The sequence below is a fragment of the Rhinopithecus roxellana genome, chromosome 1, assembly GCF_007565055.1.
Source record: "Rhinopithecus roxellana isolate Shanxi Qingling chromosome 1, ASM756505v1, whole genome shotgun sequence".
In the NCBI taxonomy this organism is placed as follows: domain Eukaryota; kingdom Metazoa; phylum Chordata; class Mammalia; order Primates; family Cercopithecidae; genus Rhinopithecus; species Rhinopithecus roxellana.
Window position 1 is genome coordinate 110,868,329 of NC_044549.1, and position 72,089 is coordinate 110,940,417.

Here is a 72,089-nt window from a genome sequence, read left to right on the forward strand (position 1 = left end):
AGCAAAATATGGTCACTTCCTTTAGAATTCAAAAAAAGAGTGTTTGAGATTATATGCACTACCAGGGAATTTTATTACCAGAAGAAACCCTGCAGTATAATTTATAAATACAAAAACTGAAGTTTTAATGTTACTAAGTTAATGTTAAAACTCATTATATTAATATTACTCGTTAAATATTCTGGACTTTGAGGTGTCTATATTACCTCATGATTCTGGTAAAAACAGAGAACATAGAATATTCTTTTCAGTGACTGAAAAAAGAGAAAATTAAAAGGGCAGTTTTGGGTGAAGAAGCTTTTGAGGCACTATTTCTCTTTAAAAAATCTGAATATACTAGTTGTGGGAGTGAGACACTGTTGTTTCCATATTTCATTTCATCACTTTTATGCCAGTGTTCTGTAACTTATATCCTAAGTTAGTGGGTACAAGAGGGCCCAGTTCTGGGAGGCTAATTTGCTCCTTACTGATCCAGATAAAGGGGAGGTTTCCAACATGCTAATTTGGCTGAGGGCTTATGAGACTGCTATTTGCCTGTGATTTATTTGATCTCTCTTGTGTTCTACATGGGGAAGTTACACAATTTATTTTGGATAGGCCAAGCTCATCTTTCATGAAGTGGCAGCCTTTATCCTTTATTTTTTCCATTGATTAATGCCAGTAGGTTCTTATCTGTCTTGACCAGCTGCTGCTGTGAGGTGCGAAACCTGTGCCCTTATTCACAGGAAATGCAACTCCCCTACCACCACCCTGGGTTTCACTGACATCATGGTCAGTGGAAGAAGTAACTTCATGCCCATGTACCTTCACAGGAGTCCAGATCCCTTCACTTTGTTCAGAGGGGATTACAAACAGCCAAGGCTGTTGTGTTGTCCATAGCTAAGCTTGGCAAATGGGCTCACACAAGGGAGTGACTTACCATAGTATCCTTACCACTCTGCTTCTAGATCCTGTAATCGAAATGTATCCAAGTTGTTTCATCTTTCATACATTATGAATACTTTTCCCTCCTATTTTGAGATACCAAAGAGGTACTTTCCTCTTACTCAAACCCTACTACAAAACATAATGTTCTAATTTACTTTCCACTTAGGCTTTCTCTCTTTCTATATGACTGAGAAGATCTCTCAGTAAGTGTCCTCTTGCACAAAGTGCAAAGTAATGAAACTAGTATAACAGAGAACAACGTACAATGCTCTGAAACCATTTTATGCACCATCATATAATTATTTTATTGTTCCATTTTTTGTTTAACATGTAGTGGTAAAGCCTTAGGTATCAGAAACTTCATGTGGAACTGGCTCCAGTTGATCAATTATTGGAATATAGGAGGTGTGACATACTGCTTTGGGGTGTGAACACTGCTTTAAGGTGACACACTGCTTGCAGAAAGCAGGGCCACTGCTTTGAGCCTTTGCTGCCATTCCAACACCATGGGAGAGTTAAAAGCTTTACATCCTGGTATGCATACAATTATCCATAGAACTAGTTAGCTTCAAAGTTCTAAATGGAATGTGTATTGTTGTGGTTGCTTGTATCTGTCCATCTTAGATTCTTCCTAGCAATAATTTTGAGAGACCATGGATTGTGGGCTGAATGGAGAATGAAGCCTTTTCAAATTCACCTCCCAGGTAGCCAATGACATGTAGTTTCCAGAGACTAACGTGCTTCAAATGCTGGTCTCTATAACTACTACATACTCCCTTTTGTTTATGTATATGTTTCCATTCATGAACTACCTAATAGGGGCCTTAAACTCATACTCGGTATGTTAAACAGTCTGAGCTGCTGTAACAAATACCATAGACTGGGTGACTTATAGTAACATAAACTGGGGGTTTCTGTTTCTGTTTCTCTTGGTTTCTGTACTTCTGGAGGCTGGGAAGCCCAAAATTAAACAGATTTGGTGTCTGATGAGGGTTCACTTCCTCACAGATGACCAACTTCTTACTGTAACTTCACAGGGCAGAAATGGGGAGGGATCTTTCTGGGGTCTATTTCTATAAGGGCATTACTCCCTATTCTGAGAACTCCTCCCTTGTGACCTAATCATCTGCCAAAAGCCCTACTTCCTAAAACCACTGGGAGTTAGAACTTTAACATATTAATTTCAGAGAGATATATTCAGTCCTTTGGACTGGGAAACTGTAGTATTCAGAATTTATTACTCTGCTGATGCTTCATTGCTGCACATATAATACAAAAGAATATTTTTATGTATCTTTAGAGACATTGCCTAGGACTCCAGGTTTGGGACAAATCTCTAAGCTACCACTCAGTACAAAGTATCCAAAAATAGGAAGAAGACATTCATGTTCCTCTCTAGAGAGAAGAAAAACGAATGCCATAGTTGGAGTGTAACAAAGCCTCCAACTTCATCTCACGTCTAACTTGAAAATCACCATGTACATGAAATATATCTGACCCTGAATGACCCTCTTTTCTCCTACTCTAATTGATACCCCTCTTTCCTAATCCATTGTCTATGTCAAATGTTCCTGCTATTCCTCTTCTTTAGGATACCTGGATTCACTTTATAGCTCTTCCATGTATAAATCTAATAGATAACACAACATCTCTGAGGCTCCTATTTTGATTTGTAAAACTGGGATGAAGGTTAACCTACAAATGATCTGCAGGTTTCTACAGTGAACCCACTAGGAAACACTTCTAGAGAGAGAGTGTTTCATAAGTATGAGACCTCACGATGGAAAGTCTGAATTTTCTTCCCCAAATTAAGACACCTATATATTTGGGTGAAGCATAATGCAACATGCATTTTCCTTCTGAGACTGCAGGAGAACTCTCCAACTAATATAATTATGTGATTATTACTATTCTTTGAAGATCTGTGATTTAGAAAGTATTTAAACCATGAGTGTTTATAAACAGTGTTTGTATTTTAGGTTCACTGACAGCAATATATTACTTTATCAAATTAAATAGACTTATGAATAATACAACATTGTAACATTGAGATTATTTGGCAAAACAACTGGAAGATTACCTGTTTGTCTGGCATAATTATACATTTTGTCTGGTGACATGTACGTTTAAAAATAAATATACTTATTAGCAAGTATTAAAACATGTATACATATATGCACTATATATGCACACATATAGACAATATGGAAAACAGTAATATACTTAATAAAACATAAAAATTAATAAATACTTACATATTTGGGATTTTTAAATTAAGTACATTGTCATTCGTGTATATGAAATATTTATGTACTTACCAATGTACATAGATTTGACATAGTTCTTATTTGTTTTCATTTCAAATAATAGTCTCTGTCTATATACAATTTCACATGCACAAAAAAATTCAGAGTAAGGGCTCCAAAAATCTGTGCCTGAAAGAAAGCAATCAGAACCCAGGAAAAAATGGGCAAAACCAAAATTTTAGAACTCTGAACATTAACCAGTGATCTCAAACAATCTAAAGGTCATTTTAAAAACTGTGAAACTATCATAAGAACAGTGAGCTGTGGAATTTCAACTTGTTCTAATTCCATCCCCCAACCCCTAGATTCACAGAAGATTTGCAAACCAACAGCTTTGTAGTCACAGTAGCCATAATGTAATCAACAGAAAAATTCTACCTAAAGATGTGTGTGTCATATTTCCCAAAACCATAAACATATTATTTTACACATTATCATATATGTCAACATAATGTCTAATTGAATGAATCCAGTGACATATGCTTTAGAGACACAATGTTCTTAAAGTTTTTACAATTGCCAAGAAAAAAAAAAAATTGCCGGAGGGCGGAGCAAGATGGCCGAATAGGAACAGCTCCAGTATCCAACTCCCAGCGCGAGCGACACAGAAGACCGGTGATTTCTGCATTTTCAGGGGGCGGAGCAAGATGGCCGAATAGGAACAACTCCAGTCTCCAACTCCCAGCGCGAGCAGCACAGAAGACCGGTGATTTCTGCATTTTCAACTGAGGTACTGGGGTCATCTCACTGGGGAGTCCCGGACAATCGGTGCTGGTCAGCTGCTGCAGCCAGACCAGCGAGAGCTGAAGCAGGGCGAGGCATCGCCTCACCTGGGAAGCACAAGGGGGAAGGGAATCCCTTTTCCTAGCCAGGGGAACTGAGACACACAACACCTGGAAAATCGGGTAACTCCCACTCCAATACTGTGCTTTAAGCAAACTGGCACACCAGGAGAATATATCCCACACCTGGCCAGGAGGGTCCCATGCCCACGGAGCCTCCCTCATTGCTAACACAGCAGTCTGCGGCGATCTAACCTCAAGGCAGCAGCGAGGCTGGGGGAGGGGCGCCCGCCATTGCTGAGGCTTAAGTAGGTAAACAAAGACGCTGGGAAGCTCGAACTGGGTGGAGCTCACAGCAGCTCAAGGAAACCTGCCTGTCTCTGTAGACTCCACCTCTGGGGACAGGGCACAGCTAAAAAACAACAGGGGAAGCAGCAGAGGCCTGTGCAGATGCGAACGACTCTGTCTGACAGCTTTGAAGAGAGCAGTGGATCTCTCAACATGGAGGTTGAGATCTGAGAACGGACAGACTGCCTGCTCAAGTGGGTCCCTGACCCCTGAGTAGCCTAACTGGGAGACATCCCCCACTAGGGGCAGTCTGACACCCCACACCTCACAGGGTGGAGTACACCCCTGAGAGGAAACTTCCAAAGTAACAATCAGACAGGTACACTCGCTGTTCAGCAATATTCTATCTTCTGCAACCTCTGCTGCTGATACCCAGGCAAACAGGGTCTGGAGTGGACCTCAAGCAATCTCCAACAGACCTATAGCTGAGGGTCCTGACTGTCAGAAGGAAAACTATCAAACAGGAAGGACACCTATACCAAAACCCCATCAGTATGTCACCATCATCAAAGACCAGAGACAGATAAAACCACAAAGATGGGGAAAAAGCAGGGTAGAAAAGCTGGAAATTCAAAAAATAAGAGCGCATCTCCCCCTGCAAAGGAGCACAGCCCATCGCCAGCAACGGATCGAAGCTGGTCAGAGAATGACTTTGACGAGATGAGAGAAGAAGGCTTCAGTCCATCAAACTTCTCAGAGCTAAAGGAGGAATTACGTACCCAGCGCAAAGAAACTAAAAATCTTGAAAAAAGAGTGGAAGAATTGACAGCTAGACTAATTAATGCAGAGAAGATCATCAACGAAATGACAGAGATGAAAACCATGACACGAGAAATACGTGACAAATGCACAAGCTTCAGTAACCAACTCGATCACCTGGAAGAAAGAGTATCAGCGATTGAGGAACAAATGAATGAAATGAAGCGAGAAGAGAAACCAAAAGAGAAAAGAAGAAAAAGAAATGAACAAAGCCTGCAAGAAGTATGGGATTATGTAAAAAGACCAAATCTATGTCTGATTGGGGTGCCTGAAAGTGAGGGGGAAAATGGAACCAAGTTGGAAAACACTCTTCAGGATATCATTCAGGAGAACTTTCCCAACCTAGTAGGGCAGGCCAACATTCAAATTCAGGAAATACAGAGAACACCACAAAGATATTCCTCCAGAAGAGCAACTCCAAGACACATAATTGCCAGATTCACCAAAGTTGAAATGAAGGAAAAAATCTTAAGGGCAGCCAGAGAGAAAGGTCGGGTTACCCACAAAGGGAAGCCCATCAGACTAACAGCAGATCTCTCGGCAGAAACTCTACAAGCCAGAAGAGAGTGGGGGCCAATATTCAACATTCTTAAAGAAAAGAATTTTAAACCCAGAATTTCATATCCAGCCAAACTAAGTTTCATCAGTGAAGGAGAAATAAAATCCTTTACAGATAAGCAAATGCTTAGAGATTTTGTCACCACCAGGCCTGCCTTACAAGAGACCCTGAAGGAAGCCCTAAACATGGAAAGGAACAACCAGTACCAGCCATTGCAAAAACATGCCAAAATGTAAAGACCATCGAGGCTAGGAAGAAACTGCATCAACTAACGAGCAAAATAACCAGTTAATATCATAATGGCAGGATCAAGTTCACACATAACAATATTAACCTTAAATGTAAATGGACTAAATGCTCCAATTAAAAGACACAGACTGGCAAACTGGATAAAGAGTCAAGACCCATCAGTCTGCTGTATTCAGGAGACCCATCTCACATGCAGAGACATACATAGGCTCAAAATAAAGGGATGGAGGAACATCTACCAAGCAAATGGAGAACAAAAAAAAAAAAGCAGGGGTTGCAATCCTAGTCTCTGATAAAACAGACCTTAAACCATCAAAGATCAAAAGAGACAAAGAAGGCCATTACATAATGGTAAAGGGATCAATTCAACAGCAAGAGCTAACTATCCTAAATATATATGCACCCAATACAGGAGCACCCAGATTCATAAAGCAAGTCCTTAGAGACTTACAAAGAGACTTAGACTCCCATACAATAATAATGGGAGACTTCAACACTCCACTGTCAACATTAGACAGATCAACGAGACAGAAAGTTAACAAGGATATCCAGGAATTGAACTCATCTCTGCACCAAGTGGACCTAATACATCGATAGAACTCTCCACCCCAAATCAACAGAATATACATTCTTCTCAGCACCACATCGCACTTATTCCAAAATTGACCACATAATTGGAAGTAAAGCACTCCTCAGCAAATGTAAAAGAACAGAAATTATAACAAACCGTCTCTCAGACCACAGTGCAATCAAACTAGAACTCAGGACTAAGAAACTCAATCAAAACTGCTCAGCGACATGGAAACTGAACAACCTGCTCCTGAATGACTACTGGGTACATAACGAAATGAAAGCAGAAATAAAGATGTTCTTTGAAATCAATGAGAACAAAGATACAACATACCAGAATCTCTGGGACACATTTAAAGCAGTGTGTAGAGGGAAATTTATAGCACTAAATGCCCACAAGAGAAAGCTGGAAAGATCTAAAATTGACACTCTAACATCACAATTAAAAGAACTAGAGAGGCAAGAGCAAACACATTCAAAAGCTAGCAGAAGGCAAGAAATGACTAAGATTAGAGCAGAACTGAAGGAGATAGAGACACAAAAAACTCTCCAAAAAATCAATGAATCCAGGAGTTGGTTTTTTGAAAAGATCAACAAAATTGACAGACTGCTAGCAAGACTAATAAAGAACAAAGGAGAGAGGAATCAAATAGATGCAATAAAAAATGATAAAGGGGATATCACCACCGACCCCACAGAAATACAAACTACCATCAGAGAATACCATAAACACCTCTACGCAAATCAACTAGAAAATCTAGAAGAAATGGATAATTTCCTGGACACTTACACTCTCCCAAGACTAAACCAGGAAGAAGCTGAATCCCTGAATAGACCAATAGTAGGCTCTGAAATTGAGGCAACAATCAATAGCCTACCCACCAAAAAAAGTCCAGGACCAGATGGATTCACAGCTGAATTCTACCAGAGGTACAAGGAGGAGCTGGTACCATTCCTTCTGAAATTATTCCAATCAATAGAAAAAGAGGGAATCCTCCCTAACTCATTTTATGAGGCCAACATCATCCGGATACCAAAGCCTGGCAGAGACACAACAAAAAAAGAGAATTTTAGACCAATATCCCTGATGAACATCGATGCAAAAATCCTCAATAAAATACTGGCAAACCAGATTCAGCAGCACATCAAAAAGCTTATCCACCATGATCAAGTGGGCTTCATCCCTGGGATGCAAGGCTGGTTCAACATTCACAAACAATAAACGTAATCCAGCATATAAACAGAACCAAAGACAAGAACCACATGATTATCTCAATAGATGCAGAAAAGGCCTTTGACAAAATTCAACAGCCCTTCATGCTAAAAACGCTCAATAAATTCGGTGTTGATGGAACGTACCTCAAAATAATAAGAGCTATTTATGACAAACCCACAGCTAATATCATACTGAATGGGCAAAAACTGGAAAAATTCCCTTTGAAAACTGGCACAAGACAGGGATGCCCTCTCTCCCCACTCCTATTCAACATAGTGTTGGAAGTTCTGGCTAGGGCAATCAGGCAAGAGAAAGAAATCAAGGGTATTCAGTTAGGAAAAGAAGAAGTCAAATTGTCCCTGTTTGCAGATGACATGATTGTATATTTAGAAAACCCCATTGTCTCAGCCCAGAATCTCCTTAAGCTGATAAGCAACTTCAGCAAAGTCTCAGGATACAAAATTAATGTGCAAAAATCACAAGCATTCTTATACACCAGTAACAGACAAACAGAGAGCCAAATCATGAATGAACTTCCATTCACAATTGCTTCAAAGAGAATAAAATACCTAGGAATCCAACTTACAAGGCATGTCAAGGACCTCTTCAAGGAGAACTACAAACCACTGCTCAATGAAATAAAAGAGGACACAAACAAATGGAAGAACATACCATGCTCATGGATAGGAAGAATCAATATCGTGAAAACGGCCATACTGCCCAAGGCTATTTATAGATTCAATGCCATCCCCATCAAGCTACCAATGACTCTCTTCACAGAATTGGAAAACACTGCTTTAAAGTTCATATGGAACCAAAAAAGAGCCCGCATTGCCAAGACAATCCTAAGTCAAAAAGACAAAGCTGGAGGCGTCACGCTACCTGACTTCAAACTATACTACAAGACTACAGTAACCAAAACAGCATGGTACTGGTACCAAAACAGAGATATAGACCAATGGAACAGAACAGAGTCCTCAGAAATAATACCACACATCTACAGCCATCTGATCTTTGACAAACCTGACAAAAACAAGAAATGGGGAAAGGATTCCCTATTTAATAAATGGTGCTGGGAAAATTGGCTAGCCATAAGTAGAAAGCTGAAACTGGATCCTTTCCTTCCTCCTTATACGAAAATTAATTCAAGATGGATTAGAGACTTAAATGTTAGACCTAATACCATAAAAACCCTAGAAGAAAATCTAGGTAGTACCATTCAGGACATAGGCATGGGCAAGGACTTCATGTCTAAAACACCAAAAGCAATGGCCGCAAAAGCCAAAATTGACAAATGGGATCTAATTAAACTAAAGAGCTTCTGCACAGCAAAAGAAACTACCATCAGAGTGAATAGGCAACCTACAGAATGGGAGAAAATTTTTGCAATCTACTCATCTAACAAAGGGCTAACATCCAGAATCTACAAAGAACTCAAACAAATATACAAGAAAAAAACAAACAACCCCATCAAAAAGTGGGCAAAGGATGTGAACAGACATTTCTCAAAAGAAGACATTCATACAGCCAACAGACACATGAAAAAATGCTCATCATCACTCGCCATCAGAGAAATGCAAATCAAAACCACAATGAGATACCATCTCACACCAGTTAGAATGGCAATCATTAAAAAGTCAGGAAACAACAGGTGTTGGAGAGGATGTGGAGAAATAGGAACACTTTTACACTGTTGGTGGGATTGTAAACTAGTTCAACCATTATGGAAAACAGTATGGCAATTCCTCAAGGATCTAGAACTAGATGTACCATATGACCCAGCCATCCCACTACTGGGTATATACCCAAAGGATTGTAAATTATTCTACTACAAAGACACATGCACACGTATGTTTATTGCGGCACTATTCACAATAGCAAAGACTTGGAATCAACCCAAATGTCCATCTGTGACAGACTGGATTAAGAAAATGTGGCACATATACACCATGGAATACTATGCAGCCATAAAAAAGGATGAGTTTGCGTCCTTTGTAGGGACATGGATGCAGCTGGAAACCATCATTCTTAGCAAACTATCACAAGAAGAGAAAACCAAACACCGCATGTTCTCACTCATAGGTGGGAACTGAACAATGAGATCACTTGGACTCGGGAAGGGGAACATCACACACTGGGGCCTATCATGGGGAGGGGGGAGGGGGGAGGGATTGCATTGGGAGTTATACCTGATATAAATGATGAACTGATGGGTGCTGACGAGTTGATGGGTGCAGCACACCAACATGGCACAAGTATACATATGTAACAAACCTGCACGTTATGCACATGTACCCTAGAACTTGAAGTATAATAAAAATAAAAAATAAAAAAAAAAAAAAGAAATGTTTGTCTTCTTAGATGGTAACCAAATCTTTTAAGTGCATAAAATTTACATATCATGTAACTGAATGACATGAAAGCTATTTAATTTGTGACTTACCTCAATAAATGTTGCCTTCTCCCTGGGCTAGTCACAGTTCCCCTCTGGCATAGCATAATGTCTCATTCTTACTTACTGGCAGGAAGTTAGGCACCTAGAATTCTTGTGATTGCTTTCAGAATGGTCGAGTTTTACTAAAATCATTCAGAACCTATGTCTCTGCTTGGGGCTTGAGAAGAATGTCAACTGTTTTATATTGTGATTTTTTTTTTTTTTTTTTTTTGAGGGTGAGTGTGGCTGGAGATAGTTGTTCTTAGGCATAACTAGATTTAGGTTATTAATCTGAATTTATTTGTTAATTGTCTATGTTACAGGCATAGTAATTTTAAGATCTTCCTGAATTAAGTATGATTTCCCTGTGGGTTCCAGGTTTTACTTTAGTTATGTTTGAAAGCAGTAAGACAAAAATTTCAGACCTTAAGAAATGGGTCAAAAGGCTTTAGCTGTGTCAAAAGATAAATTACAACAAGTTTAAAGATGTAATTAACTTATGTTAGGAATTCATGAATATGATAGCCTCTTATCTAAAAATAGAGAGATGCTACATGGGGCATTGCAGAGTAGTCAGTTTTTCTAAGGTACCTTGAGCAGCATTGAGGAAATAGCATAATACAAAAAGTGGATTAGTTAACATTAGATTAGTTCAGGTTACTCTCTTTATAAGGGCTAAAGTGTGGGAACTTCTTTGTTATGTAGGTTGAAACTGCCCTGTTTGGAGGCTGGGCTTTCATTTCTCTCCTGATTTCTTGGAAGGTCAAATAAACAACTTAGTTTCAGTTTGCTAATGCGTTAAGTTGAGCATTTGTTACTCCATTTTGATTTGATCTGTTGAAGCCTAGTGCAGGAGCTCAAACCAAATCGATGTTGTCCTATACAGTTGTTAATATTTAACAACTGTAATACAAATTGTGAAGTCAGAACTGGAAATCCTCTGTGCTGCTTCTCCCTTTCTCTGAGTGCAGAGGTTTATAATTATCGAATAGTCCAGAGCAGCAATGAAGATATGATTTCTGATAGAATTACTTTAAAAGAGATGTACTAATGTGTATATAGTATATGCTACCTCAATTTACTCCAAATTTATCACTTAACAGAGAGTTAGAAAGAAGTGTTTAGTAATCAGATTGTAACTTGAAGTTCTGTGTTTGTTTTGGAGTAACTATAATTCAGATGGTACAATATATAATATGACTTTACCACGAACATTTGTTTTCTTTTAGTACAGCATAAAAATATGATTTTCTCTTTCTCTGAAGTGATTTCTGAAATTTACCTTTTAGTAAAAGTGGTGGAAGCAATGATTTAAAGTTATCATGTTAAATTAATTAGCTAATTTATTCAGGACACAGTCCAATCATTTCCTAAACTGAGTTATGTTATTTCTTGGAATAGACTCATCATATTAGTCAGAATTCTCTAAAGAAACAGAACTAGGATGGAGACATATATATATGAAGATATGTATTATAAAAAAATGGCTCATGCAATTTTGTATGCAGAAAAGTCCCACCACATTAGAAGTCTGTAAACTGGAGACGCAGGAAAGCTAGTGGTCTACCCTAGTTAGTCTACCCTAGTTACACATGTTTACTAGCTTATTGTTCACCTTATAGATTAATTGCAGAAAAATATAAGATTTAACATTTCTACTCTTCTGACTTGATGAGGTCCACAGCATGGATTTCTGACCAGTTAATGCAAACTGGATTCCTATTGCTCTAAGAAAATCCAGGAAGTTAAATCAGTAACACAAATACATCTTTTGATTTATTTCAGGGCCAAATAAACCCACTTGGAATTATTCAACCTTTGCTGAACTTCTTAGATGTAACTAAGAGGTGACTGTAATTGAAGCATTCTTAAGAGTTTCACTATATTATGAAAATGTGTGCTTAAAGTTGGTAATCATAAAAAATAATTTTGAAATGGCAAGGAAGGAGGTGGTTTCTTCTTGAAAACTCTATATTTTAGTTGAGGATGTGGAGGGATCAGTTGACTTATTTGCCACTTAGGATTGCACAGTAGGAGGAGTTGGTGAAAGGGCAGCCAACACTGGAGTGGGCCTGAGAAGTGGGAGGGCAGTTTGCATTAGTGCATATGGGTCAAAGATAAAGATGTTGGGTAATGGAGATTTGCCTGATGTATTCATTGTAATTAACAGTCATGAAAAGCACCGGGATCTACAGTAGATGGAGAAAATAGTGACTGGATAGTAGTGGGAAAGACTAGGATGGGGTCAAGGCATCAGAAGGCAGAATTACTGAGTAGAATATTTGCTGTCAGAAAGAAATAAAGAGAGAGAGAGAGACCAAGTACAAAGTTTCACTTGGTGGTCAAAGTGCTATGGCTGTGACAACTCCTGACACTGGGTTCTCTGCTTAAAAAAAAAAACCTCTCTCTCTCTTTTTTTTTTTTTTTTTTTTTTTTTGAGACCAAGTCTCGCTCTGTCGCCTAGGCTGGAGTGCAGTGGCGCTATCTCGGCTCACTGCAAGCTCCGCCTCCCGGGTTTATACCATTCTCCTGCCTCAGCCTCCCGAGTAGCTGGGACTACAGGCACCCGCCACCACGCCTGGCTAGTTTTTTGTATTTTTTAGTAGAGACAGGATTTCACCGTGTTAGCCAGGATGGTCTCAATCTCCTGACTTCGTGATCCGCCCGTCTCGGCCTCCCAAAGTGCTGGGATTACAGGCTTGAGCCACCACGCCCGGCCAAAAATACATCTCTTAATGAACAGAGTAGTGTCGCTGGTCAGGATTGGCATGACAGGTCCACAGGACCTGAAATTTTACGAGATAATTGCAGTGGTGTGATCTGATAATTAACCTTTCTTGCTCTTTACCTGGACCATTCCTGGAGCCCAAGCCCAGAGGCTTGGAAATGAACCACGCACTTCATTTAGGTTGTGCAGGCTGTGAAGACTGAAGTTTTAGCTCAATTACCCTTTGGGGTCTTAGCTCACAGCATTTCTTCATGGCTTTCTTCCTGATTAGACTCTCTTCCTAAAGGCTTTTAGAAAGTGTTCGCCATCAGCCAAGTGCAGTGACTCACGACTATAATCCCAGCACTTTGGGAGGCCGCAGTGGGCAGAAAACGAGGTCAGAAGTACGAGACCATCCTGGCCAACATGGGGAAACCCTGTCTCTACTAAAAAATACAAAAATTATCTGGGTATGATGGCGTGTGCCTGTAATCCCAGCTACTCGTGAGGCTGAGGCACGAGAATCGCTTGAACCCAGGAGGCAGAGGTTGCAGTGAGCCAAGATCATGCCACTATATTCCAGGCTGGTGACAGGGCAAGTCTCCATCTAAAAAAAAAAAAAAAAAAAAAAAGAAAGAAAGAAAGAAAGCATTCATCATCATGGGCTGACCAACAATTTCTACATTCCTAACGAGGCCACATGCAGCGGTTTATGCCCCTAATCCCAAGACTTTGGGAGGGAGAGACAGGAGGATCACTTGAGTCCAGGAGTTTGAGACCAGCCTGGGCAACGTAATGAGACCCTGTCTCTATATAAAATAATAATAAATTCTACTGTGAAAACAGCAAGGGGAATGAGGTCAAGCCCAAAGGATTTAAATGGCCAGATAAGGCTCTACTCGATGAATAAAGAGGAATATCCCGTGAATGTGACTGTATTGTTTTAGAATATCTTGTTCCAACAGTTATATTGGACCTACAAATGTATAGACAACATATTAATATTAGGTCTCTTTCAGAACTATTTCAATCCATGAACAATAAAAGTAAGTAAGTTACTAAGTGTTTAATTTCCTCCCTATAATACTAAATGTGTTGTTGACTTGTTCTTTGTCGTATTTTTTTTAGCTTATGAAAGGATATTATTTGTAGCTATGTTTTCCTTTGCAAATCCCAGTACTGGGCACTCCTAAAAACTTTGCAAGATATGTGGTTCACTCTTCTGCTTAAATTCCTCCAGTAATTATCAATGACACCTGGGATAAAATCCAAACTCCTTACTAAAGGTCTCCCTAGATGAACTTCTTCCTATTGCTTTGGTGACAGCCATGCATACTCTTCCTTTCTTATGACTCTCCTCTCTCGTGAACGTGCTAAATTCCTTACAAAGCCAGGGTTTTTACATTTGCTTTTCCTTCCTCCTGTAGCATTTCTCAGCAGGTCTTCACATAAAGCTTTCCCCTTCTCATCTTTTTGATTTCAACATAAATTATATCCATCTTCCTCTGCCCTTTCTCCCAGGTTTTCCCCATCATACCAATATGAAGTTTTTTAATAAAAAAATTATTTTATTTCCTCCAGAAGTTGACTGTAAGCTCATTGACAGCATATTGACTTTTTGATAGCTATATCCCCTGATTCTGCAACAGAGCCAATCACATCATGCGTCATCTATATTCACTAATTGTAGGAGGAATAAATTATAAAATGCTATATTTACAGTGCATTAGTACTAGGCTAAATCTGTTTGCTAAGCCTTATTTTTATTAGTATATGATCCTGTCACCAGTGTTCCACTTAAATATATTGCCTATTCTAAGTATTATATTTTATGTGGCATTAAGTATTCATTTAAAATATTGAGGAACATAGTCCCTTGAAATTATTTTCCATTCCTATGGAATCACTACACTGTGGACTATACAAATAAGCTTATGAAGCATCACTGCAATGTACATTTGCATGTAATATAAAGATTATACTTATTACATTTCTTCCTCTATTCTGCTAAATACTTTAGAATTTTTCATCTGTTAAATCTTTTGCTTTTCTTTCTCGAAGTCTGTTGATCTTTTTACTTTTGTTTTGTTGAATTTTCTCAAATTGTGTGTTCTAAAGATCTAAGAGTGACAAATTGTGAAATTTAATTTTGTAACTGCAATATCATAATTGATGTTTTAAGAAAATTATCAAGGGAAACAGGAGAGAAACATGCTGTAGATTAAAACTCCTGGTAACCTGTTGGCCCAGACAAGCATCTGAAAACTGCTAGGAGGAATGACATGATTTTACCTCTGTATTAGGGTCTCTCAGCACTGTAGTATTTTGGGGTGGATAATTATTTGTTTCCATGGGGATGTTCTGGGCATTTGAGGATGTTTAGCAGCATCCCTGGCTTCCACCAACCAGATGATAATATCAGTCTCTCCTCCAGTTGCGACAACTAAAAATGGATCCAGACCTTGACAAATATCCCTTCGGGATCAACCCCCTCTCCCCATTGACTTCTATACTATAGGATATGTCATTTGTTATAATTCCACAATTATAATTTTTCACAAGGTGCTTTTGGGCTCTGGGAATGCTGACACATAGCCATTATTTTTGGCTTTTTTTTTTTTTTTTTTCCCAATTTCATCTCTCTTTTCCATGAAGGCATGCCACAATCTTCATATAGGTCACTTTAGATCGGTAGATTTACTTTCACTTTCACAGGTATAAAAGCATATTTTCTATCTGAGTTTTAAATAGTAAGAATAAAGCTCTAAGCCGACACTATTCACAGCGAACCACCCTCAAAATAGAAGTGAATGTGAAACCACAGATATTTCATTGAAACATATCTGAAGATAAAAACATACCTCAAGCTTCACAGATATAGGACTTCTGAGCTGAGAGGTCAGTTTGTAGATAACTAGGGTTATTCTAAAAAGGATTGATGACAAATTATTTTACTTGCTCCTATTTCAGGATCTTCCAGACATATTGTCTACCCTAAGCACCAGGCTGGACACATTGGGAAACAGGCTGGCCACCTGGGCTCCCAGGCCTTCTACCCAGGAGGTCAGCATAGCTACCTAGTCCCACCTGCTGGCGCAGCTGGCATTCCTGTTCAAAATCAGCCAGGTAGACCTGCAGGGGTACCATGGATGCCAGCACCACCACCACCATTAAACTGTCCACCAGGATTGGAATACTTAAGTCAGGTAATTTCAAATACGTAAAATACTCATAAAAAATAAAACTGTGCTTCTGGTTTATGAACCATAGTAATTTTGGTTAAGTGATATTTATTTATTTACTGCTTATTAATTCATTAATGTCAGAAATGGTAAACAACACATTCTGTTAACAAATCACTAGTTCTTTTGGGTTCGATTCATTGTTAAATCAAAATATGAATGTCACAGGTGATTGTTTTCTAAGATTTTTTATATAATGTGATAATAGTCCAAAGTCAAAATTTATTAAGCACTATTTTCTAGGTTTTGTTTTTAAGCATTATACATGTATTACCTCACTTAATCTTTCCAGAATCTCTATGATGTGTAAGCGTTGTAATCATCTTCACCCTACACAAGAGGAAACTGAGGTCCAGAGCAGTTATATAACTTACCCAGGATTAAAAACCTAATGAACTGGGGGTGCCCTGTTCATCACCAATCAGCGCTGGTACCCTGATTCTGGATTCTGTGCTTTTTAATTCCAATACTGAATAATTTTCTTGACATTTAAAAGACATCTAAAGTTCAGAGTTGAGTTTTAGTAAGTAGTACCAAAAATGACTTAATATTTTTGTGTGGGATTTGAGTCATCTTTTTCTTCCAATTAGTAAAATTACATTTTTATGATGCTTTTTTTCTGTGGAAGACCCAATTTTACAAATGTCACCAATAAGGAAAAAAAAGTCCTGGATTTTGCTGTACTACATGATAGCTTACCTCAGCAAACTGAGGTTTAATATTTGTTTTGTCTTAGAGATCAGATTGGTAAAATAGGAATATAAAGTTTTATATCTCCAATCTATAAACAAATATTTCTGTGATAGTCAATGAGTTTTCAGTAAATGAATTATCTCTCTTTTACTCTTTATAATAATTTAATTTCCCACAATGTACTTGCACAGTGAATATTATAAGAATGTTTAGTAGTTCATATTTCTCTAAGAAATACCCTAGCTTTTTTAATGAGAGTCTCAAAAATATATAGAAGAAATTACCACTTACTATAAAATGATTATATGAAGTAGACATAAAATGAGTAACTGAGACTTACAGTAAAAACTTATTTAAATCGATAAAAAAGTCTTTATATTTTAAATCCTCATTTAGGAAGAACATTGTTTTCTAACTTTTATAGGGATTCCACTATATTAGTTTATTTTACCTAAATTTACAATATTAGTAATGAATGCTTTCAATAAACATATAGCATTTTTAATTAAGAATATGTTAACTTTAGTTTTACAATAAAAGGTAGCAAACTTATTAAAAGTTGATAATGATAAATGTCAATAACTGATTATATGCAGTATTAAACAATAAAAACATGAATAGTAATTGATTATAAAATATTTAACGTACAACTTAATTTTCTTTTTACTATAATAGATAGATATGATACTAATTCATCAGCAAATTGAACTTCTGGAAGGTATGTATTAATTGTATTGCTTATATTTCTAAAAAGAGAAGTTTATGCAAATAAAGATACACCGAAAACTATAAATATAGCATTCCGAGGGATGTGGGATGGTAAACCTGATTATTTACAAATGTCTGTCTTAACAATAATGAAATCAGTAGTCTATTTCTGAACATTAGAAGTTAAATGGTAAAATACAGTTGGCCCTTCCTATCCGTGGGTTCCACCTGTGTGAATTCAATCAACCATGGATCAAAAATATATTTTTAGAAATTGTACCTGTACTGAGCATGTGCAGACTTCTTTTTCCTTGTCACTATTTCCTAAGCAGTACAATATAACAACTCTTTACATAGCGTTTACCTTGTATTTGCGTATTATAAGAAATCTAGAGATGATTTAAATAATACAGGAGGAGGTTCATAAGTTATATAGAAACACCACGCCATTTTATATCAGGGACTTGAGCAGCCTAGGATTTTCTTATTCACAGGAGGTCCTAGAACCAATCTCCCATGGATACTGTGGGATGACTGCACTATTACGATAAGCATCTGTCCTAATGTTATAAACTCTAATGTAGAAGGAATACAGCCAAGACTTATTTTTGCTCTCTTGTCTCTCTCCAAATAACTTTAAGGGATTCAATCACTTTACCTGACTTCTACCACTTCAGCTCTTTTCTCTCCAATCTGTGATCACCTTGAGAATGGCACAGAGCCACATCCAATATTTTAGTTACCTTAGTACATTTCCAAGTGAGTAAACTTTTTGAATTTGGATGGGAGTGTTTTGGAAAATTGTTGTTCCTGCCCACAGTTTCTCTTGGGAGTTCAGATGAATCCAGTAGAATCTTTGTTCCATGCACTGTAGATTACTAGCCAGGGTGCAGGGGCACTGCAGTGTTGTAGGATGCTGACCAGCAGGCCTCCAGCTTGTCTTCTTAGAAGAGCACTCTTGCTCCTGCTGAATATTCCTGATGCCACCAGATATTTTCTTGGGTCCAGTGCTTCCTAGGTGCACGAATAAATTTAGTAAGCCTCTACATGCTTCAGAAAGGCCGCTAGGGGAATGAGAGCCTAGGTAGAGTTATGAACCACAGTGTCTTCCCTCTGATATAATAAAGTTACTTCTTCTATGTATTATAAAAACTGCTGGTTTTTAGAAAATATCTGTTAAATAAATTCATTTTTGCATAGCTGCAGTTTCTTTAACTGGTTGAAATTATAACTTGAATTGTACAAGCAGAGTAATGAATTTCATTAACATATACAATTGTTACCTATTACATTTAAACTGCTTTTAAAGTATGTGATTAGATATTTATAATGTTCTTGGTTTTTTGTAGTTTTGCTAAATTAAGTTTGCTCTGGAAAGGAGCACTATGTTCCGTAATAGTTTGTATTCTGAATTATTTAAAATGTTTTATTTTATGGAATATATAATAGAGATTATAAAATCCAAAAGGCCAGACAATATACATTATACAACATTGTATTTATAATTTTTAGATTTATAAGCTTTATATATATTTGCACAATATATGTGCTTCATTGAAAAATACAAAGTTCCACATTTACCAGTTTTTAAGTTTTTAAAAAAAGACATTTTTATTTTTCTTTTCTTTTTTTCTCAAATTGAAAGTCTATATTGTTTGCTAACATCAAGGCATATAAAAAGATTATTACTCAGTTTATTTTTAGCACCTGAGACTATGACAAATACTTATATCTTACCATGACTGAAAAGTTAATAGATTCTAAAAATATAATTGCTGCAATCTTTTATTTTGTCTCCATTTTTCAAGTAACTTGAAGGAAACTTCAAGATTGTGTAACCCCATTGATCTCATTTTATAGGTAAACGAGCTTAAGATTTTTGCAAGTAAGTTACATAATTAAACAATTAGTTGGATAATAGATGCCCACACAGGAATTAATTTTTTTTAATTCGATTTTAAATTTTTTCACAAACTTTTGTCTATAGCAGATGTTGAGGTCAAGTGCAGTTCCTATATAGGCACAGTCCAGGACCTGTTTGAGTCCCACCATAGACTCTTAAGGAAGTTTATGGTAATAGGACTTGTGAGGAACATTTCTGTATGATGTTATGATGTCCTTTTGTGGATAGTGGGACAATTCATTGCTCCTTCATGGCTTTAAACAAGGAGAGGTTTCCAATGTGTGGTTCAATATGGAAGTCCTTGGTAAGACACCATGTGAGCGTCAGCATTTTGTGTTCCTCTGTTTCCCCAAGAGGTCAGCCTATCTAAGGTACAGAGTTCACTTAGGATGCTCATGGTCTAGATATTCTGAGTTGAAGCCCTGATTGCCAAGCACCTTCCCCATTTGTTTAATATTCATCTCTTACTTTCAAATTACTGCAGAGCTAAATAAGGGCGCCCTGAGCCCAATGTGATGTTCAAATTTGCCTTCCATTTTTGCCTCTCACTTTTTATGCATGTGCCTTGAGAATTAACCCTCTTATTACCTTTCATCAAATGGTGCAAACAAACAAGACATAAGTGTGGCTTGTAAAACGAAATCTTAAACCAATTGATTTAATATATTTTTTGCAATCATCCTATATTCCTCTCCGTAATATACAATAACTATACCAAATAAATGGATGTTTTATCCGTACACCTAGCACCACTGTGCTTACCTGCAGTATTGCCCCAACCCTCAGCAGCAAAGTCTCTCTTCTCATAGGAGTCTATGGGATTAGAAAAATATGACTTGCTTTCTTTTCCATGTCTCACAGAAGGACTCAATTTCTCCATGCATTAATAGCCTAGCTTCCTCCTTTCCCTTTGCCTTTTTCCTCTGCTTGATCAACTCTAAATACCATTCCTTTTTATTCTTTCTATGATACTTGGAGCATCATCTAAAACTAGCTAGATATTATAATATCTTAAGATAGGTTCAATAATTTTAACATAAAGGCAACTGATTTTATTTTCATTTTTAGTCCTACTCAGTTTTGAAAGTAGTAATGTGTATGATATCAAGAACAGCTTTGGGCAGAGGATTTATTTTGCAGCAGAAGATACTAATTTCTGTACCCGAAATTGCTGTGGGCGGTCTAGACCTTTTACCTTGAGGATTACTGATAATGTGGGTCGAGAAGTCATAACTCTGGAAAGACCACTAAGATGTAACTGTTGTTGTTGCCCCTGCTGCCTTCAGGAGGTATGTGAGCAATTACTAGGGCTTTTCGTAAAGTAGTTCAGCAAGGATTTCCACCCTTTCATTGAATCTATATAATCAAATGAGATTTAAAGGAATATGGCTCCATGAGCTATATGTTTGGGCTTCTGAATAAATTGTATAAGAAGGGAAGGAAGGCAAGTAAACAACAGGGAATAGTTAGCCTCGTGTCCTGCAGCAGTCTGCCTCATGGGGTTGAGCAACTGCTCAGATATGAGAGTTCTTGATATTCAAGGAAAGGTCAGATAGGGCACCTTTTTCAAATCATTTTTTAGAGATGACTATAAGAGGCGTGGTCGAAACCAGCAGAGCTGCACCATTGAAAATATCCTAAAATTGCATTCTAGGATTATGGGGACAAAAGAATGAAGGAAAGAACAGATGTGTTCATCTCATAATTTTGGCCAACCTACTAAGGGACAAACATAGGACAAAGTCTTATCTCCTATGTTTTCCATTTCTCCTTTTCAAAATAAAAACCTATATATCTGTGTCATCTGCAAAAGGGATATCCTAAATGGGAGTATCTTCAGCTCTGTAAAGACCAGATATCTCTGTTTCATATTGCATGGCAGCCTACTCCTAGAGAATATGATTTCAGGGAAGACACTGGGGTACAGAGATGTTTTAGGAAAATTGGCCTTTTCCAGGATCCCACTGGCCCAACACCATATCTACCTGGGTAACTTAGTCTTGCATACAGATTGCTGTGAGAACATCACACAGATAGAGATAAAGGCATAGACTTATCTAAAGTCTAATACTGTACTTATTTTGAGAGGATAATTGAAGTTATTTGTAATGAATTGCTTTGTTTTCCATGCCAATTAGGTTTAGGTATAATTATATATTTGTAAGAATATCTATCTGAGGAAAAACTGAGAATTTGATGGGAAATGCTCTATAGTTTGAATAGCACATTAAAATATGTTACATTGTTTGATCTTTTTTTAAAAAAGTCCTAGGAAGTCCTCACTTACAATGTCTGGCACTTAGGAAATGCTCAGTAAATTAGAGCTATTATTAGATATTTTTATTATGATGATTTATTACATTCAAACATATTTTACTTTTGTAGATAGAAATCCAAGCTCCTCCTGGTGTACCAGTAGGTTATGTTACTCAGACCTGGCACCCATGTCTAACAAAGTTTACCATTAAAAATCAGAACAGAGAGGATGTACTAAAAATTAGTGGTCCATGTATTGTGTGCAGCTGTTTTGCAGGTGTTGATTTTGAGGTAAGAGATGTCATAATGTTTATGGAATTTGCTTTTTTAATATAAGAAGAATATAATTTTGCAGAATGTTATGAATGCCTTAAATTAGTATTGTGTACTGATGTCTCAATAGCAAGATAATGTTCCCATATATTTAACTTTGATCAGAGTGGAGGTTATTACTGACTAAAGGTCAGTATTGATAATGATAAATGGATGAAAAAAGAAGCAGAGCTCTGTAGTCAAATAAAAATAAGCAAATCATCTAACACTTAAACATGTTGGTTTCTGTGTGGTGACACTATATATTATCCATTATAAATAAAACTTTAACCTTGTCGTCTAATTCTGATTGCCAAAGCATATGGATCCTTCCTTAATCTGAAATATAGGCTGCCAGTTCTCCAGGCCATGTCCAGAAATTCCGACATCTTTGAGTTCCTACAGAAAGCCCAATCATGCAAAGATAGTTTTGAGAAAGTCAGTGTAATATGTATTACCCAATTATACTTCTCTGTGGTCTCTTCTCTAACCCTGTATTAAATTAGGTCATTGGAAACCACAATATGTCTCTATATTAAATTCCTGCAGAAATTTCATTACAGCGGTTCTCCAACAGACAGCCTAGCCTTATAATCAAATCATTTAGTTGCAGATGTTTAACCATCAGAAGATTTCATAACGTAATCTTGATTTCCTGATTCTCTTGGAAAATCAGAAAATTTGGTAAACTGGGCCCACAATTCCACAGAATAAGGAACAAAAATCCTAAAGTTGAGTAGGGCTACCTCACTTATGATAAAATGTGGGAACTCTGACAGTGTCCCCACATCTTTCTAAGATTTTGCACTATCCAGTTTCATTCTGTTGCATCCTTCCTTCTCTAATAATATGATTTTTAATTTCTCTATTAGAATTTGGTTATATAAAAATGAATGCTTCCCCTTTTCAACTTCATAATCTGATGACAGAGATGGGAAATTCTAAGAAAACACATGTGTTGTAGAAACTTTTAAAATGCTCTTATAAAGGGATACATATATATGTATATAAAATGTATGATAATATGTGTATATAAAATGTATGATAATATGCATTGGATATATGCATATATGTGTGGGTGTATATGGGTGTGTGGGTATGTGAGTGTGTAATATGTATGTATGGGAAACTTGTGTAGGGATATGTATAATAATAGTTCTCTTTTCATGCCCATAAAAATCCAGACAAGTGAAAGATTATTTCTCCTTCTAGGAATGATATTAATAAAAGTCTAATAGGAATATAATTTATTCCTAAGAAATGAGTAAATCACTAACAAATTGTGAAACATTCTTAATACTAAAAATTTAGATTTCATTCAGTAGCTCTTCAATTCTCTATGTCTGCAGACACCAGATTCTAAGAGTAACTAATAGTCATACGATTCGAGAATGCAGGAAAATAATGCATATAGTAAATTTTATAGCAATTTTGAGTTTGTAATTTAAAAATACCTTTTCGGTAATCTTTCATAAATTATATGTTTTGAATTATATAGCTCCTCTAGTATCTTACACGTTATTTTAATATATTATTTTGGTGTTTACCTAGGTTCTATGTGCTAGTGGCCTATTTGCATTTTTTGCATTTATAATTTACATTGCCAGTAAATGTTTAGCTTTTTTAGACTATCTTTACCAATTATTAGTATTAAATTTACAGATTTATAAATTTCATGCTAATATAATACACTACAATTCTTTTTTTTTACTCATTCTTCTGATACCAAATGTGTGGATATTTTTTCCCCGTGTCAACCAATTCTCTTTCTCTACAGATATCTACTGGGTTCCCTACAACACAGGTCAATTCTGACGCTCACTCACCTGGAGTTAATGCAGACACCACAGGTTAAGGTCTCAGTCCCACAAAACTGTTCCGTATTTCAAACTCCAACCACAAATGCAAGACCTCCTGTACATCTAACCAACTGGCTATAAATCAGGGTTCTCACAACCTCCTCCATGAGTTTGACAATTTTTTAAAACTATTTACAAAATGTAGGAACACATTTTATTTATGTTTGCTGATATATTATAAAGGATACAGATGGATAGCCAGATGAAGAGGTTAATAGAATGAGTTCTGAAAGAGTCCTGAGCAAAGGGGGATCTGTCCCTGTGGAACTGGGGTAAGCCACTTTCATGGCATGTGAGTTCATCAATCCAGAAAGCCTCTGAACCTGTTGTTTAGAGTTCTTAGGAAGTTGCATTATGTAGGCATGACTGATTTAAACCATCGACTGTTGATAAATAATGAACTCCAGCCTTACTCTCATCTCTGGAGGATGGGGATAGGACTGAATGGTTCAATCCTCTAAGCATTGCTTGATTTTTCTGGTGTCCAGCCTGATACTGAAGCTATCAGGAACCCCAAGCAAAAACCACCAGTCATCTTAGTATACAAAAGATTTAGAAGATTCTAAGGATTTTGAAGCTGTGTGCCAGCAATCTGGGACAAAGACCAAATATTAAAGCAAGACTCTCCTATTACCCCTAGTACCTTAGAAAGTTAAGAGAGTTTTAGAAATTCTGTGTCAGGAAGCAGGGATAAAAACTTAATGTAGGCCTGTTGCGGTGGCTTATGTAATCCCAGCACTTTGGGAAGCCGAGGCGGGCAGATCACCTGAAGTCAGGAGTTCGAGACCAGCCTGGCCAATATGGTGAAACCCCGTCTCTACTAAAAATACAAAAATTAGCCGGGCATAGTGGCAGGCACCTGTAATCCCAGCTACATGGGAGGCTGAAGGCAAGAGAATCGCTTAAACCTGGGAGGCGGAGGGTGCAGTGAGTGGAGATAGTGCCATTGCACTCCAGCCTGGGGGACAAGAGTGAGACTTTGCCTAAAAAAAATAAATAAATAAAACCAAAAATAAAAAAAAGAACAAAAACAAAACCAAAGGAAAAAAAAACTTAATGTGTAGTTCTTATGATATTGTAAATACCAATGTATTATTTCCAGAGGTTGAAGTAATTTTACCTTATTTTCTGTTTTGTTTTAAAAATGTTATACAGAATTTAGCTAAAATTATCTAGACTTTATAACTTTTTTCCATAAAAATTATCTAGACTTTATAATGATCTGCATATGTAGGTCATTATTTATATTTCTGATCCTGTGTTCAAATTTGAAAGTGACATTCCTGACTTGGGTTGACATAACTCTTACATGTGGTTTGGTGAATGTTAGCTATATTCAGCCACTACCTGCCCATCTGGTGAGGTGTTTTTGTCTGAGCACACTCTTTTCAACTCTATATGATGACCCCCAGCTTTCCTCAGCAGAATTTTTACAACCTTTATTTTTTTTCACAAAAATAGAAAAGTTTTACATTGGAGATCTTTTCTACCTATTATTTTTTTGTTCTTCACACCCCACTAGTTATCTGGTCTTGCCCACACCCTTGACTTGAGGCATCCCATCAAGTTACTTATTGGTTGCTTTTCTTCACTCAAACTGTCATTCTTCTTTTCTAGGCTCTTCGCGTTTTATGTTTTCCTACTGACAGTGGGTGGTAGTGAGGCCTGTCTTCATATTTAAACGTTCAGCTGTGTAAATGCTCTGTGCGTCTCTAAAAAGCAGAAGTCTAATAGGAGTTTCATTTATTTCCTTCCTGATGGCTTCTAGAAATTATATCAAAGAAATACTTCAAATGTATATCCTTTTCTGCTTAAATTTTGTTTGGGGTCAATTCAAATAAATAAAACATATGTTAATGTCTATCTTAATATAAAATAGAAAATGTTAAAAATTTCAGTAAAACTACCTTTATGTAAGTTTTCTACAAAACAGAACAGTTTTTTTATGTATCTATAAATATACAGGAGTCTATATGCATCTAATGTAACATATTAACTGTATGCTCATAATTATACATGCTTCCTGTTACTCCAACTTTAAAAGTACTTTTGCTATAAGTTTTCTATAAATTTTTAAGTTTTTTTTTTTTTTTTTTTTACAATTTAGATTACATCTCTTGATGAACAAATGGTGGTTGGCAGGATTTCTAAGCACTGGTCTGGGCTTTTAAGAGAGGCATTTACAGATGCTGACAACTTTGGAATCCAATTCCCTAGAGACCTTGATGTTAAACTGAAAGCCGTGATGATTGGTGCCTGTTTCCTCATTGTAAGTCTATTCCTGCTAATCTTGGTTACAGATGTCTTCTCTAGAATCATTCTGAAATAATTTAATAAATTATACATTTTAAGATAAACATTTAGAGTATAAAGTTTTTATAAAATGTTCTCATTTAATCCCAGCACTGAAATTCTATTTGATTCTGATTCTCTGGACTTACAGGCAGTTAGTTTATGTCTGAAGAGTCTACATACTTTCAAATGGCAAGAGAATAACTTTATATGCTAAGAAGAAGCTCTGGTTTGGGGGAGGGTTGTTAAAAAATCAAATATGTTATTAGAAGAAAAATCTGAAGCTAGTCTTACATGGAATAAAACTCAGTGAAACACAGAAATTTCATCCTGACTCATTAAATTAAAACATCTAACGTGAGATTATAAAGTGCAATAAGAGTATACATTCAATCAAGCCTCTAAACATAACTGCCAGTTTACAGAAAATACATGGGGTAAAGCGGTGATTCTGAATGTATATTTATATTAGAATTATCTAGACACTTTTTGAAAGCCCTCAAGTACCAGGCCATTCCCCACTTCAACTAAACAAGAAGCTCAGAGTCAGAAGTCTGTGTAGTGCCCCAGATGATACGAACATGCAGCCAAAGTTGAGGTTTATGGAAACAGAGCAATGGTCCTCAACTTTAGCTGCACAGTAGAAACACCTGGATAACTTTCAAACTCCTCATGTCCATCCAAATTTACTAAACTAAAATCTCTGGAGTTAGGATGAAGACTTCAAGCTGTTTAAAGCTCCCAGGTGATTCCAATATTCAATCAAGGTTTGAAACGCCAGATAGATATCTTAAACATTAATTTGGTGATATAATCAGAAAACCTTAACAGAGAATATACAGCAAAAAGGACCTAGCTCCTTCAACAAGTAAATGGTAATGAAAATAATGGGGTAAAGTTAAACAGGAGAAGCTGATGAAGATGGCTGAATAGAAGGCTCTGAGAATTATCCCCATTGCAGGAACTCCAAATTGAACAACTGTCCACACAACAGAAAGCAATTTCATAAGAACTAAAAATCAGTCAAATGATCATTGTACCTGGTTTAAAGATCACGTTAAAAAAAGGCACTGAGGAGGGTAGGAAAGACAGTCTTGAATTGCCTAAACCACTCCTCCCACATACCTGGCAGTGGCTATCTGGTGGAGAGACAGAATCCGTGTGTTTGGGGGAGGGAGAACACAGTGATTGTGGGATTTTGTGTTGGAACTCTGTGCTTCCCTGTCATAGCAGAAAATAACATGTGGCATAGCACTCATGGAGATGGCATATAAACCAGCCTTAGCCAGAGGGGCATTGCTCATCCCACCATTCCAAACCTGAGTTCTGACAAACCTTGCTACCATGAGCTAAAGTGCTCTGGGCTTCTAAATAAACTTGAAAGACACTCTAAGCCACAAGGACCACAATACCAGGACAAGTCCCAGTGCTGTGCTGTGATGGGCATGGAGCCACTGGACTCATGGTGCCTATAACCTAGTGAGACACCAGCCAGGGCAGCACAAGGAGTGCTTGCATCACCCCTTCCCCAACTCCAGGCAGCACAGCTTGCAGTTCCAGTAGAGACTCCTTCCTTCTTCATGAGAAGAGAGGAGGAGAGAATAAAGAGGTCTTTTTCTTGCAACTTGGATACCACCCCTAGCACCCAGACAATATTTCTAAACACACTGCAGGCCAGAAGAGAACCCACTGCCTTCAAGGGAAGGACCCAGTCCTGCTAGGATTTATTGCCTGCTGACTAAAGAGCCCTTGGGTCCTAATGTCTGTCCTGTTGGCAGCCAAGCAGTACTTGGTGTGGGCATTAGGGGAGACTCTAAGACATGCTTACTTCAGGTGTGGCCCAGCACACTCCCAGCTGTGGCAGATATGGGGAGATATGGGAAAGTAAGTATGGCTGCAGTAACCGAAAACAGATCAAAACACCCAAGTTCTTCTGAATATCTGGAAAGCCTTCCCAAGAAGGACAGGTACAAACAAGCCCAGACTGCAAACACTGCAATAAACACCTAACTCTTCAATGCCCGAACCCTCCTACCTGAGGAAAGAAGAGGAAAGAGGACAGAAGATTTTGTCTTGCAGCTTGTATACCAGCTTGGCCACAGTGGGAGAGAACACCAAGTGGGCTCTAGAGTCCATAATTCCAGGCCGTGGCTCCTGGATGGCATTTATGAACTTGTGCTGGGCCAGAGGGGAGCCTGCTGCCATGAAGGGAGATATTCAGGACTGGCACAATTCACCACAAGGTGACTGAAGAGCCCTTGGGCCTTGAGTGAACATCAGTGGTAGCTAGGTAATACTTAACATCAATGGCAGCTAAACAGTATGTATTATGGGCCTGGGGTGGTGGTGGCCAAGGGGAGAGACATTTTTTCTTAAGGAAATGGAAGAAAAGCATGTGAAGATTTTTTTCCTTGCAACTTGGGTTGTAGCTCAGCCACGAATGTGGCACCAAGTAGATTCAACTAAGGTTCCTGACTCCAGACTCAGGCTCCTGGACAGTATCTCTGGACCTACCCAGGATCAGGAGGGAACCTGATGCCCTGAAAGAAAGGATACAAGCCTGACTGGATTTGACACTTGCCAATAGTAGAGCTCTTGGGACTTGAGTGAACATAGGTGGTAGCCAGGTAGCGGTCATTGCAGAACTTAGGCAAGACCCGGTGCTGTGCTGGCTTTGAGTCTGACCCAGTGCAGTTCCAGTGGTGGTGGTCACAGGGGTTTTTGTATTACCCTTCCCTCAGATCTAGGTAGCTCAGCACAGAGATGCTCCTTGTTGGGGGAAAGTCAGGGAAGAGAACAAGAGTCTGCTGGTATCACAGGGAATGTTTCTGGATTTTACCTAAGACTGCCAAGGGATTACCTCTATGAGTCTCCAAGAGCCACAGCATTACTAGGTTTGGGGTATCCACAAAAGTACGTATGGCTGCAGTAACCAAAAACTTAGATCAAAACATCCAAGTTCTTTTGAATACCTGGAAAGCCTTCCCAAGAAGGACAGGGGTACAAACAAGCCCAGACTGCAAACACTGCAATAAACACCTAACTCTTCAATGCCCAAACATGAATTAACATCCACAAACATCAAGACCATCTGGGAAAACATGGCCTCACCAAATGAACTAAATAAGGCACCAGGGACCAATCATGGAGAGACAAAGATACATGAACTTATGGACAGAGAATTCAAAACAGTTGTTTTGAGAACACTCAACAAAATATAAGTTAACACAGAGGAGGAATTCAGAATCCTATCAGATTACTTTAACAAATAGATTGAAATAGCTAAAAAGAAACAAGCAGAAATTCTGGAGTTGAATAATGCAATGGATGTATTGAAGAATGCACCAGAGTCTCTCAACAGTAGAGCTGATGGAGCAGAATAAAGAATGAGTGGGCTTAAAGACAGGATATTTGAAAATACGTAGTCAGAGGAGACAAAAAATAAAAATAAAAAACAATGAAGCTTGCTTGCGAGATCCAGCAAACAGCCTCAAAAGGGCAAATCTAAGAGTTATTTGTCATAAAGAGAAGGTAGAGAAAGAGACAAGAGTAGAAAGTTTATTCAAGGGGATAACAGAGAACTTTTCAAACCTAGAGAAAGATACAAATATTCAAATACAAGAAGGTTATAGAACTCCAAGCATGTTTAACCCAAAGAAAACTACCTCAAGGCATTTTATATTCAAACTCCCAAATGTTAATGATAAAGAAAGGATCCTAAAAGCAGCAAGAGAAAAAAAATAAATAAATAACATAAAGGCAAGATCTGATACATGTGGCAGCAGACTTCTCAGGTCAAAAGAGAGTGGCTTGGCATATTTAAAGTGCTGAAGGAAAGAAATGTTTATCATAGAATAGTATATCCAACAAAATTATCTTTCAAACATGAAGGAGAAATACAGACTTTTCCAAGCAAACAAAAGTTGAGTAATTTCATTAACACCAGACCTGTCCTACAATAAATGCTAAAGGGAGTTCTTCAATCTGAAAGCAGATGTTAACAAGTAACAAAAAATCATCTGAAGGTACAAAACTCACTGGTAATAAATAGTAAGTACACAGATAAACACAGGATATTATAACACTGTGATTGTAGTGTGCAAACTACTCACATGGTAAGTAGAAAGACTGGAATATAAACCTATTAAAAATAAAAATTGCAACAACTCTTTAAGACATAGACAGTATAATAATATATGAATAGAAACAACAAGAATGGGATGATGAAATTAAAGTGTAGATTTTTTTATTACTTTTCTCTTTGTTTGTTCATGCAATCAGTGTTAAGTTTCCATGAGTTTATAATAATGGGCTGTAAGATATTATCTGCCAGCCTCAGAGTAATCTTAAATCAAAAACATAGAAAAGATACATACAGAATCAAAAGCAAGAAATTAAAACAGGCCACCAGAGAAAATCCCTTTCTCTAAAAGGATGACAAGAAGGAAGGAAAGAAGGAAGAGAATATCACAAAAATAACCAGAAAACAAAATAACAAAATGACGGGAATAAGTCCTTACTTATCAATAATGGCATTGAATATAAATGGACTAAACTCTCCAATCAAAAGACATGGAATGATTGAACAGGAAAAAAAATAAAATAAAAAATAAAAAAAACCAACCACTTGTTGCCCTCAGGAAACACACTTCACCTCTAAAGACACACACAGACTGAAAATAAAAAGGTGGAAAAAAATTCCATGAAAATGAAGAGCAGGACTAGTTAGACAATATAGATTTCAAGACAAAAACTGTAAAAAGAGGCAACAAAGGAATTGTGTAATGACGCAGGGGTCAATTTTGCAAGAAGATGTAACAATTGTAAATATATATGCACCCAATACTGGAGCACTCAGATGTAGAAAGCAAATATTATTAGAGGTAAAGGGAGAAATAGACCCCAATACAATAATAGCTGAAGACTTCAACACCCTACTTTCGGCACTGGACAGATCTTCCAGACAGAGAAATAACAAAAAAACATCAAATCGAATCTGCACTATAAACCAAATGGACCCAAAAGATATTTTCAGAACAGTTAATCCAATGGCTATAGAATACACATTCGTCTCCTTAGCATATGGCTCATTCTTGAGGATAAACTATATGTTAGGCCACAAAAAAAGTCTTAAAGATTCTTTAAAAATGAAATTAAATTAAATATCTCCTCTGACCACAATGGAATAAAACTAGAAATCAATAACAAGAAGAACTTGTGGAAATTAAACAAAAAAAAAAATATGGAAATTAAACAATATGCTCCTAAATTACCAGTGGGTAAATGAAGAAACCAAGAAGGAAATTAACAAGTTAATTGAAACAAATGATAATGGAAACAGAACATACTAAACGCTGTGGGATACAGCAAAAGCAGTACGAAGAAGAATGTTTATAGCAATAAGCCCCCATATCAAAAAAGTAGAAAAAAGTTCAAATAAATAACCTAACAATGAATCTCAAAGGGTCAGAAAAGCAAGAGCAAATCAAACTCAAAATTAGTTGAAGAAAATAAATAATAAAGTTCAGAGCAAAAATAAATAAATAAAATTGAACTTTAAAAAAATATAAAAAGATCAACAAAGTAAAAATTGTTTTTTGGAAAGATAAATAAAATCAACAAAGCGTTAGCCTGAGGAACTAAGAAAACAGAGAGAAGACCCAAATAAATAACATCAGAGATGAAAAAGGAGACACTTTAATTGTTACTGCAGAAATTCAAAGGATCGTTAAAGACTACTATCAACAACTGTATGCCAATAAGTTGGAAAACCTAAAAGAAATGGATAAATTTCTAGACACATATTATCTACCAAGATTGAACCATGAAAAAATCTAAAACCTGAACAGACAATAAGTAATAAGATCAAAACCATAATAAAAAGTCTCCCAGCAAAGAAAAACCCAAGACCCAATGGCTTCGGTGCTGAATTTTACCAAACATTTGAAGAATGAATACCAATGCTTCTCAAGCTACTGAGAAATAGAGGGGGAAGGAATACATGCAAACTTATTCTATGAGGCCAGTATTATGCTGATACCAAAACCAAACAAAGACATATTTAAAAAAGAAAACTACAGGTTAATATCCCTGATGAACATTGATCCAAAAATCCTTAACAACATACTAGCAAGTCAAAATCAACAGTACATCAAAAAGATCATTTGCCATGATTGAGTGGGATTTATCCCAGAGAAGCAAAAATGGTTCAACATATGTTTTGGATATAGCCACTTATCAGATATATGGTTTGCAGATATTTTCCCCAATCCATTGGCTGTCTCCTTACTGTGTTTATTGCTTCCTTTGCTGCACAGAAGCTTGTTAATTTGAGGAAATTCCCTTTGTCTCTTTTTGTTTTTGCTGTCTGTGCTTTTTGGGTCATATCCAAGAAATCATTTCTCAAACCAATTTCATGGAGATTTCCCCCTATATTTTCTTCTAGTTGTTTTACAGTACACGTTTTACATTTAAGTCTTTAATTCATTTTAATTTTACTTTCATATATGGTGTGAAATAAGAGTCAAAATCCATTCTTCTGTATGTATATTTCATCTTCAAAACACCATTATTTAAGGGTACTGTCCTTTCCTCTTGTTTGTGTCATTGTGTGCTGGTGGTACCTTTGTCAAAAATCAGTTGATTATAAATGTTTGGGTTTATTTCTGTGCTTCCTTTCCTGTTTCATTGGTCAGCGTGTCTGTTTCTAAGCCAGTATCAAGCTGTTTTGATTACTATATCTTTGTAATGTATTTTGAAATCAGGTAGTGTGATGCCTCCAGTTTTGTTTCTCTTGCTAAAGACCGCTTGGCTATTTGGGGTCTTTTGTGATTCCATACAAATTTTATGATTTTTTTCTACATCTGTGAAAAATTCATTGGTATTTTGAGAGAGATGACATTGAATCTGTAGTTCCCTTTCAGTAGTATGGACATCTTGGCAATATTAATTATTCCAATTCAGAAACACAGAATATCTTTCTATTTATTTGTGCCTTCTTCAGATTGTCTTATAGTTTTCAGTATATAGAATGTTTGCCTTTTTGGTTAAATGTATTCCTTAGTATTTAATACTTTCTGATGCTGTTGTAAGTGGAATTATTTTCTTAATTTGTTGTACATGGAATGAATTCAAATTACAAGAAGAGTTATATTACTAGAGAAGGACTGCAAAACATTAAATAAGAAAGATTTCAGGAGGATAAAAGTGACACTTACAGAAATTGACATAGGATTAATTAAATTAATGCAGGTGTCAATAAATACATAGGATTATAGGATTTAATTTCTATTAAAATAGATAGCTGAAGGTAGAGATCTTATACCTGTAGACTTTTCTCCCATTACTTATTATAGTTAATTTTTCTTATTTAACGGACACTTAGCTGTGTTTCATCAGATCCCTTAGCATTTCTGCATCTGATCTCTGGTTTCTGAGAACTCATTTCTGTATTTTTGTTTTTATCTAGGACTACATGTTTTTTGAAAGAACTAGGTAGTGACTGGAATGTCAGAGTGTGGGAGTGGATTAATGTAAGTCTCCTCAGAAAATTTGAAGTCTGTATATTGATTAGGGTTATCTAAAAGAAAAATTCAGTGTTTTTTCTTTTCTTTATTTAAATGACTTACACCTGTGTGAGTTAAGCTGTGATGCTTGTAGCTCTGAGTACATAATTTCACTTTTCAAATTCTAACATTTATTTTATCACTGGGTTATAAATGTTTTACATATTTTATTAGATTATTCATTGTATATTTAGGGAAAAGAATATAGGAATTTTTAAATTTAGACACAAACCTCCTTTGAAAGACTACTTGAATGATAGTCTGAGTTTCCATTTTATAAGCAAAAATTAAAGGCTTATTAAAGGAGTTTTAATGTATCATTATATTTTACTTTTTAAAGCTAGTTGTAATTTATTTTATAGTAAAAATTAATATGCAAATACTGTATACTCAGAAAACAACTTAAAATTGGCACAATTTCAGTCTCTTTTACCATGCTAAATATTTAATATGCATATTCTCAAGCAAAAGTAAATGTGAATTTTTTTTTTTTCTTTTTTGAGATGGAGTCTAGCTCTGTCACTCAGGCTGGAGTATTTTTTAATCTTCAGGAAAGCACACTATATTTAACTTCTCCTATCAGCTAACCTAGTACTATAAATAAGATTTTCATAATGACCACATGATAAATTAAAAATTTTTTATGGTTTTCAGTAAATAAAGAAAGATATGACTATGTAAGTCTATTCAAAAGATAGACTCATTCTAAAATTTGGTATTGTTATCACTTTTGAAGTTATTTATTATCACATGGCTCCTGTATTCTATCATTCCCAGAATATGTTAGTTACAAGATTAATCAGGTGTAAATGAAACAAAAAATGTGTGTATCTTTACAAAGCATACTTCATCAGTGGTCTTAGGTTATTTGATGCCAAAAATCAAATTCCTAAAGTAAAATTTATTGATTTAATTTTTGCATATTTTATTTTTGTTATTAAAAAAAAAAACTGGATAATCCATCCATGTGGCATTTTAGACCATACACACTTACCTCCTTTAAAATCACCTTTAAGGAGGAGGTTCCAAGATGGCTAAATAGGAACAGCTCTAGTCTACCACTCCCAGCATAAGCAACCCAGAAGATGGGTGAGTTCTGCATTTCCAACTGAGCAAACAGCACACCAGAAGATTATATCCCATGCCTGCCTCAGAGGGCCCCACGCCCATGGAGCCTCACTCACTGCTAGCACAGCAGTCTGAGATCAAACTGCAAGGTGGCAGCAAGGCTAGGGGAGCAGCATCTGCCATTGCAGAGGCTTGAGTAGGTAAACAAAGCAGCCAAGAAGCTCAAACTGTGTGGAGCCCACTGCAGCTCAAGGAGGCCTGCCTGCCTCCATAGACTCCACCTCTGGAGACAGGGCATAGCTGAACAAAAGGCAGCAGAAACTTTTGCAGGCTTAAGTGCCCCTGTCTGACAGCTTTGAAGAGAGTAGTCATTCTCCCAGCACAGAGTTGGAGATCTGAGAATGGACAGACTGCCTCCTCAAGTGGGTTCCTGAACCCTGAGTAGCCTAACTGGGAGGCATCTCCCGGTAGGGGCCAATTGACACCTCATATGGCTGGGGGCCCCTCTGAGATGAAGCTTCCAGAGGAAGGATCAGGCAGCAATATTTGCGTTCTGCAATATTTGTTGTTCTGCAGCCTCCTCTGGTGATACCCAGGCAAACAGGGACTGGAGTGGACCTCAAGCAAACTCCCAAAAGACCTGCAGCTGAGGGTCCTGGCTGTTAGAAGGAAAACTAACAAACAGAAAAGACATCCACACCAAAACCCATCTGTACGTCACCATCATCAAAGACCAAAGGTAGATAAAACAACAAAGATGGGGAGAAACCAGAGCAGAAAAGCTGAAAATTCTAGAAATCAGAGTGCCTCTTCTGTTCCAAAGAAATGCAGCTCCTCGCCAGCAATGGAACAAAGCTGGATGGAGAGTGACTTTGACGAATTGAGAGAAGAAGGTCTCAGACGATCAGTAATAACAAACCTCTCCGAGATAAAGGAGGATGTTCAAACCTATTGCAAAAAAGCTAAAGACCTTGAAAAAGATTAGATGAATGGCTAACTAGAATAAACAGCATAGAGAAGACCTTAAACTACTTGATGGAGCTGAAAAACGTGGCATGAGAACTACTTGATGCATGCACAAGCTTCAGTAGCCGATTCGATCAACTGGAAGAAAGGGTATCAGTGATTGAAGATCAAATTAATGAAATGAAGTGAGAGGAGAAGTTAAGAGAAAAAAGAGTGAAAAAAAATGAACAAAGCTTCCAAGAAATATGGGGCTATGTGAACAGACCAAATCTACATCTGATTGGTGTACCTGAAAGTGATGGGGAGAATGGAACCAAGTTGGAAATCACTCTGCAGGATATTATCCAGAAGAACTTCCCCAACCTAGCAAGTCAGGTCAACATTCAAAAAAAGGAAGTAAAGAGAATGCCACAAAGATACTCCTCGAAAGGAGCAACTCCAGGACACATAATTGTCAGATTCACCAAAGTTGAAACTAAGGAAAAAATGTTAAGGGCAGCCAGAGAGAAAGGACGTGTTACCCACAAAGGGAAGCCCATCAGACTAACAGTGGATCTCTGAGCAGAAACTCTTCAAGCCAGAGGAGAGTGGGGGCCAATATTCAACATTCTAAAACAGAAGAATTTTCAATCCAGAATTCATATCCAGCCAAACTAAGCTTCATAATTGAAGGAAAAATGAAATCCTTTACAGATAAGCAAATATTGAGACATTTTGTCACCACCAGGCCTGCCCTACAAGAGCTCCTGAAGGAAGCACTAAACATGGAAAGGAACAACCAGTATCACCCACTGCAAAAACATGCCAAATTGTAAAGACCACTGATGCTAGGAAGAAACCGAATCAACTAACTAGCTCAATAACCAGCTAACATCTTAATGACAGGATCAATTCACACATAACAATATTAACCTGAAATGTAAATGGGCTAAGTGATCCAATTAAAAGACACAGACTGGCAAATTGGATAAAGAGTCAAGACCTATCAGTGTGCTGTATTCAGGAGACCCATCTCACATGCAGAGACATATATAGGCTCAAAATAAAGGGATGGAGGAAGATCTACCAAGCAAATGGAAAACAAAAAAAAAGCAGAGGTTGCAATCCTAGTCTCTGATAAAACAGACTTTAAACCAACAAAGACCAAAAGAGACAAAGAAGGCCATTTCATAATGGTAAAGGGATCAATTCAACAAGACGAGCTAACTATCCTGAATATATATGCACCCAATACAGGAGCACTCAGATTCATAGAGCCAGTCCTTAGAGACCTTCAAAGAGACTTAGACTCCCAAACAATAATAATAGGAGACTTTGACATCCCACTGTCAACATTAGATAGATCAACGAGACAGAAAGTAAACAAGGATATCCAGGAATTGAACTCAGCTGTGCACCAAGCAGACCTAATAGATATCTACACAACTCTCCACCCCAAATCAACAGAATATACATTCTTCTCAGCACCACATAGCACTTATTCCAAAACTGACCACATAGTTGGAAGTAAAGCACTCCTCAGCAAATGCAAAAGAACAGAAATTATAACAAACTGTCTCTCAGACCACAGTGCAATCAAACTGGAACTAAGGATTAAGAAACTCACTCAAAACTGCTCAACTACATGGAAACTGAACAACCTGCTCCTGAATGACTACTGGGTAAATAAGGATATGAAGGCAGAAATAAAGACGTTATTTGAAACCAATGAGAACAAAGACAACATGCCAGAATCTCTGGGACACATTTAAAGCAGTGTGTAGAGGGAAATTTATAGCACTAAATGCCCACAAGTGAAACGAGGAATGATCTAAAATTGACACCTTAACATCACAATGAAAAGAACTAGAGAAGCAAGAGCAAACACATTCAAAAGTTAGCAGAAGGCAAGAAATAACTAAGATCAGAGCAGAACTGAAGGAGACAGAGACACAAAAACCCTTCAAAAAAAATCAATGAATCTAGAAGCTGGTTTTTTGAAAAGATCAGCAAAATTGGTAGACCACTAGCAAGACTAATACAGAAGAAAAGAGAGAACAATCAAATACATGTAATAAAAAATGATAAAGGGGATATCAACACTGATCCCATAGAAATACAAACTACCATCAGAGAATACTATAAATACCTCTATACAAATAAACTACAAAATCTACAAGAAATGGGATAAATTCCTGGACTCATACACCCTCCCAAGACTAAACCAGGAAGAATTTGAATCACTGAATAGACCCATAATAGGCTCTGAAATTGAGGCAATAATTAATAGCCTACCAACCAAAAAAAGTCCAGGACCAGATGAATCCACAGCCGAATTCTATCAGAGGTACAAAGAAGAGCTGGTAACATTCCTTCTTTCTATTCCAATCAATAGAAAAGGAGGGAATCCTCCCTAACTCATTTTATGAGGCCAGCATCGTCCTGATACCAAAGCCTGGCAGAGACACAAGTTAGGAGAATTTTAGACCAATATCCCTGATGAACATTGATGCAAAACTCCTCAATAAAATACTGGCAAACTGAATCCAGCAGCACATCAAAAAGCTTATCCACCATAATCAAGTGGGCTTCATCCCTGGGATATAAGCCTGGTTCAACATATGCAAATCAATAAATGTAATCCAGCATATAAACAGAACCAAAGACAAAAACCACATGATTATCTCAATAGATGCAGAAAAGGCCTTTGACAAAATTCAACAGCCCTTCATGCTAAAAACTCTCAATAAATTCAGTACTGATGGAACGTATCTCAAAATAGTAAGAGCTATTTGTGACAAACCCACAGCCAATATCATACTGAATGGGCAAAAACTGGAAGCATTCCCTTTAAACACTGGCACAAGACAGAGATGCCCTCTCTCACCACTCCTATTCAACATAGTGTTGGATGTTCTGGCGAGGGCAATCAGGTAAGAGAAAGAAAGAAAGGGTATTCAAGTAGGAAAAGAAGAAGTCAAATTGTCCGTGTTTGCAGATGACATGATTGTATATTTAGAAAACTCCATCTCAGCCCAAAATCTCCTTAAGCTCCTAATCAACTTCAGCAAAGTCTCAGGATACAAAATCAATGTGCAAAAATCACAAGCATTCCTATACAACAATAACAGACAAACAGAGAGCCTAATCATGAGTGAACTCCCATTCACAATTGCTTCAAAGAGAATAACATACCTGGGAATCCAAATTAAAGAGATGTGAAGGACCTTTTCCAGGAGAACTGCAAACCACTGCTCAGCAAAATAAAAGAGGACACAAACAAATGGCAGAACATTCCATGCTCATGAATAGGAAGAATCAATATTGTGAAAATGGCCATACTGTCCAAGTTAATTTACAGATTCAGTGCCATCCCCATCAAGCTACCAATGACTTTCTTCACAGAATTGGAAAAAACTACTTTAAATGGAAACAAAAAAGAGCCCACATTGCCAAGACAATCCTAAGCAAAAAGAACAAAATTGGAGGCATCAAGCTGCCTGACTTCAAACTATACTACAAGGCTACAGTAACCAAAACAGCATGGTACTGGTATCAAAACAGAGATACAGACCAATGGAACAGAACAGAGCCCTCAGAAATAATACCTCACATCTACGACCATCTGATCTTTGACAAACCTGACAAAAATAAGAAACGGGAAAAGGATTCCCTATTTAATAAATGGTGCTGGAAAAACTGGTAGAAAGCTGAAACGGAATCCATCCCTTACACCTTATACAGAAATTAATTCAAGGTGGATTAAAGACTTAAATGTTAGACCTAAAACCATAAAAACCCTAGAAGAAAACCTAGGCAATACCATTCAGGACATAGGCATGGGCAAGTACTTCATGACTGAAACACCAAAAGCAACAGCAACAAAAGTCAAAATTGACAAATGGGATCTAATTAAACTAAAGAGCTTCTGCACAGCAAAAGAAACTACCATCACAGTGAACAAGCAACCTACAGAATGGGAGAAAAGTTTTACACTCTACTTATCTGACAAAAGGCTAATATCCAGAATCTACAAAGAACTTAAGCAAATTCACAAGAAAAAATCAATCAACCCCATCAAAAAGTGGGTGAAGGATATGAACAGACACTTCTCAAAAGAAGACATGTGTATAGCCAAAAGATACATGAAAAAATGCTCATCATGACTAGCCATCAGAGAAATGCAAATCAAAACCACAATGAATACCATCTCACACCAGTTAGAATGGTGATCATTAAAAAGTCAGGAAGCAACAGATGCTGGAGAGGATGTAGAGAAATAGGAACACTATTACACTGTTGGTGGGACTGTAAACTAGCTCAACCATTGTGCAAGACAGTGTGGCGATTCCTCAAGGATCTACAACTAGAAATACCATTTGACCCAGCCATCCCATTACTGGGTATATACCCAAAGGATTATAAATCATGCTGCTATAAAGACACATGCACACTTATGTTTATTGCAGCACTATTCACAATAGCAAAGACTTGGAACCAACCCAAATGTCCATCAATGATAGACTGGATTAAGAAAATGTGACACATACACACCATGGAATACTATGCAGCCATAAAAAAGGATGAGTTCATGTCCTTTGTAGGAACATGGATGAAGCTGAAAACCATCATTCTGAGCAAACTATAGCAAGGACAGAAAACCAAACACCGCATGTTCTCACTCATAGGTGGGAATTGAACATTGAGAACAAATGAGAACGCTTGGACACAGGATGGGGAACATCACATATCGGGGCCTGTTGAGGGGTGGAGGGAGGGGGAAGGGATAGCATTAGGAGATATACCTAATGTAAATGACGAGTTAATGGGTGCAGCACAACAACATGGCACATGTATACATATGTAACAAACCTGCATGTTGTGCACATGTACCCTAGAACTTAAAATATAATAATAATAATAAATAAATAAAATCTCCTTTAAAAAGAACACAGCAAAAGAAAAATTGAATCATTATTGGAAATAAAACAAAATGAAATTACTTTCTTGTAAAAATAAATAAAATCATTTGTTTCCATTTGTTCTTAATTTTTAGGGATTGAATTTTCTTTTCTAATTTTATTTTTGTATATATTAAGGACCTATAAATTTTCAGGGCAAAGTTATATTGTAAGATACATACAAAATTCTACATAAGTACATAGAGATGTTTTCATTCCTTTTACTAGTTGCATAGTATCTCATTAAGTGGCTACGTCAGTTTCTTCAAACAATTCCCTACAATTGGACTTTCACTTTCCTTGAAATTTTTTACTATTCCAAGTAAGCTTTCATGAATAAACAGGCATACGTATTTTATATTTTTCCTAGTGCATATTTGGAAGTGATTTGAAAAGTGGAATATCTGTTCAAATTATCCTCCATAGAATTTATTTCTCTATGAATTCCCATCAGCAATTTAGAACAGTGTTCAGTTGCCTTGAGCCATCGGGTATATATCATTATATTTTTGTGTGGTTTCCAATACAGTGAGATATGTTATCCTGACATAGTTTAAATTTTTTATTATCTCACTTTCAATAAAGTTCAGTATTAAAAAAGAAAGGGAAGACTTACAGTATTTTGTAGTAAAATCTGTACCAGTGTTGGAAACTAGGATTTCCAGCTGTCAGGAACTTAAGGGCATTTGTAATTTGTTTTGTGGAAAGATTGAATTGAGAGAGGGGATGGCCAACCCACAATTTACTTCATGCAAAGGAAAAGTGTGCTTAGGAAATAAGGGTATCCCTTTCATCTTCAGCAAACACTTCCAACAGCCACTCTCCTCATAAGTGTTACCACCAGCAGAACTCTACCAAGGCCAATAACCCCAAATGGCAAATGATGGATAAGAACATCGGTATGGCAGTGGAGCTACAGAAAAAGCAATGTCTAGATGACCTCCCAGCAGCCTAAATAATTCATCAGATGCCATATTCCAATGATGAAGGGTACCCAGGGCATTCATCTCTAGCATATGCTTAGTATAGACAGTATGCCAAGTCAAGTTGAGGTATTTGTATGTGGCTTTAGTTGTGCCAGTTAGAGAAGGGGAGGGCTTGCAAATATGGCAGTCAAATGCAAAACCAACCCAAAATGAGGATTAGAAGTACTGACACTATCTATTTTACAGCCATGTCTTACTTTCCTTTCTTCTCTCTCTGCATAGGATTCCGGATCTTTGGCTAGGCAAAATGAAACTATAACTGATCTAAATGGTTTCTTCCTTCTTCTACTGCACAAGGAAGACATGAGGAAAAACTCGCACACTATCTGTGGATCTCATTTAAATTCAAATACTAGATAAACATTTTTGCATTGAATATATACATGGAGAAAAATCATCAAACATCAACAATTATCAAGTTAATTAATAAAAATACTAGGAATTGCAAAAAAAGGCTTAATTTGAATCTTAGTGAGATTTGAGAGAATGGTGTGTATTTGTTTCTGAAACAGGCATAGAGAAAAAAAGAATATTCTGATGTGCCAAATTTTAATAAAATTGAAAAATATGATGACCATATTTTAAAGTATGATGGAGGCACTAGAACAACAGTTTGCATAACATAGATAGCTAACACAATAAATAAAAAATAGGTTTTAGAAATTCTCCCAGAAGTAAGATTAAACACTAAATATAAAGAAAAAAAGTTAAGACCTAGCAAACAAATATATCAATTTCAATTCATGCATAATAAGAATTCCAGAAGCAGAAATCAGATGGAGGCAAGAGAATATGTTTTTAATGTAAAAAAATTTATTTGCAGTCAAGACATACTGTAGTCTTTAGATTAATGGATTTACCATAAAGCAGACAAAAATGAATGAAAATGACATACTTATGATTATTTTTCAAAAAACAATTATTACATGGCTGGTATATGGAAGACATTGTGAGGTAGTAATAGAATGGTTTCTGCGGCTTAACTTCCATGATATACCCACATTCTAGTTTATTATTTTTTCTACCTCACCAGCAGCGTTTAATCAAATTTAGCATACTTTAACAGCAGGCATTTAAAAGAATCAAAGGATTTAGAACAAAAACGTAGATTCTATAAAAGTATTTTTGTCCTTGCCCCCCATTTTCCCATACCTTCCTTTGAGACCTTACCACTGCAGGAAATTTTTCCTTCAGCATGTTGTGACTTATACAGATATCGTGTCTTAGGCCCATTCCCAGCAGTGGCTCACTTTGCCCACCTTTCTTACCTTGAAAAAGCAAAGGAAATGTATCACATCTCAGGTCACCATTTTGTCCACCAAGTCCTAAATCTTGGCTTCTAGATACTATTTTCCACTGAAATCAACTGGGCTTGTTTTGAGAATGGTTGATCCCAGGATTTTGGTAGGGAAAGGTACAAGACAAACTTTTTACAACTTGTGGAAAATCAAGAAGATACTCAAGTAACGATGCTGACATGTCAAAAGGATAAAGGAAGAAACTTGAAAGGGCTCTCCTGGACAAAATTAAGAATATTCTTACTTCCTGAATAAAATTAGACACGGTAAGTTCATACAGATATTCTTATAAGTTAATTAAAGGTTTGATGAAGACCATGATATACAAGGTTTCAATTTATTTTCCCTCAAATTCTTTCAATTTCAGAGGGAAAATAAGTAACATTTTAGTGAATGTCTAGCAGGCAACTTCATTAAAGTAAATTTAAAGCAAAATGATTAAAGTAAACATCAGTAACTGGATCAATTAAAATCAAGTACCACCTAATAGGATGCACTAAGACACAGCATCACATGGATCTTGATGTGTACATGAAAGAAGATAATAAAGCCTTTTTTTTTTTTTTTTTTTTTTTTAATGCTTGATGAGCTTGCCTGTCCTTGTGGTAAACCTTTTGGCCTGCGAATTGTGTTTATGCAGTCCATAGCTTGGCTTAGTTTCAAGTATGTTGTATAGTTAACCTTTGTTGCACCCCAGCCTTCATATTCTTTTAGTGATAACTTTTGTTCAAGATATAGGCTACTTTGCCAGAGGATTTTACCGCGTGTTTGCGCCTCGGAGATAATCTGTGTCTTGTGTTATGCTTAGCTGTAATTCACTGTTCTTCCCACTTAATTATTGTTAGCTAGTTAGCTGGTGGTGGGAGATGGGGGATGGAATATTCCCTGATGTTTTGGTGTAAGCCTTCCTCTTAAGCAGGCACACCCCAATTCAATGTAATCCTGAAGTCAGAGACTGTAGGGGTCTTGGCCAACTTGCTGCTTTAATTGTGTCATCATGCAGCAAGCATTCACTAAGAGGCCAGTACTGGCTAAAAATTTGAGTTGTGTCTGGGTATGTTTATGTGAAGGGAGTTGTGGGATGGAGAAGAGAAAGTTGATAAAACTTTCAGGCAAAAGATAATGAACAAGCAGGCAGATGTAGTGATTTGGGGTAGAAACAACTAAAGTAAAAAAGTTCTGAGAAAGCTCCTTTTCATGACCCCTTGCCTTAAGTGGTTTAGTGAGGAGAAACTGCTTAGAGTATTGTCTCTACTATTATCCTAGGACAGAAAGTGCCTCCTTTACACAGCCCTTCCTTCTCTCACCCCTCTTTGCTCCCACCCCTTCCCCAGAAATCAAGCATCCTTGGCCTGAGGGGGAAGGCAAAGTGTGAGACGTTTCTTTTCTTATTCCATGAAGGTCTAACACCCAGGAGAGAGGTTTGGGTGCTTGCCTCATGCTAGGACCTGTGTCACTGTGGGGTGGTTGTAACAGTGAATGGAAGGTCAGTAGGTATCCCTGATTAGGAGTAACATTGAGGAGGAGGAGTTGTGATGGCTGGGGGATGGAGCTGTGTTTTGTCTTGGGAAGGAATTTCTGGGGACATAGATCAGTGCGGAAGGGGGAGAATAAAGAGGGCAGAAAGAACAAGGCTAAGAGATGTGACTGCCTGACCTGAGTACCTCTTGGAGGAGACTTGGGGGTCGAGGAAAGTGAAAGTGTAGACTGGAGACAAGGCTGAGAACAGGAATAAAAAAGAACATTTAGGCAGTTAAATTGCAGAAAATAACTGTGTGGACTCCTGGTATCAAGTTAATTAGCATCTCTCTACAGCTTAGGTGTTAAAGTTTTAGCTGAATTTGGGCCCCAAAGGAGCCACTGTAACATTAGTGTAATTAGAAAAAACTCAATAGAGAATTGCTGCTATCATTTAAGTATAGAATGATTTAAAATGGCTCTGGGCACAATTAAGTGCTACTGATGCTATGAAGTGCCAGAAGAGTGCACAGGAGTTCTCTCCAAGTCCTGCCCTACTCCTGTCCTTGTTATTACCCACCATGCAATAGCAGCCTGACTTTCCTAGAACCTTCCTGCACCTGGCCCTATCTCTTTCAAGCTCTGTGTTTCTCCCTGTGCCTTAATTTTCCTAAATTTTCAATAGTATAGTTGTCATTGATAATAGTGTGTACTTGTATTAGTCTGTGTTGCTACAAAAAATACCTGAGGCTGGATAATTTATAAAGAAAAAAAGGTTTATTTGGCTTCCATTTAGTCATGCTAATCTATCTAGCAAATGGTGGCTCTACAGCCCTCTTTTATTCCTCTTCTGAAAATGCTTTTTCCTTCTTTCTACATGGCTATGCTTCAAATTTTTATGCTTTGCCTCCCTTTTAAATATAAATTCTGGCTGGGCATGGTGGCTCACACCTGTAATCCCAGGATTTTGGGAGGACGAGGCAGGCAGATCATGAGGTCAGGAGATCGAGACCATCCTGGCTAACATGGTGAAACCCCATCTCTACTAAAAATACAAAAACTTAGTCGGGCATGGTGATGGGCACCTGTAGTCTCAGCTACTCGGTAGGCTGAGGCAGGAGAATGGCATGAAACAGGCAGGCAGAGCTTGTAGTGAGCCAAGATCACGCCACTGCACTCCATCCTGGGCGACAGAGGGAGACTTCATCAAGAAAAATAAATAAATAAATAAATTCCAATTTTAAGTCATTTCTTTGCTCCCACATCTGTGTAGGCTGTTAGAAGCAGCCAGGGTAAATCTTGAATGCTTTGCTGTTTAGAAATTTCTTCCACTAGATATCCTCAGTCATCACTCCTAAGTTCAACCTTCCACAAATTCCAGAGACATGGACACCATGCAGCTAAGTTCTTTTTTCTAAGGCATAACAAGGGTGACCTTTGCTCCAGTTCCCAATAAATTCCTCATTTCTGTCTGAGACCTTGTCAGCCTGACCTTCACTGTTTGTATTTCCGTCAGCATTTTGGTCACAGCCACTTAGCAAGTCCCTAAGGAGTTCCAAATTTTCCCTTGTCTTCTTGTCTTCTTCTGAGCCCTCCAAGCTCTTGCCTCCTCCATTTCCATGTGACATGCTGGTTCCCTTCACCTTTCATCTTGATTGTAAGCTTCCTGAGGCCTCACCAGAAGCAGATGCTGGCACTATGCTTCATGTGCAGCCTGCGGAACCATGAGCCAAACAAACTTCTTTTCTTTATAAATTACTCAGCCTCAAGTATTCTTTTAAAGCAATGCAAAATGGATTAATACACTACCTCATAAGGTCAGTGTGAAGATTTAGTGATCTAATATGGGTTCAGGGACGTGAGAAGTTTCCTGCAGCAGAACAAACATAGAAAATAAAAAGGACTGTGTGTTGGTAAAGATCAACAGTTTTTAAACACAGGGAGGTGACTCAAAGTCAATGTGGAATATTTGGGCTACATTAAATTTCTGTTTTGCAACTTTTAATGGCATACAAAACCATTCCGAACCCTACAATGAATATTGATTATCCTCTCAGAAGAGAAAATAAGTCTTTATGCAAGATGCCAAACTAAGGAATGATTCTCATCTCACAGAAGTGTAGACTAGCATCTGGGCTAGAGACTGTTTTTTGTTAGCCTCATAGCATCAAAATGCAGAAGCCATTGTCTGAGGGTAGTAGCAATCTCATACCCTAAAGCCAGATGAAACATAACTGAACAATATAGGGTTTGAACTCAGGATTTACAAGGTGGGAGGGCTATAGAATGATAAACAATACACAGAGCTCTGAACTTACTATTCCCACAAACCAAGCACTGAAGTCAAATTTTAATCTAACATTATCACTTCTGTGGCTGAAAATATCCTATTAATGACAGGTTATAAATTTATCTAATTTGGAAATGAACTAGATTTGGAAAACCAATACTTGAAATCTACTTGCCTACTAATGGCAATTTTTTTCTACCTGTGGATTCTGGTCTCTTGTCATTAATATATTGAGGTTATTTCTGTCTGGCAGAGATAGGAAACAAACATTGGTTTATTTCTTCCTAAAACTGCATTTTCTTTTGAGAATCAGTTGCTAAGAAACATTTCAACTTTAATCAAATATTGCCAGGAGACAGTAGTAATTCAGAGATAATCCAGAGAAATTATGTTTCAGATACCCTTTACAGAGTATCTACCATGTACCTTCTAAGTACATTGCTTTTAAATTGTACTGCCAGAATTTTCTCACCATTGTTGCTAATCACAAGCAGAAGCGGATTTATTTGCAAAATCCTTTGTTTTGCAGATCCAATTTTTGTGCGTGTGCGAAAAGATAGTCACTCATATAAATGCATTTGTGGCATTTATCCCATGAGAACTGAGGGGGAAACCAATATAAAAATATAAAATTGATTGATTTAAAGGAGATAAAGTTGATTATCAGTCAATTAATAAATATATACAAAGATAATTGCTCTGGGCTACTGGTTTTGTTAGGTATATTGACCTCAATAATGAACCAAATTATTATCCTCAAGGTACTTAAGTACAGGCATTCATGTGAAAAGTGTTATGATCGAGTTAAAACTATATAGAAACTATTAGGAATGCTGAACTCAATTTTAATGAAATTCTTCCTGTGGGTGGTGACCTTTAAATTAAGACAGAATGGTGACTTTTAAACTAAGACAGAAAGTTTGCTTAGCACAAGGGAATTGGGGATAATATAGTTTTAGACAGAGGAAAGAACTTGGACAGAATTCACATTGGTCCTCTGCAACGTGGCTGGACCAACAGCTTTGTATTCTTGTGTGCATTGCAGGTGCTAGACAGGGAGGGAGGTGAGGCATGTGAAGGAAGGCTAGATTATGCAGTGCCTTGTTAGCCATGTTAAGAAGTTCATCCATCTTATTCATGCCCTTTCTCTTGACTGCTGACTTTCCTAGATCTTCCAACCATTCCTGAAAGATCAAATCAAGCGTTTCCTCCTCCATGTAGCACTCTTTCAGTCTCCAGGAATCTTGATGGTGGGCTTGTCTGAAATTGTACCTTTTTCTTTAGCACCATGGCTTGATTAATTGTTCTCTAGGAACTAGTATAGATTCTAGAGTTAGAGAAGTTCTTTTTGAACATGCTAAAACTGGATACACAGTATATGGCCTAAAATTGTTGAATTACCCATCTTTCAAATTTACAGGGTGAATTGATATGTATTGCAAATCTTGAAATTTCTCAAAGTTGTCAAAGTCCATTTATGTGAAAATATTGAGATTAGGACTTGTTCAAATAAAATATCAATAAAAAGTGAAGAATATTTTTTAAATGCATGCATTCTTTTAAACAAATTGAGGGTGAAGTTTACTACTACTACTATTGTTATTATTTTTATATCATTTATTTATTTTCTAGTCTTTGGATGTAGGACCAAAGGCCAAGTATGGACCTGCTGTTCTACCTTGTCTTTCTTCCATAAAGATACACAATTTATTTTTGTATAAATGGAACCAGAGTTTAAAGACACATAATACTAGATTTTTACTACCATTTTCTAGTGTTTCATATCAACTTTAGCAACTAGTTTTAATAAGTGTTTTCAAAGACTTCAGGTTAGTTCTTGTAGAAAATATTTTTAAACTAATCTTTAATTAAAGTACTAAATAATATTTATCTGCTTTCTGTAATATTAATGAATATGTTTTGCATAAACTGCTTTAAGAAAAAATACAAATCACTCTTTGTAGGTGTAGAACTCAACTTGTTAGGGCAGATGTACCCTCACAATTAGAGAATGAAAGGGACAAATTTCAGGTACTAGTCACACACATTCAGTGTAATTTGGGCATCATGGGTAGGTTTTATAGAGAGTTTAAAAAGTCAACGCTGTAATTTGGGTAAGTAAAGATCAGTTAAGGGAATGCCTATCTTGACTTCCTCTGAAGTTCTTTGTTTGACAATGAAAGCAATATTCACCACCAATCCAATAGGTAGAATAATCAGACACTTAAGTATATGATTTTGATGGAAGGAAGGAAGGAAGGAAGGAAGGAAGGAAGGAAGGAAGGAAGGAAGGAAGGAAGGAAGGAAGGAAGGAAGGAAGGAAGGAAGGAGAAAGGAGGAAAGGAGGGAAGGAGGGAGGGAGGGAGGGAAGAAAGGAAGGAAGGAAAATAAAGGGGGGAGATGGAGAGGGAGGAATAGGGAAAAAATAGAATGTTCCTTTGTTTGCAGAAAAGCCAATTAGATGTAGAAGAAATGATTGAATTCAAAAAAAATCTCAGTTGGCAATCATTATGACAATTTCATTCTAGCAAGAAATCATAAATGATTTCTATAATCAGTGGTGGAAAGTTCGAGGAGTAAAAGTGTATTTACATTGTCTCAAAACAGCACTCAATAAGATACTTGTTAATTTACAAAGAATAAAATAATAACTTTAATGCAGCACAAAATTTAGCTCATCTTTCTGCCATTATATAACAAAAATCCACTTTTCTCCAGTTTCAAATAATAAGTTCTTCCTCTTTATCTGAGCCCGCACCCCTTCCATGCCTTTAACTCCATATTTCTATCATCAGTCTGCTCATGATGACATATTATTTAAAATAGTACTTATTTTATTTTCATGAACCTCACTTCTGAGTACTGACCAGCAGAGTCATTAACATCGTATTTATATGAAACATCTGTTTAAGCCATCTATACTTTTTCTATCATACTCCCCAGAATCCTTTCAGCCTGGCCTATTGCCAAATTCCAAAGCTACTTCCATATTTTTAGATATTTGTTAACTTCAGCACCCCACTTCCAGATACAGTTGCCACCCTCTTGTCTGCAGGAAACCCAAGTCACACCCATGGTGGAAACCCCAAATAGTAGATAGTACCAAACTCTACATATGGCTTGCCACATAGGACCAGAGTTAATACGTCCTTTCATGGTTTATGTCCTGGTACCTTTTTTGCACTTTTATGAATGTAGTCTCTTTCGGGCATCTTCTTCCAGAAGAGCCACATTTGGATAATATACTTTCCCCTTAACTTCTTTAACTCTTCCAGAAATGTGGTAGCAGCTTCTTAATGGGCAGATGAAGCCTCTTACTTGTGATAAATGACTTGATGTCATTCATTTCAGGGGATCCCTTGCTGGAGTCTTCACATAGTTTCAATGCTTCCTGGTGCAACACATTTAATGTCTTTTCTATCTTAACTAAGCACTTATCATGCTCTATGGCTGTAACTTCTACAGTTTGTGGTGCAGCAGTGAAACAAACACAAATTTATTTTTCCTTCCTTACAATTTCATTGATAGAAGATTTGTTCTTAGTGTATATATATATACTGAGGTTCCATATATACACACACACACACACACATACACACACACATATGTGTATATAAATATACACATATATATTATTTCTTAAGTTGAGAACTTTCACCTGTTCACTTAAAGGAAGCACTTTATGTCTTCCCTTTATCGTATCTGTATTGCCAGCATCACTACTCTTGCACTTTAGGGCCCTTATTAATTAAAACAGGGGTTATTTGAACACAACCACTGTGCTACATGGCAGTCAAACTGATAATGAAAATGTCTTATGGGAGAATGGTGGAGATAGTGTGGATCTGCTGGACAGAGAGATAATTTACATCCCACAGGGACAGCTCAAGATTTTCACACACTACTGAGACTGGCACACAATTTAAAACTTATGAATTGTTTATGTCTGGAATTCTTCATTTAATATATTTGGACCTCATTTGACTGTGCTGGTAACTGAAACTATAGAAAGCAAAACAGCATAAAAGCTGGGATTCCTGTACCAAGATTTATATGAGGATTTTATTGCTGGCATAACCATCTACCACAAACTTGGTGGCTTTAAATAAAACAAATGTATTATCTTATGATTTCTGAGGTCAAAAGTCTAAAATGAGTCTTACATGGTGTAATGGATGAAATGTCTGTGCCCCCTCAAAATTCAGATGTTGAAGCCCAAACCCCCAATGTGACTGTATTTGGAGATGGAGCCTATAAGGAAGTAAGTAAGATTAAATGAGGTCATAAGGATGGGACCCTGATCCCAAAGGGTTAGTGTCCTTATAAGAAGAGTCACCAGAGAGCTCTGTCACTTTCTGGGCACAAGCACCAAGGAAAGACCAAGAGAGGACATAGTGAGAAGGTGGCTATGTATAAATCAAGAAGTGAGATCTCACCAGAAACTTACCATGCTGATACCTTGATCTTTTATATATATATATATATATATATATATATATACACACACACACACACACACACACACACACACACACACACTTTAAGTTCTGGTTTACATGTACAGAACATACAGTTTCATTACATAGGTATACACATGCCATGGTGGTTTGCTGTACCCATCAACCTGTCACCTACATTAGGATACCTTGATCTTGAACTTCCAACATCCAGATCTATGAGAAAATAAATTTCTGTGTTTAAGCTCTCTGGTCTGTGGTAATTTATTTGGGTAGCCTGAGAAGATTAACATATTGGGTTAACATCAACTTATTGGAAGAGTTTCATTATTTCTGGAAGCACTAGGGAAGAATCTGTTTCCTTATCTTTTCAACTTTTAGAGGCCACCTCTATTTCTTGATCCTCCTTCCATCTTCAAAACCAGCAAATGCTTCCACTGTAACATTTTCTTTCCCTGACTTCAATTCTTCTACTTTCCTCTCCCACATTCAGAGGAAGCTTGGAACTACATTGGTCCACCTGAATGATGCAGGATAATCTACCTATTTTAAGGGTACCTGATTAGCCTTATCTAAAATATTTTAAGGTACACAAATCATATTGTAAGTCATTGAATATTAAAGCTCTTTACTAGAAAAAAATGATGGAAAGCAGATGTTTTAAGGGTGAAGCTTGAATATTTTTTGTGTGTGGACCAAATGAATGACTACTTTATGTGACTTTTAGAATAATCTTTATTTTACAGTCATATCTAACTAACATTAGTGGAGCCTAAATAAGTAATGTGTTATAGATAGTATTGAGGCAAATGAAATAACTGATATTGAATAGAAGTAGAAAAAGTTATCAATTTTACTTCCAAGTTAAAATACTGTTAACTAAGTAGAGTTAGTATTAAGTTTCTCGTGAGAGTCTAACCAGAGAGAGAGAGGCACAACAAGGAGAGGAAAGAGACAGAACCAAAGAATCAAGAATGTTTGTGTTCTTGAGCCCACAATAGTGTAAGAACATAAGAATGCAGTGGGAGTCTAGCCAATCTGGGCTTAGGTCTCAGTCACAGCTGAATATATGCAAACTTCATTCCCACAGACCCTCCAAATGGGATGCCCACACACACTGCTGACATCCTAATAAGCAAAATATTACAATATCATAGTATTATAAATACTATAAGAAATATAGACCTCTGATTTATCTAAAGGGTGGTCCATTTTTATTTTCGGCTTCATTTGTGGCAGTGTCCTGCTTTATTTCACAGATCACAAACCTGTTATACCAGGTCTACCCCTATGATTCTAGGTTTTGGGATTTAATATTTGGAGACTTATATGCACTGAAGTGAAGAGCTGTTTAGAGTTACAGCCACATGTGGACTTACTTGTGTTCCGTTGGAGGAAGGTCTTAGGAGAAATTTGTTCTACAAATGAAGAAAGAGAATAAATAATTTGAAACATGTCAAGTGCATTGACCGGCTTGCTTACTAAGAATCTCAGTCTTCTTTTTTCTCTTGCTGGCTCAAGTCAGAACCAGTGTAGCTAATAAATTATGCAGTGCATAGCTGTTCCAACTTGGTCTGCTAAGCGGAACCATGTATAACCAGTTCCATCAATGGGAAACCCGGAAACTGGAATGATGAAAGTTTATTTTCTGATGACTGTGATAACACCAGTCATAGTAGTCTTCACTTAGGTTGCTGTCCCTGTCCTCTCTATTTACCAGGAATTTCAGCCTCCTGCAGGCTGGGTGGGTGGAGAAAAAGGAGTCACAATTTATATAAATAAGAAATAAAGAAAAAAAAAACACAAAAACACTTTGTGTGGGATTTGGATCAGCTACGTTCATTGGCCAGTTTTCTAATCTGTGACTCAAAATCTAAAATATCACCCTGGACACTTGAATTCTCAAGCAATTCCTACAGATTCCTATTGGTTTTCTTGTTTAATATTACTCATGCCAGATCACACTCTGACTTCTAGGCATGAATGATGTGAATGAGATTCTCTCAGAGAAACTCCTTATGGAGGTGCCAGCCAGAATGGGTAGAACAAGGTAACCCTGATGCCAATAGAAGATTAAAGACAGTATCTTATATCTGTGCACTTGTATGTCTCTGAGAGCTTTGTTTTATGACTCATATTGACCAGAACTGAATCTGTTAGCCAGGGCTCATGACTCAACTGCCTGCTGGGGCCAGGCAAATAAGATAAATACACGATACTGTAGATGTCTTAAAAGACAGACAAGAATGAACAAAGGTAGGACACTGAAAGTGCAGCTCAGCTAATGTCCCTCAAATTAAAAACAAAGACACAAAACTATTTTTCTGGCTAAGCCCTCACCTGTTCTGGCCTGATTTGGCCCAAAGATCCACATTTGCACTGACCTACCAACTGTGTTGTCCCACCCATTCACTACTTTCAGAAGCAAATGACTTAAAAACACATGCAAGTATTCATAGAACTAATTACCTTCAAAATTCTGAATGGAATGTTTATTGTGGTTGCTTGGATCGGCCCATCTTAGACTCTTCCTGACAGCAACTTTGAGAGACAGTGGGTTGTGGGCCAGGCAGAGGACCAAAGCGTTTCAACTTACCTGTCAGGTACCCATTTCCACATGTAGTTTCCAGAAACTATTCTGTTTCAAATGTTGATGTCCATAATTGACATCTACCCTGTGTTTATGTCTATAGTCCTTTTCATTGCTGATCTAATTGAGATTTTATATAACCCGCACCAAGAAATAGTAGTCTTTAGGCTAAAGAATCTATAACCTTTCTGATGCTTCATTGCTGCTGATCTAATATGAGATAAAATCCTGCTCTCTTTTTGTAGAATATGCCTAGGTTTCTGGGTTTAGTATACTATAAATATGAGACACCCACATAGATCTTCGGTATACAAAGTAGGAAGCAGACATTTATGTTTGTATCTAGGGCACACAGAAATAAACAACATAGATGCATAGTAAAAAGGCCTTCAACCCCATCTTTCTTCTGATTTATGATTAAACATTTGTGTAAAATATATATGTACAGGCCTCTTTTTTCCTGCCTTGATACATTTTCTCCATCTATACTCCCCACTCTTCTTCCATGACCCATCACAGCTGCTTCTGCTGTTTCTCTTCGGGATATCTGAGTTCTCTTTTTAGCTCTTCCATTAATAAATCTAAGTGACCACACAATATATCTAAGGGTTATATTTTTGACCTATTAAACTGAGATGAGAGTTGAACTAGGAATACTCTATAAGGTCCCACACTGAACCAACTACAAATCTTGTTTGTATGTATGAGATTTCATGAATTCAGCCAGAATTTTCTTCTAGAATTAACAAACCTATAATTTGGCTGAAGCATAATACAATATACCTATTCTCTCTAAGGATTCACGTAAATTATCCATTTTATATAATTGTGTGATCATCACTGTTGTTTGAAGATCCATGACATAGAAAGTATTTAAATCATGACAATGTTTAAAAATTGTTTGTAATTAATGTTCACCAGCAGCAATATATTGCTTTATTAAACTACAGATAATCAATACTAGAGCAACAATTTAAAGTTGAGATTCTTTGAGAAAACATTTGAAAGATAACCAATTTTTTCAGCATGATTGCTTTATATCTTTTTGCTTGTTTATGAGTATTAAAAAAAATCAATACAGCGTTACTTAGCAAACATTAAAAACACATATATTTATATGTACATATACAATGGTATATATATATACAATATTATACTGTATAAAACCAATACATTTATTGAAAATATAGAAAAATTAATAAGTGGGTAATTGGAATTATTTAGAAGTGTATTTGTCGTTTATATATTTGCATATTAACCAGTGCACACAGATGCTATATTTTGATTTGTTTCCTAGTAATAGTCTCCCTATATATGTTGATTATTTTACACAAATTTAGAGTGAGGGTGTCTGAAAATCTGCTCCTCAATAAAAGCAGTCAGAACACTGGTAAAACTTGTCAACATCAATTTTCAGAACTTGGAAAATTAACCAAAGGCTTGCAACAATCTGAAGAAGATTTATTCAAGAAAAATGGGAAAATCTCAGTAAGAAGAGTGAGCTTTGTGACATTTTGATTTACCTTATTTCCATCACCTTCTCCTCAGCATTACAGAAGCCTTGAAAATCAACTACCTTGAAGTCACAGTAGCCAAGATGTGACTGATAGAATAATGTTCCCCAATGATGTGCATATCGCAATCCCCCAAAGCTGTAATTACTTTGTCCTAAATGGCAAAAGTTACTGTGCATGTGTGATTAAGTTAAGGCTCCTAATATGGAGAAATTATCTTGTATTATCTATGAGGCCTTGATATAGTCACAGGTGTCCTTATAGGATGAAGGCAGAAAGTAAAAGAGGGAAGGAGACACTATGCTGCTGACTGTGAAGATGGAAGAAGGGGGCCACAAACCAAGGGATACAGGCAGTCTCTGGAAGATGGATAAGGCCACAAAACAAAACAAAACCCACAACAAAACATATTTTTTCTCTCCTTAGAGGCCCTACAAAGAACAGAGTCCTGCCGATTCAATTTCGCTTTCTTAACTTCATAACTATAATATCATACATGTGTTGTTTTAAGCCACTAAGTATGTAGTGTAGTGATGTGTTATAGCAGCAATAGGAAATGAATACAGGTTTTGGTACTTGGAAGTGGGACATTGTTTGCTGTAGCAAGTACCTAAAAATACATAAGTCGCTTTGTAATTGTGTAATGGGTTAAAGCTGGAAGAACTTTGAGGAGCATAATGGAATATTCCTGGATTACTTTACAAGACTGTTAGTGGAAATATATTTATTAACAGTACTGTATCTGAGAGATCAGAAGGAAGTTACAGGAAATATGAAAAAACTGTATTCTTCTTATATAATGATAGAATGCTTAGCTGAACTGTGTCATAATATTATTTTGAAAGATAAATTTGATTTTTAGTTGAAATTCCAAGCAAAGTGTTGAAATTGTGGTTTCTTCCTTTTGCTTATAGCACAATGTGGGGGATAAAAAAAGAAGAGAGAGAGAAAAAAAAATCTTGAGGGAATTTTAAGCAAAAAGGAATCAGGACTTGATGATTTAGAAGATTTTCATCCAATCCAGATTGCATAAGACACTAAAATAAGCACATTCAATGTCAGGAAACTGTGCTCTGGAGAGAAGGCAAAGGGAGTGGCTGGACAATCTTCTGCTAGTGCTTCTGAAGCAGCAACATTTCAGCGTATTCAATCACTCAAAGGACTCTTTGAAGAGTTTAGGTGTGTGACTTTTGGATCTAAGCAGAAACCAGAAAGGGAGTTGGCATTATGAAGGAAATATCAATGGAGGAGCAAATGACAGGGAAAGGAAGAAATAAAATAAATTCACTAGAATTGCAAATGAAAACTGCCTAATAATATTACTCAGCTGAAAGCACATGCTTCCCCTTAAGAAAAATGAAGAATCATTCCGAGAGCAGAGCTGCAGGACAAGAGGGCAGAATCCTGAAGCCAGAAGGTGACACTGACAGCCACAGAGGATTATTTCAAGTCCTCAAAACCTAATAGAACCTCACATACTGGATTTCAAAATTATTTGGGTTAATGATTCCTTTTTTCATTCTATATTCTCCCTCTTTGAACAGAAATACCTCTAACAGGGAAACTATGCCTGTCCTACCAGTGCGTTATGAAAAGAGTAACATGTTTTCTTGTTTTACAAGTCAAAGTATGAAGAGAAATTTTTACCCATAATGGATCATACCCACAGTCACAACTGACACAAGATTTACATGGTGAGATTTTGGATGTTTAAGCTGATGAGGTTTATTTGAGATTTTGGACTTCAGTAGATACTGGAAAGTGTTGAGATTCTGGAGATTTGATATGGGGTTTGTATACTTTGCATGTGGGATAACTATTCCTTTGGGGAACCCGAGCGAGAACTATTGTAGATGAAACAATGGTTCCCCAACATACCTACATCATAATCCAGAGAGCCAATAGATATATTACCTAGATGAAAAAAGGTATTTTTCAAACATAATTACATTAAGGATCTTAAGATCTTTTAACACAGGGCAAATTATCCTGTGTTATCTGAGTGGATCAAATGTCATTACAAGGCTCCTAATGAGAGAATACAAGATCAGAAGGTAAAACTAGAAAAGAGAAAGAAAAATATAATTCCTACAGCTTCCAGCACAAAGGCAACCATGAGGACCCATCGCAGACTTCTAACCACCAGAAATTGTAAAGAAATACATTTGTGCTGATTTTTTAAATTGATACTTAATATGTTACATATTTAGGTGGTACATGTGAGTATTTGTTAAATATGGAGAATGTGTAATGATAAAGTTCAGGGTATTTGGAATTATCCATCACCCTGATATTTATCATTTCTTTATGTGGAAAATATTTCAAATCCTCTCTTCTAACTACTTTGAAATATACAACACATGTTGCTAACTAAAGTCACCCAGCTTTCCTTTTGAACATTAGAACCCGTAAAATGAAGTAGCCACTTTGGAAAACATTTAGCAGTTTCTCATAAATTTAAACATACAGTTGCTATCTGACCCATCTAAAATAATACAATAGTAACTCTTAAGTTTGTATCATCCTCTTTTTTGCTAGGATTCTTTCTTTACTTCTCTTTACCACCTCACCTCTTATTTCATAGTCAATATCTTTGGAATGCAAACCTGCTATTTAAAATTTACTCTTGTTTTTGGCAGTAAACATTTTTCAAAAGTATGTTTTCTTCTTTGTCATTATTTATATTTGTCTCTTGTCTACATGTTGTGGCCTCTTAGTTAAAAGTTCAATTTTTTTTTCTTGTATCTATTTGAGAGTAGCTCATATAATATTTGCCACAAAATAACATAAGTTCTGCAATATTTTCAATGTATTTATAGGCACTGTTAAAATCCTCCCCTTAAATTTTGAGCTGGAAACAGGGTTTGTAGATGGATTTATTTTATAAGTTTTATTCTGAGCAACCTAAGGAAAACACAGAGAATGACAAAATCCTAATTAGGGTCAATTAGAAAATTTGGCTCCATAGAGCTTCTTTCTAATTTTGTTAGAATCGTGGTGCTGGAGACAGAGATCTACTCAAACCTCATTTTAAGATGATTTATCTTGTCTTTACTTGGGACAAAATGTTTCCATGTTCACCAATGCTCATTCTTCAAGATTGGTGTGGGTAAAATCCAGCCATTTTTAAATGATTCTGAAACATAAAGATTTAATTTTGTTTAAATAGATTAAAGCCACATGGGAATATCAATTTGCACTCAGTTTATCATGACTGTATTAACTGGTACTTGTACTCCTAAAATTCCTTTTTGGTACTTGATAAGAGACGGACTTCATATATAAAACCACATATATTAAAAACAATTTACAAAATAAGAGATGAATCATGTTTACACCATTAAATGTAGAAAAGCTAAAACTGTAGTTGTATATTCCTGTCTCTAACCAGGTTAATATGTTTTGATAATGTTAGATGTTAAATATAAAAGGCTAAATATTTTCAATTTGTCATACTCTAAAGCACTTACATAATCCAGATTATGGCTATTTATGACCTACGACCGTGGTTGTCTACACCAGAGACAATAACCAGCTGTCCACCTGGATTGGAGTATTTGTATCAGGTATGGCAATGTGTTTCTCAACTTACTTGATCCACAATAACATGAATTTAGATCGTTCCAGAATATAATTTGTTATAAACATTTCTGACTATGGATTAAAATACTATGACCGTAACACTAAGATTTTTGTATTTTATTTACATTTAAATTTTTATTTTTGATTGAGATAGTAAACTTACCCTTTACATATTATAATATTGCTACTTAAAAATTTATTTCCTAGGAATCTCATTTAAAAATAAATACCTACTTTTGGCCAGATGCGGTGGCTCATGCCTGTAATCCTAGCACTTTGGGAGGCTGAGACAGGTGGATCACAAGGTCAGGAGATCGAGACCATCCTGACTAACACGATGGTGAAACCCCATCTTTACTAAAAATATAAAAAATTAGACGGTATGGTCGTGGGCGCCTGTAGTCCCAGCTACTCGGGAGGCTGAGGCAGGAAAATGGGGTGAACCCAGGAGACAGAGGTTGCAGTGAGCCGAGATCGTGCCACCGCACTCCAGCCTGGGTGACAGAGCGAGACTCCACCTCAAAATATAAAATAAAGTAAATAAAAATAAATTTTAAAAAATGCCTACTTTTAAAATAGGAAATTGTATTTTGAGAATGTAACTTATACTAACCTCGAGAATCCTCACTTCATCTATTGCTTGTGCATTAGAAGCCTGGTATGAAAATGTAAAATATAAGCATTAATACTAGGAAAATGTCTCTTATTCTGTACTAGATTGAATACAATTAAATTAAAGTTTATGATGTCAATTCTGATTTAATTTCCTGTGATATTGTCTCTTGAATAATTAACTTTGACAATTTAGTTCTCTGTAATCGTTGGCCACATTTTATTTTGTAATACTTTAAAAATAAAATAGTATATATGTAACTTCTTGAAAAGGTTGTTTACATTTTCAATGCTTAATTATAAACTTGTCATAAATTATGACATAAATATAATAAAACCTTTTAACATTTGGGTAAAAACTATATTAAAATATTCAAATGATAGTGTAGATATTATCTGAAATTCAAAAATATTTATAGTATGTATTTTAAATTTTTGTTAACCAAATTATTGAGTATGTTAACAATTGAGACAAGACGAAACACCTTATAGACTGTAATAATAATTTTTCATTTGCCTGTTCCATGGTGAAGTAAAATAAAATTTAATTTTAGATTACTATGATATACAAGACAAGTGTCAGAAAAAATCAGAGATGTTGACAATGGATCAATTACTTTAAATATCCTAAATGTAAATAATAAGTTATCTGTTGATATGTGCTTTAAATATAGTCTGAGTACTTCATAACCACCTTCTTTATTTTTACTCTAATAGACAAATCAGTTAACAGTATGCCAAGATTTTGATCCTCTGGGAGGTATGTACCAAACACACTGATATATTAATTCTTTAAGATATAACTTATTTTGTTGTAGTTAAATCAACCCCTATGAATTAAAGTGTTTCTTAAGGAAACTAAACCTTGCAAACATGAAGAGAGTGTATAGAAGGTCGTTAGATAATGAGAAGGTAAATGCAGCAATAGTCTTCTCATGTGACAGGAAAAAAATACTTTTTTTTCTTATCCTTTACTTTCTCTTAAAGTAGATCCTTTCAGGATCATTCCTGCCCCTTTAGTATGCTAAACATAGGTATAACTCCTGAAATGGATTTCCCACCCTGATTTCCTCAAATACAGATATTTTAGAGAAACAATAATTCTAAATTCTTCAGAAATTTTGTTAATAGAAGCAGAATGCAGGTAAGTTTCGGGATAGTCCAATTGTGCTCCCAAGTCTGAAAAATTAAACTGTCCTTTAGAATTTAACTGTTTACCTTTATCTCAACTTAGTATGAGTATTTCTTTTATGTGGATGAAACTAAAATGCATGGAAATGAGTGTCTAGTTAAAAAAAAAATAGTACTATCATTGCCTTTCTTACGCGTTAGCGATTCTAAAAGTAACACAGGCATTGATGATTTGTTTAACTCATGAAAGCTTTCCCGTTTTGGCATATTATAAAAGAATGCTTTCTTTGTTTTTTTTTTTTTTTTTTTCTTGCTGAATTATACTAAATTGCTTTAATTTATGCAAGATCATTTACTACAGAAACACCATATGTAATTACAACAAACAAGGCATATGATATTCATTTTGAGAGAATCAAGGAAGAGTCAGATCTAGGCTTGCACTGAAGAACTTCCTCTGAAGTGTGAGGAATTAATATATTTGCTGTGGTTTCAATGTGTTCGCCAAAGTTCATGTGCTGGAAACTTAACCATCAATGTAATGGTGTTGACAGGTTGAACCTTTAAGAGGTGATTAGGTCATGAGGGCTCTGCCCTTATGTATGAATTAATGCCTTTATCTCAGGAGTGGGTTAGTTACTGTGGGAGTGGATTCCTGATAAAAGGATGCATCTGATCTCCTTTCTCCCCCTCTCTCTTACACATTCTTAGCATGTGATGCCTTCCACTACCATATAATGGAGCAGGAAGGCTCTCACCAGGTGCCAGCCCCACCTTCTTGGACTTCACCACCTCCAGAACTTTAGAAATAAATCTCTCTTCTTTATATATTGCCCAGTCTGTGGTATTATTTTATTGAAATACCAAACAGACTAAGATAGAAAATTGATACCTGAAAATGTGGAAGCAGCTTTGGAACTGGGTCATGGGTAGAGGCTGGAAGAGTTTGGAGAAGGAAGCTAGAAAAAGCCTAGATTGCCATCAGTGGAAAATTAAGGGTGATTCTGGTGAGGACCCAGAAGAGAATAGCTATAAGGAAGTCTGAGACTTCTTAGAAATTACTTAAGTGACTATGATCAGAGCATTGGTAGAAAGATACACAGCAAAGGCAATTCTGATGAGTCGTAGATAGAAATGAAAAACAAGGTGTTGCAAACTGGGGTGAAGGCCATTCTTATTATACAATTGCTGAGAACTTGGCAGAGTTATGTCCATGCCCTTGAGCTTTCGGGAAGGCAGAATTTAAGCATAATGAATGAGGACATCTAGCAGAAGAAATTTCTATGCAAAATATTGAAGGAGCTGCATGATTAGTTTTCACCACTTTCAGTAAGATGCAAGAGGATAGAAATGACTTAAAATGGAATTTATAATTAAAAGAGAAACAGAATGGAACACTATGGAGATTTCACAGAGTACCCATATAAAGAGTAAAAAGGTATGCTTAGGAGAGCAAACCAAAAGTGTAGCCAAGCAGTGGTTTGCTAAGGAGATTAGTAAAAATAGAAGGGAGCCAGGTACTATTCATCAAGACAATGGGAGAATGGCCTTGAAGGCATTTCAGAGAGCTTTGAGGTTTCCCCTCCCATCACAGGCCCAGAGTTCCAGGAGCACCAAATGTTTTTGGAAGATGGATCCAAACAACATTCCACAAGCTCACTGCTCAGGGCTGTCTTAGTTCTGTTAAATATAGTGAACTCCATGTTTCTCTTCAAAGAATCAGTATGTTAGTATGTTCAGCTCTCTTATTCTTTGTTCTCCATTTTAAAGTTTAACTTCCTGATTCTCTTCGCCCTCTTGCCTCTAGTTTCAGTAAACAACTTTCCTGCCAGTTCTAATCAGTAGTTCACATCTGTTCCCCTGGTTACCTGTTCCATCCTGAGTCACCCCTGCTCACCTGCTCTGACCTGAATCACCCTGAGTCACCTGTTCTGTAACTGTCTTTCCCAACAAACTACTCACCCCACCACTCCGGCTAATACCCCTGCTCTCTTTAAAATAGCTAATCAGAATTAGCTTAGACTGTGCAGTTCAACCCTAGCCAATAGGGGAATGACACAGCAGTAGGGGCTATCTGCATCAGGAATAAGAGCCCCTTCCTCTCCCTTGTTCAGGTCTGCTCTTGCCATTGCTCTATCCACGAGTCATACCCTTTTATAGAAGTAAAATTGCCTTGCTGAGAAAATTAAATTTATGTTGGAGTGCTATTTCATTTGTGGCACCGAAAATTTATTTATAATAGTTCTCTAGTCCCGATACCTCACCGAAGTACTCCTTGGCCACCTCAGCCATGGCTCAAGCAGGCCCAAGTGCAACTCATGCTGCAACTCCAGAGGTCACAAGTGGTAAGCATTGGTGACATCCAAATGGTGCTTAGTCTTCAGATGTGCAGAGTGAATGAGCTGTGGGGCCATGGAAGCCTCCACGTAGATTTCAAAGGATGTCATAGACAACCTGGGGGCCCAGGGAAAGACTTGTCACAGGAGCAAAGTCAATACAGAAAGCCTGCACTAGGGCAATGCCCAATGGAGTGGTCAAAGTGGTCAGCTTCGGAGACCACATAACTGTAGGTTCACTAGCAAGGAACTCCAGCCTGAGAAAGGTGCAGGCTTCAGAATGCAACTCATGAGAGCTACTGCATGGACTGAAACCAGTAAAGCCATAGGGATAGGGTTGCCTGAGACCTTAAGGATCAAACCTCCCCACTCCGAGTATGCCCAGACTGCAAGACATAGAATCAAAGGAGATTATTCTCCTGCTTTAAGACTTAATGTTATTTTTCCTATTGGACTTAGGACTTACTTGGGACCAGTTAACCCCTTTTTTTCTTGCCTATTTCTTCCTTTTGAAAGGGAAATGTTTGTCCTATGCCTATTCCACCATGTTTTTTTGGAAGTAGATAACTTAATTTCATAGGCTAGTAGCTGGAAAGGAATTTGCCTTGGGACAAATTGTGCCTGGAGTCTCACCAATGTCTGATTCAGATGAGACCCTGGACGTTGACCTTGTAAGTTGATGCTTGAGTGAGTTAAGACTTTGAGGCTGTTGGAGTGGAATGAATGTATTTCACATGTGAGAAGAATGTAAATTTCGGTGGCCAGAGGTGGAATGCTGTGGTTTGAATGGATCCCCCAAACTTCATGTGCTGAAAACTGAATTTTCAATGCAATAGTGCTGTGATGTGGGACCTTTAAGAAGTGATTAGGCCATGAGGGTTCTTCCTACAGGCATAGATTGTTGCCATTGTGGCAGGAGCATGTTTGTTATTGAAGGAGTGGATTCCTGATAAAAGGATGAGTTTGGACCCCTTCCTTCTCTTATATGTTCACTCACCATATGATGCCTTCCATCATATTATGATTGTTATAAATAAAGTTTTGGTGCCTCAAAAGAAATAGCACTCAAATATAAAATTTTCTTTGTAATTCTCAACAAGGCAAGGTACTTCTATAGAAGGATGTGCCCTTACAGATGGAGCAATGGTGAGTGCACATTTGGACAAGGGAGGGAAAGCGGTTCTTATTCCTGACACACGTGGTCCCTACTGCTGTATCATTCCTCTATTGGCTAGGTTTAGAACACACAGGCTAAACTAATTCTGATTGACTAATTTAAAGAGAGTGACGTGGTGAGTGGTTTGGCGGGAAAAATGGTTATGAAATGAGTCAGGGTGGAGTAGATAATCGGAATGAGTCAAGATGGAGAATCAGTCAGAGTGGAGCAGGTAATCAGAAAAAGTTGCTTTATGAAGAAGTTAAGTTTAAAAGTGGAAGGCAAAGAATTGAACATTCTGACATATTAATTCTTTGAAGAGAAATTTGGAATTCATATTTAACATGATGCAGTAAGAAGTCCCTTACCAGATACCAGCCCCTCAGCCTTGGACTTCCAAGCCTCTAGAACTGTGAGAAATAAATCCAGTTTTTAAATAAATTATTCAATGTGTGATATTCTGCTGTAGTGACACAAAATAAACTAAGACAATACTTGAATATATAGTATAGAGTCATAAAAATAATGAGACAGGTAAAAACTAATTGTAGAAATTCAAAGGAGAGAAATACCCACAGTAACTCACAATTTAAGTCACAAAAATAGCAAAAATATTGGGAATCTAAACATCCTTGAATAGGGAACAATTTCTCCAAACCAGTGACTCTCCAGGTATGATTCCTAGAACAAACAGCAGCATCAACATCACCTGGGAACACGTTAGAAATGCAAGTTCTCAAGCTCCATTACAGACCCATTGTTGATTCAGAAAATCCAGTTTGGGGTCAATAATTTGCTTTATAAAGCCCTCCAGGTGACCTTGATGCAGGCTTAAGAACTACCACTCTAAACGAAGACACTTTCATGTAACTTAACACCGTGAGTTATTTAAAAGAATTAGACAGCTCTACAGATATGCCGGGAATATTTTCAGAGTATACTGCTAAGTATAAACAACAATTACACAGTAGAGCATATAGTTAGGAGTGTGCATGTGTGTGTGTGTGTGCGCATGTGTGTGTACAATATGTGTAGTTTTTTTATATGCTTTGTGTATCTCTGAAAGGATGCATATGAAATTGCAAAAGGATGGGAGAGGGCAGGGCTGGAAGAAGAAATTATTTCTAATGTTATACTCCTTTTGCATTTTTAAAATTTGTGCCATACATATGTAATTTCTACTTAAAAATTGATTTTTAAAGCAGAAAATATTATTTTAATGAGTTATGAATCATGATCTAGTCATCAATATCAAATGAAAATGTGTACCTTTTACATATGTTGGCATGGGATAGAAACAATTACGTTTAATGCCTGCAGAATCATTAAAAATAAAGAAATTCTATACTCAACCTGTTTCAAAGTTTAGCCTTAAAATAGAATGTTTAGGCTGGGCACAGGCTCATGCTTGTAATCCCAGCACTTTGGGAGGCTGAGGTGGACAGATCATGAGGTCAGGAGTTCAAGACCAGCCTGGCCAATATGATGCAACCACATCTCTACTAAAAATACAAAAAGATTAGCTGCATGTGGTGGCATGCGCCTGTAGTCTTAGCTACTCGGGAGGCTGAGGCAGGAGAATCACTTGAACCTGGGAGACGAAGGTTGCAGTGAGCTGAGATTGTGCCACTGTACTCCAGCCTGGTCAACAGAGCAAGACTTCATCTCAAACAAACAAACAAACAAACAAAACCCACCAAAATGTTTAACGTATGTTAGAGTAACATGTACTTGTTAAGTGTATACTCATTTCAAAAATAACAGTGAGAGAAAAAAAATCATCCATGCACAACTACTGATACATTTCCTCTGAAGAGGTTTTAAAATTATTTTGTTAGAGTTTTTAAAAAATCACTTTTAATTATCGTCCACACTATTTTTCTTAGTCACTTAAAATTGTTTTTTCTTTATCATAAAAACCCAACATTTTAAAGAGCTACATAGTAATCCTCAATAGGGGATAATAAGTATTGCCTCTTATTGGACACTTTCTTTGTTTTCACTTTGTTTTTTTCTGTTCTAAATAGTGCAGTAGTGAACATTTGATGCCTAAAACTTTCTTTTTTAAGTTTTAGGATTGTTTTGTTTGCATAATAACAGAAGTAAAATTATTAAAACAAAAGATAACAATATTCTTATTTGCTTGCAAAAAGGGTAAATTTGATTATTACCTTATATAAATAATATATGAGAGTATTTCCTACTTCTCTCAATTTAGTGTAAGTACGATTTTTTTATTTCTACTCTCCAGAATGGAGTTCTAATGAAATCTTTTTAAAATTCTGTAATAAGGAAAGATGAAGAATACGATTTAACATAAAACATAATTGTAATGGGTTAACTTACTTGAAGTTCAAAAAGGATAACAAAAAGCTATGCATAGAATTTTAGCAGTAAATGGAGCCAAAGAGTACTTAGCCTAGCTCTCATTTTTCTTCATAAGAAGACTAAGATACCAGTGAAAATTAGTTACCTAAATTCAAGCAGTTTATTATCTATTGGGGGAACCCGCCCCCAATAATTCAACGTTATTTCACTTAGGTTCTTTTCTATTTCCCTAAATGTCAGCTGGTCTGAGAAATAAAGGGAAAGAGTACAAAAGAGAGAAACTTTAAAGCTGGGTATCTGGGGGAGACATCACATGTCAGCATGTTCCATGATGCTGGCAAAGTTTTTATTAGTGATTTTCAAAAGGGGAGGGAGTGTACAAATAGTGTGTGGGTCACGGAGATCACATGCTTCACAAGGTAATAAACTATTACAAGGCAAATGGAGGCAGGGCGAGATCACAGGACAGGGCAAAATTAAAATTGCTAATGAAGTTTTGGGCATGCATTGTCATTGATAACATCTTATCAGGAGACAGGGTTTGAGAGCAGACGACCAGTCTGACCAAAATTTATTAGGTGAGAATTTCCTCGTCCTAATAGGTCTGGGAGTGCTACAGGAGACCGGGGCTTATTTCATCCCTTGTCCACAATTGTAAAAGACAGATGTCCCCAGAGCGGCCATTTTAGAGACCTCACCCTAGGAACGCATTCTCTTTCTCAGGGATGTTCCTTCCTGAGAAAAATAATTCAGTGATAGTTCTCCTATTTGCTTTTGAAAGAAGAAAAATATGGCTCTGTTCCGCCCGGCTCTCAGGCAGCCAGACCTAATGGTTATCTCCCTTGTTCCCTGAACATCACTGTTATCCTGTTCTTTTTTCAAGGTGCCCAGATTTCATATTGTTTAAACAATTTGTGCAGTTAACACAATCATCACAGGGTCCTGAGGTGACATACATCTTCAGCTTACAAAGATGATGGGATTAAGAGATTAAAGACAGGCATAGGAAATCACAAGAGTATTGATTGGGGAAGTGAAAAATGTCCATGAAATCTTTAAAATTTATGTTCAGAGATTTCAGTAAAGACAGGCATAAGGAATTATAAAAGTATTAATTTGGGGAACTAATAAATGTCCATGAAATCTTGACAATTTATGCTCTTCTGCCATGACTTCAGCCAGTCCTTCCCTTCAGGGTCCCTGACTTCCTGTAACAACTATCCAATATAATTTCCATATTTGAAGGTAATTTGGTACCTGTTTACATACATCTTACATCAGTATTACTAACAAATTCATACATTATTTTATTCTCTAGTCCTCAGAAAATTTGAAACTAGTAAAACATATGAAATCTTGAACAATCAAGGACAGATAATTTATTTTGCAGAAGAGAGAAATAATTGCTTCCTTCGACACCTTTGTGGATTTTCAAGGCCTTTTACTATTACAATTTATGATAATGTAGGTAGAGATGTACTTGCTCTGCATAAGGCTCTGAAATGTAGCTGCTGCTGGAGTAGATGCTGCCTACAAAAGGTAAGTAAATATTTATACCATCATATCAAAACAGCCTCGGTACTGGACTGTATGATAAAGTCTAAACATTGAGATTGGCTGCAAAGGATTTTCTGGAATGAAAAATGTCAGAGAGATCATTGAATTTTTGTACCATGTACCTATAGGCTGAGAATCATGCACAACATTGCAAATTTTTTCTAGGCAATGAAGGTCGTAAGATCTTTAGATGTTTTCTGTTCTAAACTATCTAAGCATCCATCCAAGGCTTTTTGTGACCTAAGAAATCTTTGCCTATTGCGAAGTGGCAAAGACTCTATCTCATGTTTCCTAGAGAAACTCTATATTTAAATCCACCTCCATTTTTAGTTAATTTTTGTATTCATGTGAGGAAAGTGTTGAGAACCATTTTTTCCCACTTTAATATTTAGTTGTTTAAACACCATTATTTGTAAAAGACTATTCTTTTTCTACTGGATTGTTTTGGCAACATTTCTGAAAATGAATTGCCAGTGTATATGTTTACCTATTTCTAGAGTCTACTCTCTTCTATTATTCTACCTATGTGTATACATACAAATATATATACACATGCAGAGCTAAGATCATAAGGACAATATAATATTGGCATAATACCAGCTATAGAGTAAGTCTTAATATCAGGTAGTACAAGCCTTTTTATTTTGTTTTGCTTTTGTCAAACCTTTCTTGGCTCACTTAGTTCCTGCACATTTTTATATAAATTTTACAAAAAAAAAAAAAAAAAAACTTCTCATATTCAAAAATCCTGCTGAGATACTGAGGGTATTTAATCAATGGATTAATTTGAAAAGAACTGATATCTTATTAACATTGAATCTTCTGCTCAATGACTATGTTTTATTTCTCCTTCTAGTTAGATCTTCTCTAATAACTCCCAGTAATAGTCGTTTTCAGTACTTAGGTCTTACAAATATTGTATTACAAATTAATTTAATTATTGTATGTTTCCACATACAATTATAAATGGTACTTTTTATTTAAACTTTACATTTTTGTCGCTTTTATATACTATATTGTATATAGAAAATTATTGCTCTGTGTATACTTACACTTTAGTCTGACCTTGTTAAAACTTACTTATAAATTCTAGTAGCTTTTTGGTGGATTCCCTAAAGTTTCCTACAATTATACATACGGAAATACAGATTTTATTTCTTCCTTTGTCATCTGTATGCTTTTAATTTGTATGTATAAATTTATGAATGTATGTGTTTATTGTCTGGATTCTGGAAATCTCAGAAGCATTTCATTCTTGTCACGTGTTTCACTACATCTACTTATATTTTGAGGCTTGAGCCTTTGTTTTTCCATCTAATTTTGTCATTTAATTTTGTCTAAAGAATTTGACAGTGGTTTTGTTTTGTTTTGCTAGCATATTTGTTCTGTCATTTTCCATGAGAGTTTTTTGGGGGATTTATAAGCCATACCACTATTATCATCAGATTGACTTAGCAGTCTTCCTTTGCCTTTTAATGGGTAATACTTACGTATGGTAAGAAAAAGGAAAGGAAAGGAAGGAAAAAAGGAAGGCAGGAGGAAGGAAGGAGAAAGAAAGAAAGAAAGAAAGAAAGAAAGAAAGAAAGAAAGAAAGAAAGAAAGAAAGAAAGAAAGAAAGAAAAGAAAGAAAGAAAGAAAGAAAGAAAGAAAGAAAGAAAGAAAGAAAGAAAGAAAGGAAGGAAGGAAGGAAGGAAGGAAGGAAGGAAGGAAGGAGGAAGGAGGAAGGAAGGAAGGAAGGAAGGAAGGAAGGAAGGGGAAGGAAGGAAGAAAGGAAAGAAGGAAGGAAGGAAAAAAGGAAAAGGAAAGGAAAAGGGAAAGGAAAGGAAAGGTCAGAATTCTCTACTTTTCAGAATGGAAAAGGACAGAATATAATGGAAGCATATTCAGGAGAAACAATTTCTCTCAAATGCTTGCTTCCTATATCTTCTACATCCCTTTTTAGATACAACTACCAGTATAAGTTTCTCATGTATTCTTACACAGTTATGTTGTCAATATTTGTATAATGTATTACATAAATATAGCATGTTTATGCTATGTGTGTGTGTTTTAATATAATTAGTAGCATATTATTCTACTTTTTAAGCACATAACACTGTAATTTGAGGATTACATCTATGTTTAGAACTTCTTTGTTCCTTTAAATGGCAGCATAATAACCCATTACATGGATATGCCATAATTTATTCAACAAGTCTCTGTTGAGTCTGATGAACTGAGCTTTAAATAAAAATTGGACAAAATTTAGATTTGCCATGGCAAAGAGTTATGAAACTGCTTCACATATTGAGTAATAAGCAGTTTTGGATGAGATTAGAGTTTATGTTGTATTTCATGGACACTGCAATTTAAAAAGCAATTCTCATACATGCCTACAAAGGAAATTATTATTATCCCTCTTTTGCAAATGGAAAGTAAATTTCAGAGACTTTAGTGATTTGTTCACATTTCAAGCAGTTAGTAAGCAGTGAAGTCATGTCTTAGCTCAGGGGACTTTAACATATAAATCCTGGTCTTCTCACTTCTATGTTTACTCTCAAACATGAAGCATCCCTTAAATACAGAAAGTTCTGTGTAAATATACAAAAAACTCATTTAAGAGGTCATGCAGAACTAAATAAAGTGTTACTTACAAGTCTAACATATCTGGTCGGATCAATGATATATTTTCAATCTTTTGTAGCTAAAAGTTGAAGCTCCACCTGGTGAAACAATTGGGTATGTTTATCAATACTTTCACCCATTCTTGCCAAAGTTCAAAATAAAAAATGAGAATAAGGAGGAGGTAATGAAAATTAGAGGCCCATGGTTGGTCTTCAGCTGTCTCAGGGATCTAAACTTTAATGTAAGTAATTAACAATATTTTGATGTCATATTAAAATTAGTTTATTACATTTTTATAATAGATATAATTAGTGAATATGAATAAAGAAAAATAAAAGAATATTATTATGAAAATGTTGTAACTATTCACTTTTTTAAAAAATTGGATTACTAATTCACAGTGTCCTTATTTAAAAGCTCTATAAGTTTACATAGCTTATAAGGCAGGTTTTAAAGGTATCAAAAGTTAGTTATTTAATATCTCAAAGAATATTGACAGAGAAATTTAAACTTTATTTAAATGGACAATGACCTAATCTGGTACTAATTATAGATAATGTGTTATACTAATGTTCATTAACACAGTTTCTGCTTTTTATAAAACTTTGAAATTTAATATTTTGTTAAAATTTTTCTATGTGCTTACTAATTTACTTCTCAGATTATAGCCAACATCCAGATAATAATTTGGGAAATTGGCTACTAAACATACTTCGTATAGTTAATAAAATTAAATAACTTGTTATATTTATTTAAACCTGAAGATTCCTAAGCAATAGAGAATATTGTGTTGGTTTAACATTATAGTAGATGTGCAAAAAGCCATACTTCGCTAACTTTCATCTAAAGCATGTTTGTTTGTTTGAATATCTAAAATATCTAGTAGGAAATTTGGATACAGCCTAACTAAAATACTACCTAATTTTCCTTCCTTTCTTAGAATTATGTCGATTCATTTTAGTGATTCTGATTCTTACTGGCATCTGCATATACTGATTAAGTAAAATATACTTAATACATTACAAATTAATTGTTAATAATATGGTTAGTTCAGAAAGTAATAATATGACTCCATGGGACTCTATTTTGAGTTAAAAGCCAAAGTAACAGAGTAGACTGTGCATAAAACTCTGGAATCCAAAGCCATTTTTACTGACACCAAATAATAAAATGCTTTTTGTGCATTATTTTGTATTTCAGAGTATAATACAGCAAATCCTACTCATTGTAATATTTGCAAAACTTTGTCAAAGTTATATAAAACTCTTCCCATTTTTTCTGTTTGAAGCAAAACAATTTTAAAGCTGGCACTCTTGGGTAAGCTCCAAGTAAGAGGAGCAAGAAAGGGAAATCATGATTTTGTAAGAAAGTCATCTTTTGCATGAATGTGGACAATCCTTTTAATACTTTTGGCTATGAATAAGAGGAAAGAGATAAAGTAGTAGCTAGTTACAGGGCCAGAAATAGAATGAGGCAGTTAAGGTGTTCATCTCAGGTACAAAATTTAAGGGAGCAACACAAATCTTAGT

General features: G+C 36.4%; 1 protein-coding gene across 2 annotated transcripts; it reads left to right on the forward strand.

Moving 5' to 3' along the window:
- Nucleotides 1-1,534: 1,534 nt before the first annotated feature.
- PLSCR2 (phospholipid scramblase 2) lies at nucleotides 1,535-42,099 on the forward strand. Of its 2 annotated transcripts, XM_010363394.2 has the most exons (9): nucleotides 1,535-1,631; nucleotides 15,643-15,755; nucleotides 15,828-16,063; nucleotides 17,468-17,510; nucleotides 20,472-20,692; nucleotides 21,789-21,950; nucleotides 25,938-26,099; nucleotides 33,591-33,654; nucleotides 41,870-42,099. In XM_010363394.2, the coding sequence occupies exons 3-8, from the start codon at nucleotides 16,007-16,009 to the stop codon at nucleotides 33,618-33,620; spliced, it is 675 nt and encodes a 224-aa protein (XP_010361696.2). In that variant the 5' UTR covers nucleotides 1,535-1,631; nucleotides 15,643-15,755; nucleotides 15,828-16,006; the 3' UTR covers nucleotides 33,621-33,654; nucleotides 41,870-42,099. The 2 variants fall into 2 exon arrangements, with proteins under 2 accessions (XP_010361696.2, XP_010361695.2); XM_010363393.2 differs by lacking the exon at nucleotides 15,643-15,755 and having other exon boundaries at nucleotides 1,541-1,631.
- The last annotated feature ends 29,990 nt before the right edge of the window (nucleotides 42,100-72,089 follow it).

Coding starts and splice junctions, on each gene's coding strand:
- PLSCR2 (XM_010363393.2), top strand. CDS start 1,604: ATGAAGCCTTTTCAAATTCACCTCCCAG. Junction 16,064..17,467: donor GATTGGAATACTTAAGTCAG/GTAATTTCAAAT, acceptor TTACTATAATAG/ATAGATATGATACTAATTCA. Junction 17,511..20,471: donor GCAAATTGAACTTCTGGAAG/GTATGTATTAAT, acceptor TTTCATTTTTAG/TCCTACTCAGTTTTGAAAGT.